General features: G+C 41.4%; 2 protein-coding genes and 1 pseudogene across 2 annotated transcripts; 1 reads left to right on the forward strand and 2 right to left on the reverse strand.

Moving 5' to 3' along the window:
• Positions 1–731: 731 nt before the first annotated feature.
• LOC145876313 (uncharacterized) lies at positions 732–15,004 on the forward strand (annotated as a pseudogene).
• A 6,636-nt stretch (positions 15,005–21,640) lies between these two features.
• On the reverse strand, positions 21,641–28,419 carry LOC145876314 (uncharacterized). Its single transcript, XM_082972105.1, has 2 exons — positions 28,392–28,419; positions 21,641–23,705 (listed from the first exon to the last, which is right to left on the reverse strand). Exons 1-2 carry the CDS (start codon positions 28,417–28,419, stop codon positions 22,873–22,875), a joined length of 861 nt encoding a protein of 286 aa, XP_082828231.1. The 3' UTR covers positions 21,641–22,872.
• An 11,794-nt stretch (positions 28,420–40,213) lies between these two features.
• On the reverse strand, positions 40,214–43,065 carry LOC145876336 (NLR family CARD domain-containing protein 3-like). Its single transcript, XM_082972125.1, has 3 exons — positions 42,839–43,065; positions 40,651–42,448; positions 40,214–40,418 (listed from the first exon to the last, which is right to left on the reverse strand). Exons 1-3 carry the CDS (start codon positions 43,050–43,052, stop codon positions 40,229–40,231), a joined length of 2,202 nt encoding a protein of 733 aa, XP_082828251.1. The 5' UTR covers positions 43,053–43,065; the 3' UTR covers positions 40,214–40,228.
• Between the last annotated feature and the right edge of the window lie 25,372 nt (positions 43,066–68,437).

Here is a 68,437-nt window from a genome sequence, read left to right on the forward strand (position 1 = left end):
TCAAATAAAATATTTTTCCCAAAAATTGTTTTAAGTCCCAATGCAAAGTTACACCTCACTGTTCTATTTTTGGAGTTATTACATAAAACCAATAAGAATTCAGAAGAATGATAAAGTCAGGTGTGATGTAGTGTGGAGGACCAGCCTATTCCCTATGATGTAAACTACAACAGAAATAACTTGAAATGTATAACTTCAAATTAAACCATTAGTTTGCACTCATGACTTGAGTGATTAAAGTAAACCAACGTTTTGGAAATATATAATTCGCTGTCTAATCAAAGAATGTTAGTTATATGCAGTTATCTTAGCCAGCCAGCTAACATTAGCTATTTGGCCAACCAGCTATTAGCCTAACCAGCGCAGCCAATCAGCACGGCTATGGTCAGCGAGCTGGAGCTATTAGCCTAACCAGCGCAGCCAATCAGCACGGCTATGGTCAGCGAGCTGGAGCTATTAGCCTAACCAGCGCAGCCAATCAGCACGGCTATGGTCAGCGAGCTGGAGCTATTAGCCTAACCAGCGCAGCCAATCAGCACGGCTATGGTCAGCGAGCTGGAGCTATTAGCCTAACCAGCGCAGCCAATCAGCACGGCTATGGTCAGCGAGCTGGAGCTATTAGCCTAACCAGCGCAGCCAATCAGCACGGCTATGGTCAGCGAGGTGGAGCTATTAGCCTAACCTGCGCAGCCAATCAGCACGGCTATGGTCAGCGAGCTGGAGCCCAACTAATGGAGACCAGTTAGAACCCAACTAACAAAACCCAACTAAAACATGACTGCAGATCAGAAGAGACATACAGAATGATGGCAGGGAAAATCACAGCATTTAGAACAGACACATTTTATACGTAGCAGCATAGCCTTTATGTCATTATTATAGATGGTATCCTACACCGTAGCAGCATAGCCTTTATGTCATTATTATAGATGGTATCCCACACCGTAGCAGCATAGCCTTTATGTCATTATTATAGATGGTATCCCACACCGTAGCAGCATAGCCTTTATGTCATTATTATAGATGACATCCCACACCGTAGCAGCATAGCCTTTATGTCATTATTATAGATGGTATCCCACACCGTAGCAGCATAGCCTTTATGTCATTATTATAGATGGTATCCCACACCGTAGCAGCACAGCCTTTATGTCATTATTATAGATGACATCCCACACCGTAGCAGCATAGCCTTTATGTCATTATTATAGATGGTATCCCACACCGTAGCAGCATAGCCTTTATGTCATTATTATAGATGGTATCCCACACCGTAGCAGCATAGCCTTTATGTCATTATTATAGATGGTATCCCACACCGTAGCAGCATAGCCTTTATGTCATTATTATAGATGACACACCGTAGCAGCATAGCCTTTATGTCATTATTATAGATGGTATCCCACACCGTAGCAGCATAGCCTTTATGTCATTATTATAGATGACATCCCACACCGTAGCAGCACAGCCTTTATGTCATTATTATAGATGACATCCCACACCGTAGCAGCATAGCCTTTATGTCATTATTATAGATGACATCCCACACCGTAGCAGCATAGCCTTTATGTCATTATTATAGATGGTATCCCACACCGTAGCAGCACAGCCTTTATGTCATTATTATAGATGGTATCCCACACCGTAGCAGCATAGCCTTTATGTCATTATTATAGATGGTATCCCACACCGTAGCAGCATAGCCTTTATGTCATTATTATAGATGACATCCCACACCGTAGCAGCATAGCCTTTATGTCATTATTATAGATGGTATCCCACACCGTAGCAGCATAGCCTTTATGTCATTATTATAGATGGTATCCCACACCGTAGCAGCATAGCCTTTATGTCATTATTATAGATGACATCCCACACCGTAGCAGCATAGCCTTTATGTCATTATTATAGATGGTGTCCCACACCGTAGCAGCATAGCCTTTATGTCATTATTATAGATGACATCCCACACCGTAGCAGCATAGCCTTTATGTCATTATTATAGATGACATCCCACACCGTAGCAGCATAGCCTTTATGTCATTATTATAGATGGTATCCCACACCGTAGCAGCATAGCCTTTATGTCATTATTATAGATGACATCCCACACCGTAGCAGCATAGCCTTTATGTCATTATTACACAGGAAGGAGCAATGGATGGATAGTTCATTTATTTCCAAAGCTGCAATGATGGGATACACACAGTATGGATGAATGATCAGTAGTGACGGGATATAAATAGCACTCCCATAGCAATTCTCCATAAATCTGCCCTATAATATACTAACAAAAAACAATCAAGATGTCTGTCAAAGTTATTGTGATCATATAGTGGATTTAACAATTCCTACTAATTTCTAATTTACTATAATAAAATAAATACATAGTTTCCATGTGTAATCTCATATTCACAACATCAGAATAAACTGTCATCCATTTTAGTATCAAAATATATCAAATTAACCTGAAATATTACTCAATGTCCCCCTCTGGTGGTGAAGAAGTATAATCCACCTAAACTAACAGAACCGGGCTGATAAACTGGCTGGTGTTCATGAGTTTATAAAACACATACTTTATACATGTCATAAATTACCTGCATTGATGAGACACACAGTGTGGATGAATGATCAGTAGTCGACAGGATATAAATAGCACTCCTAAAGAAGATGCAGTGAGGATGAATGATCAGGATATAAATAGCACTCCTAAAGAAGATGCAGTGTGGATGATTGATCAGGATATAAATAGCACTCCTAAAGAAGATGCAGTGTGGATGAATGATCAGGATATAAATAGCACTCCTAAAGAAGATGCAGTGTGGATGAATGATCAGGATATAAATAGCACTCCTAAAGAAGATGCAGTGTGGATGAATGATCAGAATATAAATAGCACTCCTAAAGAAGATGCAGTGTGGATGAATGATCAGGATATAAATAGCACTCCTAAAGAAGATGCAGTGTGGATGAATGATCAGTAGTTGACAGGATATAAATAGCACTCCTAAAGAAGATGCAGTGTAGATGAATGATCAGGATATAAATAGCACTCCTAAAGAAGATGCAGTGTGGATGAATGATCAGTAGCGACAGGTTATAAATAGCACTCCTAAAGAAGATGCAGTGTGGATGAATGATCAGGATATAAATAGCACTCCTAAAGAAGATGCAGTGTGGATGAATGATCAGGATATAAATAGCTCTCCTAAAGAAGATGCAGTGTGGATGAATGATCAGGATATAAATAGCTCTCCTAAAGAAGATGCAGTGTGGATGAATGATCAGGATATAAATAGCACTCCTAAAGAAGATGCAGTGTGGATGAATGATCAGGATATAAATAGCACTCCTAAAGAAGATGCAGTGTGGATGAATGATCAGGATATAAATAGCACTCCTATAGAAGATACAGTGTGGATGAATGATCAGGATATAAATAGCATTCCTAAAGAAGATGCAGTGTGGATGAATGATCAGTAGTCGACAGGATATAAATAGCACTCCTAAAGAAGATGCAGTGTGGATGAATGATCAGGATATAAATAGCATTCCTAAAGAAGATGCAGTGTGGATGAATGATCAGTAGTGACAGGATATAAATAGCACTCCTAAAGAAGATGCAGTGTGGATGAATGATCAGGATATAAATAGCACTCCTAAAGAAGATGCAGTCTGGATGAATGATCAGGATATAAATAGCACTCCTAAAGAAGATGCAGTGTGGATGAATGATCAGGATATAAATAGCACTCCTAAAGAAGATGCAGTGTGGATGAATGATCAGGATATAAATAGCACTCCTAAAGAAGATGCAGTGTGGATGAATGATCAGGATATAAATAGCACTCCTATAGAAGATGCAGTGTGGATGAATGATCAGGATATAAATAGCACTCCTAAAGATGATGCAGTGTGGATGAATGATCAGGATATAAATAGCACTCCTAAAGAAGATGCAGTGTGGATGAATGATCAGGATATAAATAGCACTCCTAAAGAAGATGCAGTCTGGATGAATGATCAGGATATAAATAGCACTCCTAAAGAAGATGCAGTGTGGATGAATGATCAGGATATAAATAGCACTCCTAAAGAAGATGCAGTCTGGATGAATGATCAGGATATAAATAGCACTCCTAAAGAAGATGCAGTGAGGATGAATGATCAGGATATAAATAGCACTCCTAAAGAAGATGCAGTGTGGATGAATGATCAGGATATAAATAGCACTCCTAAAGAAGATGCATTTTCCAGTTTGCTACCAACTTGATAGAGGGAACTTCAGCATAAAACCCACATGGAAAACTGAGATTCGGCAAATAACATATAAAGAGAGGCCAAACCAACAACAGAAGTTACTAAAACATAAATTGCTAATGTATGATTTAAAAGGTGGATTTTATGATCTAATGTCAACTTTATACATTTCTATCCCAGGACCACTCAATTTTCAAATTCTCCATAAATCTGCTGTGGATTACCCAGAATCCCATACCTTTATCACTGAATGTAATGTAAACACACGAGCAGCAGTCTAAGGTCCTGCATCTCAGTGGTAGAGGCATCACTACAGACCCGGGATCAAAACTACAGACACGGGTCCGTTATTGTAAATAAGAATTTGTCCTTAGCTGGTTTGCCTTGTTAAATAAAGGTTAAATAAATGTTTTAAATGTAACTTCATTACACCGTTACACTGGCATACAAACCCGGTAGCATAGAGTTGATAATACATATGACGTTGGAAAATAGTGCATTGTGGGTAGTTTAGAAGATTTCCCTAAATAAGTTAATACTGTAACGACCCTGGGTTTATAAGCACGGATATTGACTCTGCCGTTCGAGCTTTTGCGGCACAGTTGATAGCGCGCTGGACTTCGGGCTTGAAGGTCGAGGGTTCGAGACCTGCTCCCTGCTGTTTCATTACAATACATTTGTAATAACGCAAAAAACATAACTGTTTGTCCTTATAGGGAACCAGATCGTGACTACAACTAGCTTACTAAGTCTTTAACCACACTGTGTTGTTACACTGGTGAGTAAAAAAATCTTCCTACAATCAAACTTGTCTGAAAATAAAATAGACATTTTACTCTACTGCGTTACCCACTCCAGTCAGCAGATGGCGGTCTGGGAATTTAAGGTAATGCTGTTGGTGTGACGTATAATCTAGTGGACGGAACGCTTCTTTCAACAGCAACAACAGTTATTCAGCCACCTCGGTAGCTTGCTAGACAAAATAGCCAAACCAATAAAGCTCTTTAGATGCTTTAGTGTATATTAGCCACTGTGTTTTAAACCCACTTCTGTCGTCTAGTTAGTTATCCGTTTTAATTTCATATTTACGGTGTTTTTGTTATTGATCAGCTAGCGGGCTGGTTAAGTTAGCATTAGCTTAGCTAACATCCCCGACCATGAGCTCACCAAGCTACTCTCCTCCTGCTAAAGAAGAGGTCTGCTGGACGGAGAAAGAGGGACTGTGGCTGAACGTTTTCGTGAAAGAGGAGAAGGAAGAGGAGGCTGTTTCAATACAAAAACAAGTAGAGGGTGAGGCTGTAACTGTGAAAGAAGAAGAGAAAGTAAATATTTAGGCTAATGAATATTTTAGGACCAGCGATGTCCCTTATTCCTACCCTTTAACTTTTTGTCTGACAAAATAAACATTTTACTCAACTGCGTTACCCACTCCAGTCAGCAGATGGCGGTCTGGGAATTTAACGCAATGCTGTTGGTGTGACGTATAATCTAGTGGACGGAACTCTTCTTTCAACAGCAGCAACAGTTAGTCGGACACCACGGTAGCTTGCTAGACAAAATAGCCGAACCAATAAAGCTCTTTAGACGCGTTAGTGTATATTAGCCTCTGTGTTTTAAACCCACTTTTGTCGTCTAGTTAGTTATCCGATTTAATTTCATATTTACGGTGTTGTTGTTATTATTCAGCTAGCGGGCTGGTTAAGTTAGCATTAGCCTAGCTAGCTAACATCTCCGACCATGCGGTCACTGAGCTACTCTCCTGCTAAAGAAGAGGACATCACAGTAAAACAAGAAGTAGAGGGTGAGGCCGTTACTGTGAAAGAAGAAAAAGACGCGTTCAGAGTGAAAGAGGAGGAGGATGTTACAGTAAAAGAAGAGGAGGATGCAGTTTATGGAGTGAAAGAGGAAGAGATGACTGTTACATCGATAGAGGAGGAAACTGGACATCTGGGCCCGGTTTCCCAAACGCATCTTAAGGCGTCCAATGGTTCTAACGGTGAACTTAGCCATAAGATGGTTTTGAGAAACCGTTCCCTGATTAACACTAGTAAGTACTGTCTTAAATACAGAGGCACAAACTCTGCAGTTGTTGAACTGATGTGTGGTGTTAAAGCGGAAATCTGCAATTGCTACACCTATATTGTGACTTTTAAATGATTTATTTATAGCCATTGATTCTTGAAGAATATAACACATGCCTCATGAACTTAGTTCAACTGTTGTACCCCATCAGAACCCCAAATAAGCTTTTTTTACTCCAATGTTTAGAAACAATGTAAACCAACATTGTATAGCCTCAACATGGTTAAAACTATAATGTTGACATCATGGATGGTCAGTCCTTGCATCCATAGTTCTGTCTATGAATTTGAAAGTAGTTACATTTCTCCAACCCCATCATCTTATTACCAAAACAGTGTTTGAACTGCAGATTGATGGGTTGTGTGGGTTTTTTAAACAGCAACAAAATGGCTGCCCAGAGACTTGGTTTGGTAAACAGCTGAGGAATGGGGGCTGGAGAAATGTAACCACTCTCAAATTCATAGAGAAAGCTATTGTAGCAACCATAACCCAACACCCAGCGACCTCTTCAAGAAGTTCAGACATTTTGGTGTAACAGTTATAAGGTGTTGGCTTGACAGTTGCTGGACCCAGGTTTGAGTTCAGCTCAGGACTACCCCCTGAATTCACTACACTATAAATACAAAGGCTGGACATCCATGAGGTCAAAATTATCGTTTTAACCAGATTGAGGCTATATAGTATATTCTAGAATTGCCAGTGAAGATTTGTTGTGGGGGTCAAATTGTTACAGCTGTTGATAAGTCATTGTATAATATTCAGCCAACTTTTTTTTCATGTCATTACATACCTAGATACATTCATGAATTGGTTTGAAACCTTTGTTTTAAAACCTTCTCAAAGTTGGTGCCTTGATGGATTTGTAGAAAACGGTTTGTCATAAAACACTATTTTTTTATTAATTAAATGTAACCTGCTCCAATATCCAATGATAGGCGTGGCGCGAATTACAAATTCCTCAAAAATACAAAAACTTCCATTTTTCAAACATATGACTATTTCACAGCATTTTAAAGACAAGACTCTCCTTTATCTAACCACACTGTCCGATTTCAAAAAGGCTTACAGCGAAAGCAAAACATTAGATTATGTCAGCAGAGTACCAAGCCAGAAATAATCAGACACCCATTTTTCAAGCTAGCATATAATGTCACAAAAACCCAGAAGACAGCTAAATGCAGCACTAACCTTTGATGATCTTCATCAGATGACACACCTAGGACATTATGTTATACAATACATGCATGTTTTGTTCAATCAAGTTCATATTTATATAAAAAAACAGCTTTTTACATTAGCATGTGACGTTCAGAACTAGCATACCCCCCGCAAACTTCCGGGGAATTTGCTAACAATTTACTAAATTACTCACGATAAACGTTCACAACGATATGTCCGATTTTAAAATAGCTTTTTGGTGAAAGCACATTTTGAAATATTCTAAGTACATAGCCCAGCCATCACGGGCTAGCTATTTAGACACCCGGCAAGTTTAGCACTCACCAATATCAGGTTTACTATTATAAAAGTTTGATTACCTTTTGTTGTCTTCGTCAGAATGCACTCCCAGGACTGCTACTTCAATAACAAATGTTGGTTTGGTCCAAAATAATCCATCGTTATATCCGAATAGCGGCGTTTTGTTCGTGCGTCCCAGACACTATCTGAAATGGTAAATCAGGGTCGCGCACATGGCGCAATTCGTGACAAAAAAAGTCTAAATATAAAATTACCGTACTTCGAAGCATGTCAACCGCTGTTTAAAATCCATTTTTATGCCATTTTTCTCGTAAAAAAGCGATAATATTCCGACCGGGAATCTCCGTTTAGCTAAACAGAGGAAAGTAAACAAAGCTTTCGGTCGACGCGGGCACGAGCCTGAGTCTCACAGTACTGTAACCAGCCACTACCCAAACGCGCTACTTTTTTTCAGCCAGAGCCTGCAAAGCCACGATTCAGCTTTTTACCGCCTTCTGAGACCCTATGGCAGCCGTAGGAAGTGCCACGGGACAGCTAAGATCCTGACTCTTCAATAAACAGAGACAAGAAGAACGACACCTTGTCAGACAGGCCACTTCCTGAATGAAACCTTCTCAGATTTTTGCCTGCCAAATGAGTTCTGTTATACTCACAGACACCATTCAAGCAGTTTTAGAAACTTTAGGGTGTTTTCTATCCATATGTAATAAGTATATGCATATTCTAGTTACTGGGTAGGAGTGGTAACCAGATTAAATCGGGTACGTTTTTTATCCAGCCGTGAAAATACTGCCCCCTAGCCATAACAGGTTAAAATCAATTTTTATGCCATTTTTCTCGTAAAAAAGCGATAATATTCCGACCGGGAAAGCGTGTTTAGGTTCAGAGACGAAAGAAAATAAAAACATGGGGTCGTCTCGTGCACGCGCCTAAGCCCATTGTCCTCTAATAGAGCACTTGCCAAAAGCGCTAAAGTTTTTCAGCCAGCGCCTGGAATTACATCATTCAGCTTTTTCCCGGGTTCTGAGAGCCTATGGGAGCCGTAGGAAGTGTCACGTTACAGCAAAGATCCTACATTTTCTTTAAACAGAGCCAAGAAGCTCAAGGAATGGTCAGACAGGCCACTTCCTGTACAGAATCTTCTCAGGTTTTGGCCTGCCAAATGAGTTCTGTTATACTCACAGACACCATTCAAACAGTTTTAGAAACTTTGGAGTGTTTTCTATCCAAAGCTAATAATTATATGCATATTCTAGTTTCTGGGCAGTAGTAATAACCAGATTAAATCGGGTACGTTTTTTATCTGGCCGTGTAAATACTGCCCCCTACCCCCAACAGGTTAACAAACCTCCAAACGAGCTTCAATGCCATAGAACACTCGTTCCGTGGCCTCCAACTGCTCTTAAACGCTAGTAAAACTAATCGCTAATAACCGATCGCTGCCCGCACCCGGATGGTTCTGACTTAGAATATGTGGACAACTATAAATACCTAGGTGTCTGGCTAGACTGTAAACTCTCCTTCCAGACTAATATTAAGCATCTCCAATCCAAAATGAAATCTAGAATTGGCTTCCTATTTTGCAACAAAGCCTCCTTCACTCACGCTGCCAAACATACCCTCGTAAAACTGACTATCCTACCGATCCTTGACTTTGGCGATGTCATTTTCAAAATAGCCTCCAACACTCTACTCAGCAAACTGGATGCAGTCTATCACAGTGCCATCCGTTTTGTCACCAAAGCCCCATATACCACCCACCACTGGGACCTGTACGCTCTCGTCGGCTGGCCCTCGCTACATATTCGTCGCCAAACCCACTGGCTCCAGGTCATCTATAAGTCTTTGCTATGTAAAGCTCCGCCTTAACTCAGCTCACAGGTCACCATAGCAACACCCACCCATAGCACGCGCTCCAGCAGGTATATCTCACTGGTCATCCCCAAAGCCAACACCTACTTTGGCCGCATTTCCTTCCAGTTCTCTGCTGCCAGTGACTGGAACGAATTGCAAAAATCGCTGGAGTTGGAGACTTATATCTCCCTCACTAACTTTAAGCATCAGCTATCTGAGCAGTTTACCGATCGCTGCAGCTGTACACAGCCCATCTGTAAATCGCCCATCCAACTGCCTACCTCATCCCCATGTTTTTATTGACTTTTTTTGCTCTTTTGCACACCAGTATTTCTACTTGAACATCTATCACTCCAGTGTTAAATTGTAATTACTTCACTACTATGGTCTATTTATTGCCTTGCCTCCGTACTCCATTTGCACACACTGTATATAGATTTTTGTATTGTGTTATTGACTGTTCGTTTGTTTATCCCACGTGTAACTCTGTTGTTTGTGTCGCTCTGCTTTGCTTTATCTTGGCCAGGTTGCCACCCAAATGGATACTGTCATTAACGTGGTTCTTCTATAATTACACATAACTCATAATACTGTAGCAAATATTATATTAAACAGGACATTCAAACGAGCCTTACAATTATAATCCAAAGTATTGTGAAATGCACTCATAAGCAACCTGGAAATGGAGGTTACTCCCCTGAGTTTTCCCCCATTCACATTCAGAATACATCGTGAAAAACTAAAATCTTTGCTCGCCATTTTTGCTCCAGGCAGATATAGTACATCCATAACAAGTGGTTTCCTCATTAGCTGGAGGAGTTTCTATAACCAAATTGCATGTGCATCGCACTCGTGCCGCAATTTTAGCAAACACAGAAAGGGGCCTATATTGGAGACCAAAAGTCGTCTGGCACACTGTTTAGAGTTTCAAAAACATGAATAACGTATTTCTAGCCTACAATCATCTATGTTACTACTCATGTGAAAACAAGACAATATATGACTATTCTTGCTCATTTTAAGACAATTGTCAAATAATGTTTACATTCATTACAGACGTCAATTGTTGTCCAACATCATGGCTCCGCTGTTGGCATCACCTTTTACAGTGGATTACCGCTGTTGTGGGCCTTTAACCATCTATCTGACTTTGTTGTTCACACAGGAGAGATACGGGACTATCGTGGATCCTCTGGGGAGCCTCAACAACCTCGTGATGCTGACGAGGCAGAGAAGAGTCTCTCCAGATCAGAACACCTCAATAAACACCTGCAGAGATCCACAGGGAAGAGAACTCACTGCTGCTCTGACTGTGGGAAGAGATTCACCTCATCAGGCATTACAATTCATCAGAGAATCCACACAGGAGAGAAACCTTATAGCTGTAGTCAATGTGGGAAGAGGTTTACTCAGTCAACCAGCCTGATATCACACCAGAGAATACACACAGGAGAGAAATCTTATAGCTGTGATCAATGTGGGAAGAGTTTTAGTCAGTCTCGCTATCTGACAGTGCACCAGAGAACACACACAGGAGAGAAATCTTATATCTGTGGTCAATGTGGGAAGAGTTTTACTACATCTGGCTCTCTGACTTCACACCAGAGAATACACACAGGAGAGAAACCATATAGCTGTCATCAATGTGGAAAAGGTTTTTGTCAATCTAGAGATCTGACAGTGCACCAGAGAACACACACAGGAGAGAAACCTTATAGCTGTGATCAATGTGGGAAGAGTTTTACTACATCTGGCTCTCTGACTTCACACCAGAGAATACACACAGGAGAGAAACCATATAGCTGTCATCAATGTGGAAAAGGTTTTTGTCAATCTAGAGATCTGACAGTGCACCAGAGAACACACACAGGAGAGAAACCTTATAGCTGTGATCAATGTGGGAAGAGTTTTACTACATCTGGCTCTCTGACTTCACACCAGAGAATACACACAGGAGAGAAACCATATAGCTGTCATCAATGTGGAAAAGGTTTTTGTCAATCTAGAGATCTGACAGTGCACCAGAGAACACACACAGGAGAGAAACCTTATAGCTGTGATCAATGTGGGAAGAGGTTTACTCAGTCAACCAGCCTGATATCACACCAGAAAATACACACAGGAGAGAAATCTTATAGCTGTGATCAATGTGGGAAGAGTTTTAGTCAGTCTCGCTATCTGACAGTGCACCAGAGAACACACACAGGAGAGAAACCTTACATCTGTGGTCAATGTGGGAAGAGGTTTACTACATCTGGCTCTCTGACTTCACACCAGAGAATACACACAGGAGAGAAACCTTATAGCTGTCATCAATGTGGAAAAGGTTTTTGTCAATCTAGAGATCTGACAGTGCACCAGAGAACACACACAGGAGAGAAACCTTATAGCTGTGATCAATGTGGGAAGAGTTTTACTACATCTGGCTCTCTGACTTTACACCAGAGAGAAACCTTATAGCTGTGGTCACTGTGGGAAGACTTTTAGTCAATCTAGCGCTCTGACTTTACACCAGAGAACACACACAGGAGAGAAATCTTATAGCTGTGATCAATGTGGGAAGAGTTTTACTACATCTGTCTCTCTGACTTTACACCAGAGAATACACACAGGAGAGAAACCTTACAGCTGTGGTCAATGTGGAAAAGGTTTTTGTCAATCTGGAGATCTGACAGTGCACCAGAGAACACACACAGGAGAGAAACCTTATAGCTGTAATCAATGTGGGAAAAGTTTTACTCAGCTATGCAACCTGATATCACACCAAAGAACACACACAGGAGAGAAACCTTATAGCTGTAATCAATGTGGGAAAAGTTTTACTCGGTCAAGCAGCCTGATATACCACCAGAGAACACAAACAGGAGAGAAACCTTATATCTGTGCTCAATATGGGAAGAGGTTTGGTCGATCTGGGCAGAGGACTGTACACCAGAGAACACACACAGAAGAGAATCCTCATAGCTGTGCCCAGAGATAATCTGATAAAAGATCTCTGATCAAATATCAGAGAATACATACATGAAGGAGTTGTTTCATGATATAAATGAAATTAAATCTCACAATGTAGAATGTTTTAACATTGTAGTCGGAGATTTTTAATGATGTCACAATGTAGAACCCTAAACGTTTGTCCCCTGTTCTATTGATTTCAACATGATATGGATATTAGCCTCAGGGGGGAAATCCAGGCTCTGAAATGGAAGAGTTACTATTTATGTGATTTAATAAAAAGTGACTAACACAAATAGAGTTGTGTTACACTTACCATGTTGGTGACCCACTTCAATCACAATGCAACACTTCAAAATGTAGCTAGCTGTTTTCTACAAATTGTCCTCTAACCAGGGATGTACACATTATTCCCAGATTCCGTGTGGTTTTTGAGCTGTTAGTTTTTACAGGAAGTGCAACCTCATCTCCCTCCTGTCGTACAATTGATTTCAACATGATATTAATGAGTTGTGACAAATTAGTGTTGATCATTTCTTTGTTTAGCGACCCCTACATTTAAATGTATCAGTCCAAAATGTAGCTGACTGTCTTCTGCAGGTTGTCCTCTAACCAGTGAGGTAAAATATATCTCCCATTTCCATGTGTTTGTTTAGTTGTGTTAGTTTCAACATCACGTACAACCTGATTTCCCCCCTAATCGATATCAGTGATTTATTGCTACTTGTCAAAACAACAGTGTTTTTGGTGCTTGTGCAGTTTATAAGGAGCTTGGTTTAAAATAATACAAGTAATATGATTATTGTGGCAGATGTTTGTGTTCATAGCACATTTTATGTTTAGTTTTTCAATATATCCCAAACTGTTTCTGCATATTGGTTATTGATGTAGACAAGTTAAAACTGGGTTTTGACATTGGGGATATCCCACCAAATATTTCATATTTACATTTCATGTAACATTTAGTAATGATAATTATTTATGCAACCAACTGACCATTTTTTTGTGCAATTATATTGACATTGTTGCCCTGCTTTTAGAATATCAGGGTTCATTCTCACAAGGGTGGGCAGCCATAAAGATTTGTGTTTTGTGTTTAGCCAGTGCGTTACCATGGATCTTATTTTGACTGCACGTTTTTCCGTATTGGAGATGAGTTTGGTTTGGGCTCATTCCAAGGGGACCAGAGTTCTAGAAGCTAGTGAGTTTTAGGAAGAGGAGAATTATAGAAGTTAGTGAGTTTGAGGAAGACGAGAGTTCTAGAAGCTAGTGAGTTTTAGGAAGAGGAGAGTTCTAGTAGCTAGTGGGGGAAAAATGTTTTTTTCTTGTTTTTAATTGTTGACAGCCAGTAGACACCATGTTTATATTGTAGAAGGTGAAGCATTGTAGTTGATTATAATGTGAAATAGAAGTTGTTTTCTGTTGATGGTGAGCAAACTTTTAAGGTGTTAGTCTTTGGTTTTTCCATTTTGTGTTTTGAGGTTGGACTTTAGCACGTCTAGCTCGTTAGCACGTCTAGCTCGTTAGCACGTCTAGCTCGTTAGCACGTCTAGCTCGTTAGCACGTCTAGCTCGTTAGCACGTAGGACGCACTGATTGGTGTCACCTCGTTAGTCAGTATGTGTTACACCTGTGCTGGCTTGTCCATCTCGTTAGTGGGAAGGTGTTTCACCTGAGCTGGTCCAGGTTCTATTTAAGAGTGTCTGGCCCAGTGCTCCAGTTGTCTTGATACATGTGGAGAGTCAACACCTTTAGTTGCTCCAGCTTTTTGGTTTGCTTCCTGTCTTTGAGTTTGGTGTGGGTTTTTCTTTTGTGGACACTGAGAGCAAAACTGCAACATTATGTTATAATACTTTTATTGCATCAAATGGTTGTTTTATGCAACAGAATAGAGGGTTCTTAGAACTATTGTGTCTGTGTGTTCTACTGAGGATGGGTCTCTGGGAGAAAACACTGACAGGAGATTTACAATGTCTTTTGGGTGATAAAACCTAGAGACTGCATTCCAGAGCATGAGTTAATGTTTCTGTTCTATATGGTACCAGGGAGAGATGACCTCAGGGCCAGACCCTGGTCTCTACATGAAGAGTACTGTTTTTACAGCAGATACTGTCTGCTGAGAATTATAAGCATCTTTCATACAAATCTTAACCTTGTGACCCGTTCTATACATCTGTTGTTGGTCATGTAGGTTGAAAGGGGTGTATCTTGGCTGTAAAAGACCTTTGTACTTTTGTATCGTGGCTCTCAACGAATCATCTGGGGGTGATTTGTCGACCAGCCATCATTTTCGTAGAACACTCAATTGATTCACTTTATATGTGTGTGTTGTATTGACCTGCTCCCGTATTAATAAGTGAATAAAGATTTAGTTTTAGAATAACGCTGACTTGTGTGATAAGTTTGTTTCCTCAATTGATATTAAAGAAATTAACCTCCACATTTGGCGATGGGGATGTGAATCTTGACCTGACTCCTGACGACCTGGGTAAATGACCTGGCTCCTGACGACCTGGGTAAATGACCTGGCTCCTGATGACCTGGGTAAATGACCTGGCGACCTGGGTAAATGACCTGGCTCCTGATGACCTGGGTAAATGACCTGACTCCTGACGACCTGGGTAAATGGTGCACCAGGGATCCCTCAAACTTGGGATCTCAGGGAGACTTCGGGAACGGAGCAAATGAACCCACCTTTGATCTGAGTGGATACCACAACTCAAACCTAGTTTAAAAAATAATGAGGTGAGCGAAACACGCAAAGTGGAGATTTTAGAAAATCCTCGTAGGCTCTGAGTGTGTATTCCTGTGTGAGGGGGGGCACCTTGGAGGTGTAAACAGGGCCCAGTCAGGAGGCTCTGAGTGTGTACTCCTGTGTGGAGGTGTAAACAGGGCCCAGTCAGCTATCTCTGTAAACTGGATGAAAACTAGAATCTGTGTTTACTAGTTAAGACTATTTATGATATAGTATAAGATAGTAAGGTGCACCTGTAATTGTTTTAAACCTGTAATTATTTTAAACCTGGACACCATTTTAGAAGTATTGAAAGATGTAAATGTATGAGTTACATTATCCTAGGAACTAACCATTAGATAGAAATGTGAAAATATTCCTGCAGGTTAATATATTGTTGAAAAACAACTAATTGATTAGGTATGTTTGGGAATAGCATTGTGTGACTGTGATATGAGAGTTGTGTGACTGTGGTATGAGAGTTGTGTGACTGTGATATGAGAGTTGTGGAAATGAGTCTTAATCTGATGTTTGGATAGTAACATAGAAATATGCTGAATCAGATGATTGAAATGTGGATAATAAGCGGGATGATATTTTAGAAAGCAGCGGAAGGTCTATAGTTCCTGGGAGGCTTGATTTTGCCGTGGTCTCTGGGAGGTTAGAGAACAGTTGAGGATCCCATGGTCATTGTCTGGGAAACTAAAGTTTATTTTTGGTTCTGCTGGGAGGATGTTTGGAGAGATGCTTCGTAGCTATGGAGAGTCCCTGAAAAAGCAAATGGAATGGTTGTCGTGACTACCTGAGAATTTCTTACGTTTTATATGGATTCTGTGAATATATGAACATATGATGAATTGTATGTGTGTATAATGATTACTAGAGATTTGATGAAGTAATACTGGGAATATAATTAGATACAATTTAAACAACCCATATGTAGACGAACGTAGGCTTTGAGTTGGTATCTTTAATGGATCATTTGATAAAGATGAGGTTTAAGCATTATTAAACTGTCTACAAAGTCTGAGCAGTTGTCTCAGAAACTGATGGGAGTGTGTCCACTTTAGGGTAAGTTACCCTAACAATGTAACTATAAAACGCTTATTGGATTTTCTCCGTCCGGGTACTATATTTCAAATACATGTAAATCTACATTTGAAATGGGGGGGGGGGGGGTTCTTCCTGGTATGAGAGGAGTTGGGGGGGAGTTTAGTTAGTTAGTTAGTTAGTTAACGAAGCTAACATTAGCTAGTTCATTATCACAAAAGTGAGAACTGCTCTAGATTGGAAACTTACGTTAATGAGTGTAAAGCCATATTGTCTTCATGGAAACGATATACAATATATGGGAAAGAATATAGTTGAGGAAATAATCCAAACCTAGTTGTGCCTAGTTAGGACATAACGTTAGCTAGCTAGCTAACGGTACTGTACTGTAGCTCATACAACGCCGACGGTCAAACCCGGCTTTCTAATATTTACGTTCATTAACTATAGTAACGTTATGGAAGATATTCACAGAAAACTATTATTAGTATGTTATATTATTATAATACATTATTTCGAGACATATTCAGAGCCAAACATCAACCCAACTTAACCTTTTTAACTGTTGTCGCATCCAAACTTGTCACCATCGTTTTCAGTTGTAATTGCGAAGTTCCCGGAAGAAGTCCAGCAACAACGGAGGTTCCTCGATGAACCCACCTTCTAACAAGTTCTTTGAAGAACCTTTTGGGGCTGTTTTTCATTGACCAAGAACCCTACGGTTCTTAGGGGATCTGAGAACAACTCCAGTTGAACCCTTCATTTTTAGAGTGTAGTCGGCTCTATTTACTCTCAGATTCAAACATGATGATTAGTATCAACGATCAAGTCAGCTGCTGCTGCTCCAATACAGTATGAGGTGAGACGGTGAACTGGGCAGTCAGCTGCTGCAGCTCCAATACAGTATGAGGTGAGACGGTGAACTGATGTTGAACCGGGCAGTCAGCTGCTGCTGCTCCAATACAGTATGAGGTGAGACGGTGAACTGATGTTGAACTGGGCAGTCAGCTGCTGCTGCTCCAATACAGTATGAGGTGAGACGGTGAACTGATGTTGAACCGGGCAGTCAGCTGCTGCTACTCCAATACAGTATGAGGTGAGACGGTGAACCGGGCAGTCAGCTGCTGCTGCTCCAATACAGTATGAGGTGAGACGGTGAACCGGGCAGTCAGCTGCTGCTGCTCCAATACAGTATGAGGTGAGACGGTGAACTGATGTTGAACCGGGCAGTCAGCTGCTGCTGCTCCAATACAGTATGAGGTGAGACGGTGAACTGATGTTGAACCGGGCAGTCAGCTGCTGCTGCTCCAATACAGTATGAGGTGAGACGGTGAACTGATGTTGAACCGGGCAGTCAGCTGCTGCTGCTCCAATACAGTATGAGGTGAGACTGTGAACTGATGTTGAACCGGGCAGTCAGCTGCTGCTGCTCCAATACAGTATGAGGTGAGACGGTGAACTGATGTTGAACCGGGCAGTCAGCTGCTCCAATACAGTATGAGGTGAGACGGTGAACTGATGTTGAACCGGGCAGTCAGCTGCTGCTGCTCCAATACAGTATGAGGTGAGACGGTGAATATGTACATGTAGGTAGAGTTATTAAAGTGACTATGCAGAGATGATAACAGAGAGTGGGGGGGGGGGGCCTTCCTCTGACACCGCCTGGTAAAGAGGTCTTGGATGGCAGGGAGCTTGGCGCCAGTGATGTACTGGGCTGTACGCACTACCCTCTGTAGTGCCTTGCGATCGGAGGCAGAGCAGTTGCCATACCAGGCAGAGATGCAACCAGTCAGGATGCTCTCGATGGTGCAACTGTAGAAGCTTTTGAGGATCTGAGGACCCATGCTAAATCTTTTCAGTCTCCTGTGGAGGAATAGGTTTTGTCGTGCCCTCTTCACGATTATCTTGGTGTGCTTGGACCATGATAGTTTGTTAGTGATGTGGACACCAAGGAACTTGAAGCTCTCAACCTGCTCCACTACAGCCCCGTCGATGAGAATGGGGGCGTGCTGTCTTCCTTTTCCTGTAGTCCACAATCATCTCCTTTGTCTTGATCATGTTGAGAGAGCGGTTGTTTTTCTTGCACCACACGGCCAGGTCTCTGACCTCCTCCCTATAGGCTGTCTCATCGTTGTTGGTGATCAGGCCTACCACTATTGTGGCATCGGCAAACTTAATAATGGTGTTGGAGTCGTGCCTGGCTGTGCAGTCATGAGTGAACAGGGAGTACAGGAGGGGGCTGAGCACGCAACCCAGAGGGGCCCCTGTGTTGAGGATCAGTGTGGCGGATGTGTTGTTACCTACCCTTAAAAAACATGAGCTGGCGCACACCCAGAAGAATAGTTTGTGAGGAGGTGCTGACTAACGGCGAATAAACTATAAACTATCAAAATAAAGTTGCACACTCCATATATAAACTCCCAGTCATTTATTGGGTATTTACCAACGTTTCAGCATCATTGTGCCTTCCTCAGGGTGATGTCATGAATACTTGAACCAGGTTATGTAGACAAACAGTGCAATTAGTGCAACCAATGACAATAGAGAGGGGTGTGTCATAATGATTAAGTTAATTACAATGAATTAGTGAAACTGTTAAATAGTATATGACATTAAATATTTTACTGTATTGTTATCATATAGAAACATCATGGAATATTGTACATCATATTAAATATATTACTGTATTGTTATCATATAGAAACATCATGGAATATATTAAATATATTACTCTATTGTTATCATATAGAAACATCATGGAATATTGTACATCATATTAGCATCAACATACATTGTTTCATTCAATTTCACATAATAAGGATATTTAATATTTTCAAGTTCAGAAGTCAGAACTCATCACCTGCTATGTAAAAGAGACAGAAGAATGCACAATGGTCAATGCTATCTGGGATCCTTGGGACATCCCTACCCTAAACCCTAACCTTAACCCCTACCTTAACCATTTTAAATGTCAACTTCAATGGGCTATGGACGTCCCAAGGATGTATCTCTACCTGAAAATACATGATCTAAGTGATTGATAGTTGGTATTCAGCAGTCATAAAGCCTTATTTACTTTAATGAACTACTAAAATAGTGATTTAGTCAGACAGCATAGACAGCAGCTCTACACATTATTGACTGACTGATCCATTCATCCTTCCATCCCTCCTCAGCCTTCCTCTCCTCTGAAGACCCAGTGAGGGTGGAGCTCAGTCAGAGAGCTGTTGAGGGACTGGTTAGGAAGAACACTTCTACAGCCAGAGAGGTGAGAGGTCACACATGGTTTAGATGGTAAATATTTATGTCCCCTTAGCGGTTCATCACGTCAGCAAAAGGGAATATGTTCCATCATCTATGTTTATTTACATTAGTGCAAATTGTCCACTGATATCGGTGTAATTTCTCACCCCTTTAAGCTGTATGAAAGTGAATTTCCCCTTAGGCATACATACATGTTTTTTGTTATTACCCGAGCCACCTGAGCCACTGCCTGTTCACCCGCTATCATTCAGAAGGCGATATCAGTACAGGTGCATCAAAGCTGGGACCGAAAGACTGAAAAACAGCTTCTATCTCAAGGCCATCAGACTGTTAAACAGCACAGAGAGGCTGCAGCCTACATATAGACTTGACATCATTGGCCACTTTAATAAATGGAACACTAGTCACTTTAATAATGTTTACATATCATTTCTCATCTCTATGTATAAACTGTATCTCAGTCTATGCTGCTCTGACATTGCTTATCCATATATTTATATATTCCTAATTCCATTCCTTTACTTAGATTTGTGTGTATTAGGTATTTGTTGTGAAATTGTTAGATATTAATTGTTAGATATTACTGCACTGTGGGAACTAGAAGGACAAGCATTTCGCTACACCCGCAATAACATCTGCTGAACACCTGTATGTGACCAACAACATTTGATTTATGAAGGTCATTTGTGTAAAATGTACTTTTCCCAGCATATCTTTACATTGCTTATGCATATTCAATGGCCGGACTGCATCCAGACTATGTCAAATGCCCATCCTGGTAGATCTGAACCTAATGCAGCTTGGAGTGATCAGAAGTCACATTTAGGTGCCAGGTGTAACTGAGGCCATAGATGCTCCATATACATTACTTTGAGTGTTTTATATAATATGACTAAATGTGTTTCTGTGTTGCAGGGGCAGTCAAGAAATGGAACAGCAAGGCCACAGAACATGACATAAGCAGAACTGTGGGAGACCACCTCAAGCCCCTGGTAGAGCCGGGGGTGGTGTTTACCACTCCACCACGCCTTCAGCAGGCTGGAAAAGAGTGATTGATACGGTTTTTCATACTAAGGTGGGCCAAGAGTTTGTTGATTGGTCAGTCATTGGGTAAATTTGTTTTACAATGTGTTCAAATCAAGCTTTATTTATACAGACTTGTCAGACATGGATGCAACACAATGGCTTCACAGGAAAAAACTATGAAAATAATCAGAAATATTTAGTACACAAATATGAGGACAAAAAACAATAATAACAACTGAAAGACTAATGAGCATTGTAAGGAAATGCCATTGATTAAAATATCAACAATATGATGCAACATCCAACCCAAAATATAACTTGTTTTTTAGGAGGGGCTCTGAAAGACACTATGGGGGTGTCCACTGGAAGTTGACTAGTAACAACAACTGGGACCTAAAAGACACCCACCATGAGACCCACTAAATCTGCCCAAGAAGAGGAAAACAAAAGAAAAACCCACACCAAACTTAAAGACAGGAAGTAAACCAAAAAGGTGGAGCAACTAAAGGTGTTGACTCTCCACATGTATCAAGACAACTGGAGCACTGGGCCAGACACTCTTAAATAGAACCTGGACCAGCTCAGGTGAAACACCTTCCCACTAACGAGATGGACAAGCCAGCACAGGTGTAACACCTACTGACTAACGAGGTGACACCAATCAGTGCGTCCTACGTGCTAACGAGCTAGACGGGCTAACGAGCTAGACGTGCTAACGGGCTAGACGGGCTAACGAGCTAGACGTGCTAACGAGCTAGACGTGCTAACGAGCTAGACGGGCTAACGAGCTAGACGTGCTAGACGGGCTAACGAGCTAGACGTGCTGACGAGCGAGACGTGCTAACGAGCTAGACGTGCTAAAGTCCAACCTCAAAACATAAATGTAAAAACCAAAGCCTGTAACACCTTATGACAACAAATATATCCTATATTTTTGTTGGAAAAGTTTGCTCACCACCAACAGAAAACAACTTCCATTTCACATTATAATCAACTAGAATGATTCACCTTCACCAATATAAACATGGTGTCTACTGGATGTCAACAATTAAAAACAAGAAAAAAACACTTATTTCTAAATAATAATATACAATAGGACTATTTGTTTCTCCTTTTTCTTTCTATAGAATCCTAAATCCCACTAGCTTCTAGAACACTCGTCTTCCTAAAACTCACTAGATTCTAGAACTCTCCTCTTTCTAAATCCCACTAGCTTCTAGAACTCTCCTCTTCCTAAAACCCACTAGCTTCTAGAACTCTCGTCTTCCTAAAACTCACTAGCTTCTAGAACTCTCCTCTTCCTAAAACTCACTAGCTTCTAGAACACTCGTCTTCCTAAAACTCACTAGATTCTAGAACTCTCCTCTTTCTAAATCCCACTAGCTTCTAGAACTCTCGTCCCCTTGGAACGAGCCCAAACAAAACTCATCTCCAATACGGAAAAACATGCAGTCAAAATAAATAAAGATCCATAGCAACGCACTAGCTAAATGCAAAACACAAATCTTATATCCATTTGGGGGGAAATCAGGTTGAACCTGCTCTTGGAACTAACACAACAAAACAAAAAACACATGGAAATGGAGATGTATTTTACCTCACTGGTTAGAGGACAACCTGCAGAAGACGGTCAGCTACATTTTGGAGTGATGCATTTAAATTTAGGGGTCCCTAAACAAAGGAACGCAACACTTATTTGTCATAACTCATCGATATCATGTTGAAATCAATTGTGCCGAGAGGAGGGAGATGAGGTTGCAAGTCCTGTTAAAATTAACAGCTCAAAAACCACACGGAATCTGGGAATAATGTGTACATCACTGGTTAGAGGACAATTTGTAGAAAACAGCTAGCTACATTTTGAAGTGTTGCATTGTGATTCCTGTGCGTCACCAACGTGGTAAGTGTAACATAACTCCTTTTGTGTTAGTCACTTTTTATTAAATCTCATAAATAGTAACTCTTCCAATTCAGAGCCTGGATTTTCCCCCTGAGGCTAATATCCATATCATGTTGAAATCAATAGAACAGGGGACAAACGTTTAGGGTTCTACATTGTGACATCATTAAAATACTCCTACTACAATGTTAAAACATTCTACATTGTGACATATCATTGATATCGTGAAACAACCCCTTCATGTATTTTCTGGTGTTTGATCAGATGTCTTATCGGAGAATGTTCACAGCTATAAGACTATAAGGTTTCTCTCCTGTGTGTATTCTCTGGTGTAGAGTCAGAGAGCCAGAAGTAGTAAAACTCTTCCCACATTGACCACAGATATAAGGTTTCTCTCCTGTGTGTATTCTCTGGTGTTGAGTCAGATGGCAAGATTGACCAAAACTCTTCCCACATTGACCACAGATATAAGGTTTCTCTCCTGTGTGTGTTCTCTGGTGTAGAGTCAGAGAGCCAGATCTAGTAAAACTCTTCCCACATTTATCACAGCTATAAGGTTTCTCTTCTGTGTGTGTTCTCTGGTGTAGAGTCAGAGAGCCAGATGTTGTAAAACTCTTCCCACATTGACCACAGCTATAAGGTTTCTCTCCTGTGTGTATTCTCTGGTGCACTGTAAGATCGCCAGATTGACCAAAACTCTTCCCACATTGACCACAGCTATAAGGTTTCTCTCCTGTGTGTATTCTCTGGTGTGAAATCAGGTGGCTTAGCTGAGTAAAACTCTTCCCACATTGATCACAGCTATAAGGTTTCTCTCCTGTGTGTGTTCTTTGGTGCATCTTCAGATGGCTAGATTTATCAAAACTCTTCCCACATTGAGTACAGCAATAAGGTTTCTCTACTGTGTGGCTTCTCTGATGAATTTTAATGCCTGCTGATGAGGTGAATCTCTTCCCACAGTCAGAGCGGTGAATTATCTTCCCTGTGGATGTCTGCTGGTGTTTCTTGAGGAGTTCTGATCTAGAGAGACTCTTCTCTGCCTCGTCAGCATCATGAGGTTGTTGAGGCTCCCCAGAGGATCCACGATAGTCACGTCTCTCTCCTGTGTGAACAACAAAGTCATACAGATGGTTAAAGGCCCACAACAGCGGTAATCCACTGTAAAAGGTGATGCCAACAGCGTAGCAGTGATGATGTTGTACAACAATTGACGTCTGTAATGAATGTAATGATTATTTGACATTTGTCTTAAAATGAGCAACAATAGCCTTATTTTGTCTTGTTTTCACATTAGTAGTAACATCGATGATTGTAGGCTAGAAATAAGTTATTAAAGTTGTTGAAATCCTAAGCAGTGTGCCAGACAACTTTCGGTCTCCAATATAGGCCCCTTTCTATGTTTGCTAAAATTGCGGCATGAGGGCGATGCAAATTGATTGCAGAAACTCCTCCCTGCTAATGAGGAAACCGATAGTTATGGATGTAGTATATCTGCCTGGAGCAAAAATGGTGAGAAAAGATTTTCGTTTTTCACAATGTATTCTGAATGTGAACGGGGGAAAAGTCAGGGGAGTAACCTCCATTTCCAGGTTGCTTGTGAGTGCATTTCACACTACTTTGGATTATAATTGTAAAGCTCATCTGAATCTCCTGCTTAATATGTTTGTGTTATTGTCGCAAATCAACCGCTTTACACTTAAAAAAAACACTACAACCAGAAAAAATGGTCTTTGGCTTTTCCATCAGCCTGACAATGAGGGTGTGTACACTGTTTGGTTGCAAAATTGGCCCATAACTTCACCTAACAACATAGACCTACTGTAGGACCCATAACTTCACCTAACAACAAATATAGGAAAATAGCTCTGCGTGTTGTACAATAGCCTATCCATCAAGAAACAGTTCTCTACACATTATGACCAAAGTAGGAATGTTGGATCCAACGTGGAGCACGGCATAACAGTCTTTACCAGAGTAATGAATAAAGAAGCACTTTGGTTGTTGTTGCATGTCGTGATGTTTGTCATGTGACTGTCATTCAGAAAATGATTTCCTGGATCAGCTGATGATAGTTGAACATGTGACTGGAACTAAACAACTACAGTATTAAGAATTATGTGTAAATATTGAAGAACCACATTAATGACAGTATCCATTTGGGTGTTGTCAATAAAGTTACTATATATATATATATTTTACCTTTATTTAACCAGGTAGGCCAGTTAAGAACAAGTTCTCATTTACAACTGTGACCTGGCCAAGATAAAGCAAAGCAGTGCGACACAAACAACAGTTACACGTTGAATAAACAAACGAACAGTCAATAACACGACAGAAAAGTCTATATACAGTGTGTGCAAATGGAGTAAGGCAATAAATAGGCCATAGTAGCGAAGTAATTATAATTTATTAATTTAGCAAATTAACACTGGAGAGATAGATGTGCAGATGATGATATGCAAGTAGAAATACTGGTGTGCAAAAGAGCAGAAAAAGTAAATAAAAACATGGGGATGAGGTAGGCAGTTGGATGTGCTATTTACAGATGGGCTATGTACAGCTGCAGCGATCGGTAAGCTGCTCAGATAGCTGATGCTTAAAGTTAGTGAGGGAGATGTATGTCTCCAACTTCAGCGATTGTTGCAATTTGTTCCAGTCATTGGCAGCAGACAACTGGAGGGAAAGGCGGCCAAAGGAGGTGTTGGCTTTGGGGATGACCAGTGAGCTATACCTCCTGGAGTGCGTGCTATGGGTGGGTGTTGCTATGGTGACCAGTGAGCTGAGTTAAGGTGGAATAGCAAAGACTTATAGATGACCTGGAGCCAGTGGGTTTGGCGACGAAAATGTATCGAGGGCCAGTCGACAAGAGCATACAGGTTGCAGTGGTGGGCGGTATATGGGGCTTTAGTGACAAAACGGATGGCACTATGATAGACTGCATCCAGTTTGCTGAGTAGAGTGTTGGAGGCTATTCTGTAAATGACTTCGCTAAAGTTAAGGATCGGTAGGAAAGTCAGTTTTACGAGGGTATGTTTGGCAGAGTGAATGAAAGAGGCTTTGTTGCGAAATAGGAAGCTGGTTCTAGATTTAATTTTGGATTGGAGATGCTTAATATTAGTCTGGAAGGAGAGTTTATAGTCTAACCAGACACCTAGGTATTGTAGCTGTCCACATATTCTAAGTCAGAACCATCCAGAGTAGTGATGCTGGACAGGCGGGTGTAGGCAGCGATCGGTTGTTGATTGATCGGTTGTTCTTATCAGCTGATGAGTCTGCCAATAAGAATACGGTGATTGACAGAGTCGAAAGCCTTGGCCAGGTCGATGAAGACGGCTGCACAGTACTGTCTCTTATCGATGGCGGTTATGATATCGTTTAGTACCTTGAGCGTGGCTGAGGTGCACCTGTGACCAGCTCGGAAACCGGATTGCACAGCGGAGAAGGTACGGTGGGATTCAAAATGATCAGTGATCTGTTTGTTAACTTGACTTTCGAAGACTTTAGAATGGCAGGGCAGGATGGATATAGGTCTGTAACAGTTTGGGTCTAGAGTGTCACCTCCTTTGAAGAGGGGGATGACCACGGAAGCGTTCCAATCTTTAGGAATCTCAGACGATATGAAAGAGGTTGAACAGACTAGTAATAGGGGTTGCCACAATGGCGGCGGATAATTATAGAAAGAGAGGGTCCAGATTGTCAAGACCAGCTGATTTGTACGGGTCCAGGTTTTGCAACTCTTTCAGAACATCAGCTATCTGGATTTGGTTGAAGGAGAAGATGGGGAGGCTTAGGGAAGTAGCTGTGGGGAGCTGTTGGCCGGGGTTGGGGTAGCCAGGAGGAAAGCATGGCCAGCCGTAGAGAAATGCTAATTGAAATTCTCGATTATCGTGGAGTTATCGGTGGTGACAGTGTTTCCTAGCCTCAGTGCAGTGGGCAGCTGGGATGAGGTGCTCTTAGTCTCCATGGACTTTACAGTGTCCCAAAACTTTTTGGAGTTAGAGCTACGGGATGCAAATTTCTGTTTGAAAAAGCTAGCCTTTGCTTTCCTAACTGACTGTGTGTATTGGTTCCTGACTTCTCTGAAAAGTTGCATATCGCGGGGACTATTCGATGCTAGTGCAGTACGCCATAGGATGTTTTTGTGCTGGTCAAGGGCAGTCAGGTCTGGAGTGAACCAAGGGCTATATCTGTCCTTAGTTCTACATTTTTTGAAAGGGGCATGCTTATTTAAGGTGGTGAGGAAATTACTTTTAAAGAACAACCAGGCATCCTCTACTGACTGGATGAGGTAAAAATCCTTCCAGGATACCCGGGCCAGGTCGATTAGAAAGGCCTGCTTGCAGAAGTGTTTTAGGGAGCGTTTGACAGTGATGAGGGGTGGTCGTTTGACCGCGGACCCATAGCGGATGCAGGCAACGATCGCTGAGATCCTGATTGAAAACAGCAGAGGTGTATTTAGAGGGCAAGTTGGTCAGGATAATATCTATGAGGGTGCCCATGTTTAGGGATTTAGGGTTGTACCTGGTGGTTTCCTTGATAATTTGTGTGAGATTGAGGGCATCTAGCTTGGATTGTAGGACGGCCGGGGTGTTAAGCATATCCCAGGTTAGGTCACCTAATATAACCAAATCTGAAGATAGATAGGGGGCAATCAATTCACACATGGTTTCCAGGGCACAGCTGGGAGCTGAGGGGGGGTCTATAACAGGCGGCAACAGTGAGAGACTTATTTCTGGAGAGATTCATTTTTAAAATTAGAAGCTCGAACTGTTTGGGCATGAACCTGGGAAGTATGACAGAACTTTGCAGGACATCTCTGCAGTAGATTGCAACTCCTCTCTTTTTGACAATTCTATCTTGACTGAAAATGTTGTGGTTGGGGATGGAAATTTCAGAATTTCTGGTTGCCTTCCTAAGCCAAGATTCAGACACGGCCAGGACATCACACAGGGCCTGGGTTAACCTCTACATCACCCAAGGAACAGAGGAGTAGGATGAGGGTACGGCTAAAGGCTATCTGAACTGGTCGTCTAATGCGTTGGGAACAGAGAATAAAAGGAGCAGATTTCTGGGCGTGGTAGAATAGATTCAAGGCATAATGTACAGACAGGGGTATGGTAGGGTGCGGGTACAGTGGAGGTAAACCTAGGTGTTGAGTGACGATAAGAGAGGTTGCATCTCTGGAGGCACCAGTTATGCTAGGTGAGGTCACCGCATGTGTGGGAGGTGGGACAAAAGAGTTCTCTGAGGCATGTTGAGTGGGACTAGGGGCTCTGCAGTAAAATAAAACAATGATAACTACCCTAAGAAACAGTATACAAGGCATATTGACAGTTGAGAGACATAAAGCGAGGCATAAAAGCAATCACAGGTGTTGATTGGGATAGCTAGCTAAGACAACAACGGGTAAGACAACAACAGTTAACAACAGTTAACAACAGTTAACAACAGTTAATCAGCTAAGACAATAACAGGTAAAAAAAGTCCGAGCAGGAGTAAGGCTTCTCTCCTGTGTGTATTCTCTGATGAACTGTCAGAGACCTTGATGTTGTGAATCTCTTCCCACAGTCATTACAGGGATACAGATTCTCTCCAGTGTGTGTTTTAAGGTGTATTTTTAGCTTTGATAGAATTGGGAAAATCTCCTCACAATGTGGGCAGTGGTGAGACCTCTTAGCTCTGTGATCTTCCTGCTGTTGCTCTCTGGATGTAGAGAATGGAGACCATGTTGAGACAATCTCCTCCTCCTCTTCTTCTTTAATGTTGACATTCAGCTCCAGTGTTTGACTGCAGTCTTCCAGCTTCACTGATTCCATCTCTGCATCCTGCAGTGCAAACTGGGCTCCACTGTCACAATCAGGACCCAGTGACTGTAGGTTTGGACTCAGTGTGGAAGGAGAGAGACAGGCTGGGATTGTCCTCACTGTTGACGTTACCGACCTCAGACTGTAGTAATAAAGAGAAAAGGACAGCACAGTTCTTGCGTTTTCCTTATTCTAAAGAATGGTGTGCGCCTAGCGGAACTTCCTGTTCCCCCCCACTACTACAGTGCAACAGCGACATCTATTGGACTTCATCCTGAAGTGATTTGTCTGTGTTTCTAGTCTAGAGGTTAACTGATCATTTCATGGTATGACTGTAAACACTGATAAAGTATCATAAACATCATGTTGGTGTGACTGTAAACACTGATAAAGTATCATAAACATCATGTTGGTGTGACTGTAAACACTGATAAAGTATCATATAGATCATGTTGGTATGACTGTAAACACTGATAAAGTATCATATACATCATGTTGATATGACTGTAAACACTGATAAAGTATCATAAACATCATGTTGGTGTGACTGTAAACACTGATAAAGTATCATATACATCATGTTGATATGACTGTAAACACTGATAAAGTATCATAAACATCATGTTGGTGTGACTGTAAACACTGATAAAGTATCATATACATCATGTTGGTATGACTGTAAACACTGATAAAGTATCATAAACATCATGTTGGTGTGACTGTAAACACTGATAAAGTATCATATACATCATGTTGGTGTGACTGTAAACACTGATAAAGTATCATATACATCATGTTGGTATGACTGTAAACACTGATAAAGTATCATATACATCATGTTGGTGTGACTGTAAACACTGATAAAGTATCATATACATCATGTTGGTGTGACTGTAAACACTGATAAAGTATCATATACATCATGTTGGTGTGACTGTAAACACTGATAAAGTATCATATACATCATGTTGGTATGACTGTAAACACTGATAAAGTATCATAAACATCATGTTGGTGTGACTGTAAACACTGATAAAGTATCATATACATCATTTCATGGTATGACTGTAAACACTGATAAAGTATCATAAACATCATGTTGGTATGACTGTAAACACTGATAAAGTATCATAAACATGTTGGTGTGACTGTAAACACTGATAAAGTATCATAAACATCATTTCATGGTATGACTGTAAACACTGATAAAGTATCATATACATCATGTTGGTAGGACTGTAAACACTGATAAAGTATCATATACATCATGTTGGTATGACTGTAAACACTGATAAAGTATCATAAACATCATGTTGGTATGACTGTAAACACTGATAAAGTATCATATACATCATGTTGGTATGACTGTAAACACTGATAAAGTATCATATACATCATGTTGATATGACTGTAAACACTGATAAAGTATCATATACATCATGTTGGTGTGACTGTAAACACTGATAAAGTATCATAAACATCATGTTGGTATGACTGTAAACACTGATAAAGTATCATAAACATCATGTTGGTGTGACTGTAAACACTGATAAAGTATCATAAACATCATTTCATGGTATGACTGTAAATACTGATAAAGTATCATATACATCATGTTGGTATGACTGTAAAAGGGATTGGTTGGACAACAACAAAATAATCTCAAAATTAAAATTCAAGCATTATACGGCATTTTAAATGACTTGCCTAGTTAAATAAAATAAAACATATGACCATGGTTTGTTTATGTGGTCTATTCAGCATGGCTCTGTTCTGCCCTGCCTTGCCCCCTTGTGGAGCTCAAAAGTTACTTTCTTACAGTTAGAACTCAAATCTGGGATTTTGTCAATGCAATAAACTATTTTTATGTTATTTGTAATATTGTTTTATTGCTATATCCTTATATTGTATTCTAATGAATAATTCCTCTTTATTCTGTACTTTCAGAAACCACAAACAGTATTTGCCAATATCATAACTGGAACTGGACATCTTTCCAGCTGAAGATTGAGGACAGCTTTTGTATGCTAACGTTCTCTCCTTAATAGTTTTACTGGATGGAAACACAGCAAGAAAACACATAGGCCAATATGTAATAGTCGTCTATTTTATTGAAGTATTGGTAGTTGGTTCAACAACAACTTGTTTTACTAGAGGACAAAAAAATGGAATATGCATAACCCATATTTAATATTCATGCAGTGACTGAACAACAACTGCATTTCCACCCCCACCTCTAAAGGCATAGTATCATGGCAGGTCACCTGTCAAGTCACTTGTCAGGTCAGTCAGTCACTTATTGCTGCAGATGTGCTCAATAATGCTTGAGCATGTGATACTCCTCAAAGCATGGTGAAATACATAGAGGTGTATCACAAGCTAAACACATGTATTTTGTCATCTTCCTCTGCTTACTTCTCCTGGCGCCAGACAGGCAGACTTTGCAGTGCCTCCGTGTGCGACTACCTTGAGCAGCAGTTTGAGGGAAGTCATATCCCGATATATTTAGTCTGAATATCGATATAAGATATATATCCTGATATTTCTTCCGCAAAGTGAGAGCAAATGTTCAGTCAAAGTCAAAGCCAGATATGACATGTCTCAAGTAGTTTTATTGAAAGCGGCTATTTCAGTGAACAGTTGAAAAATCAAATGAATAAATAATAAACAGGGCTCTTCACCTGGTTCAGATTAAATGCTCAGCTGTTCAAATAACAATAACATGTAAACATAAACACTGTAGAACAACAGGACGACCTTTTTTGAAATCAAAGCTTCATAAGGTGCACATTTAAAATTAAATAAAAATATCTTAAACAAAAATAGCCTATAAAATAGGCCTATCTTTTTCTGAAATAAATATTATATATATTTATGAGAAAAGTCAATTTTTTTTTAGTTTGACAACTTTAAATGGCTTATTAAAATCAAATTACAGATTTCTTCTCCTTTCTAACAAATCCACAGATGCAAATAACGAACATTACAAAATAATAAACTATGACAAACCCTAGTAAGGGCAGCAATTATATATAAATAAAGAACAAAATAAAGTGCTCAGTTTGAGAAAATGTTTTTTAAACATCAGCCTGAGATTACCATTTGCTTTTTGTTAACTCAATTTCTTATCTGAACAGCCTCAACCAGTTGCACAAGAAACAGACTATCAACTCAATAAACATTTTCCCCCTCTTTTTTTACTTTGATAAACAGTAATGCTGTCTTGAGGTAGACATTAGAAGACAAGCGTGTCCTCCTTCGTTTAAAGATTTTGTGCGAGAAACACCAGCCTGTCAACGGCATCCGGCTTCAGAGATGCTCTGTGGCAGGTCACGATATTGCCACTGCAGCTGAAAACCCTTTCGGAGGGTGAACTGGTAGCTGGTACCAAGAGATACTTTTTTTGCCAGGTGGCTCAGAGCTGGAAAGACAACTTCATGATCCTTCCACCACTTGAGGGGATCAGTGTCACTCTCCACACTTGCTGACTGCAAGTAACTTGACAGTTCATTTTCAATAGCCTCCCTCTTGGTTGGTGGCGCAGTGGTGGTGGCTGTGCGCTGCTTGAAGAAGCTTGCCACTGTCTTAGCTTTTGGTGCCACTGCTGCTTCTCCATCTGCAGGCTCAGGCACAGTTGGCACACGTAGGTAAGGCGGTTGACAGCTGCTCTGATCAGCCAGTAGCGTCTCCACCTCCAAGACAGCTCTGTGCTTCAATGCATCAACTTTTTCACTTGGGATATAGGTGGCCCTGAAGCGTGGATCCACAAATGAAGCCATCTCCAATAGGTCAGTAGTGGCTGGGTCAGAATACTTGCGGTTGAGGTACTCAACAATGTTGGTCTTGATCGATTTGCAAAGCTCGCTATCACCCTCTTCACATGCCAGGAGACTTTCGTTAAAAAGATGCAGCACAGGTTTTACATATGATAGAGTGACGTACTCCTCACCTGACAAAGCATCGGTAAAGTCCTGGAGAGGTTTCAGGACCTTTTGGACTGCTTCTAGGACCTCTAAGTCCTGCCAGGTAGGGACAAGGTGCCTGGTCTTTTTGTCATTAGACAGGACTTTGGCCAGTGCTCCTTCCTGCTCCAGGACTCTCTCTATCATCTGCTGCCTTGATCCCCAGCGGGTGGCAGACTCGGTTATGAGTTGGTGACTTGGCAGACCCAGCTGAATCTGGACTTCAGCAAGATGTCTCCTTTTCTTCCAGCTCTACCAAAAACAGCTTACAATTCTCTTGCACAGAGAAATGGCCCGGGTGACGCGCTTGTCATTCATGCCATGTCCTGTCAGAATCATAAAAAAAACTATTAAACAAATGTGCTTATGCGACAAATTTGACTCTGTTTTCACTTTAACACACTCATACAACTAAGTGCTTTCCAAAATCAAGCTTTAGAAATATTCTACATTAATATTTTCTTGTTTCATAGTTTATTTTTTTAATCAACGCCAGTCCTAATCATAAATATCAAATATTATATTCATTTATTTTGTGAATTTGAATCCTGTAAGTGATTTGTATGTATTATTATTTGTGTATAATTTATAAATGATGACTATACTGTATGTACATTTACTGATGTTTCGTTCTTGTTGTTGTTCTTAGTATTTATGCTTAGTATTTAATGCTACTTCATATTTCTACTCCACTAAAAACTCCACAATGTTTAGGCCTACCTACGTGTCAACATTAGTTTCTAGTTACTTTGCAGTTGGCTCTTCAATCCAGAGAAAAAACTATAGTCTATCATAATAACTAAATATGTTACCTTGATGATATCAACAGGCTAACCAGCATTTTAAAGTCATAATTACCTCACATTTACCAGCTGTAACATTAAAGTGGTAAACACATCAATGCATCACTAATTCTTATCCAATAACCTAATAAATATGGTTCTGAAATCTACCATCCTGTATTGTAAGTGATTTTACTTTTAGCACTTTATGTTTTGTGTTTTATTAATCAATCTTTGGCCAAGACAGCAGCATAAACCCACTAACCCACAGACGGAAATGCACGAGGTGGCTAAAAACAGACCTCCCTCCCATCTTCCACCAGCTTGCTACCTATGGCCCGGCTAGCTGTCTGAATCTCACTGGACCCTTTGATCACTCGGCTAAGCATGCCTCTCCTTAATGTCAATATGCCTTCTCCATTGCTGTTCTGGTTAGTGTTTATTGGCTTATTTCACTGTAGAGCCTCTAGCCCTGCTCATTATACCTTATCCAACCTCTCAGTTCCTGAGATGCTATGACATCACCTGGTTTCAATGATGTTTCTAGAGACAATATCTCTCTCATAATCACTAAATGCCTAGGTTTACCTCCTCTGTACTCACATCCCACCATACCTTTGTCTGTACATTATACCTTGAAGCTATTTTATCACCCCCAGAAACCTGCTCCTTTTTCTCTCTATTCTGGACGTCACAGACGACCAATTCTTATAGCTTTTAGCCGTACCCTCATACTTATTCTTCTCTGCTCCTCTGGGGATGTAGAGGTGAATCCAGGCCCTGCAGTGCCTGGCTCCACTCCTACTCCCCAGGCGCTCTCTTTTGATGACTTCTGTAACCGTAAAAGCCTTGGTTTCATGCATGTTAACATTAGAAGCCTCCTCCCTAAGTTTGTTTTATTCACTGCTTTAGCACACTCCGCCAACCCGGATGTCCTAGCTGTGTCTGAATCTTGGCTTAGGAAGTCCACCAAAAACTCTGAAATCTTCATCCCTAACTACAACGTTTTCAGACAAGATAGAACGACCAAAGGGGGCGGTGTTGCAATCTACTTCAGAGATAGCCTGCAGAGTTCTGTCCTGCTATCCAGGTCTGTACCCAAACAATTTGAACTTCTACTTTTAAAAATCCACCTCTCCAAAAACAAGTCTCTCACCGTTGCCGCCTGCTATAGACCCCCCTCGGCCCCTAGTTGTGCTCTGGACACCATATGTGAACTGATTGCCCCCCATCTATCTTCAGAGCTCGTGCTACTAGGTGACCTAAACTGGGACATGCTTAACACCCCAGCCATCCTACAATCCAAGCTTGATGCCCTCAATCTCACACAAATTATTAATGAACCCACCAGGTACAACCCCAAAGCCGCAAACACTGGCACCCTCATAGATATCATCCTAACCAACGTGCCCTCTAAATACACCTCTGCTGTTTTCAACCAAGATCTCAGCGATCACTGCCTCATTGCCTGCACCCGTAATGGTTCAGAGGTCAAACGACCTCCACTCATCACTGTCAAACGCTCCCTGAAACATTTCAACGAGCAAGCCTTTCTAATCGACCTGGCCCTGGTATCCTGGAAGGATATTGACCTCATCCTGTCAGTAGAGGATGCCTGGTTATTTTTTTTAAATGCCTTCCTCTCCATCTTAAATAAGCATGCCCCTTTCAAGAAATTTAGAACCAGGAACAGATATAGCCCTTGGTTCTCCCCAGACCTGACTGCCCTTAACCAACACAAAAATATCCTGTGGCGTTCTGCATTAGCATCGAACTGCCCCCGCGATATGCAACTTTTTAGGGAAGTTAGAAACCAATACACACAGGCAGTTAGAAACGCCAAGGCTAGCTTTTTCAAACAGAAATTCGCTTCGTGCAACTCCAACTCTAAAAAGTTCTGGGACATTGTAAAGTCCATGGAGAATAAGAACACCTCCTCCCAGCTGCCCACTGCACTGAGGATAGGAAACTCTGTCACCACCGATAAGCCCACTATAATTGAGAATTTCAACAAGCATTTTTCTACGGCTGGCCATGCTTTCCACCTAACTACCCCTACTGCATTCAACAGCACTGCACCCCCCACAGCTACTCGCCCAAGCCTCCCCCATTTCTCCTTCTCCCAAATCCATTCAGCTGATGTTCTGAAAGAGCTGCAAAATCTGGACCCCTACAAATCAGCTGGGCTTGACAATCTGGACCCTTTCTTTCTAAAATTATCTGCCGAAATTATTGCAACCCCTATTACTAGCCTGTTCAACCTCTCTTTCGTGTCGTCTGAGATTCCCATAGATTGGAAAGCAGCTGCTGTCATCCCCCTCTTCAAAGGAGGTGACACTCTTGACCCAAATTGCTACAGACCTATATCCATCCTACCCTGCCTTTCTAAGGTCTTCGAAAGCCAAGTTAACAAACAGATTACCGACCATTTCGAATCCCACCGCACCCTCTCCGCTATGCAATCTGGTTTCAGAGCTGGTCATGGGTGCACCTCAGCCACACTCAAGGTCCTAAACGACATCGTAACCGCCATCGATAAGAAACAATACTGTGCTGCCGTATTCATTGACCTGGCCAAAGCTTTTGACTCTGTTAATCACCACATCCTCATCGGCAGACTCAGTAGCCTTGGTTTCTCAAACGATTGCGTCGCCTGGTTCACCAACTACTTCTCTGACAGAGTTCAGTGTGTCAAATCGGAGGGCCTACTGTCTGGACCTCTGGCAGTCTCTATGGGGGTACCACAGGGTTCAATTCTTGGGCCAACTCTTTTCTCTGTATACATAAATGATGTCGCTCTTGCTGCTGGTGAATCTCTGATCCACCTCTACGCAGACGACACCATTCTGTACACTTCTGGCCCTTCTTTGGACACTGTGTTAACAACCCTCCAGACGAGCTTCAATGCCATTCAACTCTCCTTCCGTGGTCTCCAACTGCTCCTAAACACAAGTAAAACTAAATGCATGCTCTTCAACCGATCGCTGCCTGCACCTGCCCGCCTGTCCAGCATCACTTCTCTGGACGGTTCTAACTTAGAATTTGTGGACAACTACAAATACCTAGGTGTCTGGTTAGACTGTAAACTCTCCTTCCAGACTCACATCAATCATCTCCAATCCAAAGTGAAATCTCGAATTGGCTTCCTATTTCGCAACAAAGCATCCTTCACTCATGCTGCCAAACATACCCTCGTAAAACTGACCATCCTACCAATCCTCGACTTCGGTGATGTCATTTACTACCCACCACTGCGACCTGTACGCTCTCGTTGGCTGGCCTTCACTTCATAATCGTCGCCAAACACATTGGCTCCAGGTCATCTACAAGACCCTGCTAGGTAAAGTCCCCCCTTATCTCCGCTCACTGGTCACCATAGCAGCACCCACCTGTAGCACGCGCTCCAGCAGGTATATCTCTCTGGTCACCCCTAAAGCCAACTCCTCCTTTGGTCGTCTCTCCTTCCAGTTATCTGCTGCCAATGACTGGAATGAACTACAAAAATCTCTGAAACTGGAAACACTTATCTCCCTCACTAGCTTTAAGCACCAGCTGTCAGAGCAGCTCACAGATCACTGCAACTGTACATAGCCCATCTATAATTTAGCCTAAACTACTACCTCTTCCCCTACTGTATTTATTTATTTTATTTATTTTGCTCCTTTGCACCATATTATTTATTTTTTATCTCTGAACTTTCTTCAAACTACAAATCTACCATTCCAGTGTTTTTCTTGCTATACTTTATTTACTTTGCCACCATGGCATTTTTTTGCCTTTACCTCCCTTATCTCACATCATTTGCTCACATTGTATATAATCTTATATTTTTTTTTTCTACTGCATCATTGATTGTATGTTGTTTTACTCCATGTGTAACTCTGTGTTTTTGTATGTTGTCGAACTGCTTTGCTTTATCTTGGCCAGGTCGCAATTGTAAATGAGAACTTGTTCTCAACTTGCCTACCTGGTTAAATAAAGGTGAAATAAATAAATAAATAAATAAAATACTAACCTCTCACCATTACCAATAACAGAGGCTACAACAAAACATGCTAACCTCTCACCATTAGCAATAACAGAGGCTACAACAAAACATGCTAACCTCTCACCATTACTAATAACAGAGGCTACAACAAAACATGCTAACCTCTCACCATTACCAATAACAGAGACTACAACAAAACATGCTAACCTCTCACCATTACCAATAACAGGGGATACAACAAAACACGCTAACCTCTCACCATTACCAATAACAGAGGATACAACAAAACATGCTAACCTCTCACCATTACCAATAACAGAGGCTACAACAAACATGCTAACCTCTCACCATTACCAATAACAGAGGCTACAACAAAACACTTGTTGACCAACTACAGGAATACTGACCTCAGAGTCTCCAGTTTACAGTGGGGATCCCCCAGTCCAGTAGAGAGCAGCTTCACTCCTGAATCCTTCAGGTCATTGTTACTCAGGTCCAGCTCTCTCAGGTGTGAGGGGTTTGACCTCAGAGCTGAGACCAGAGAATCACAGCCTTCCTCTGTGACTCCACAGCCTGACAGCCTGCAAAGAGTCAAATCATATTAAAATCACACTGCTATTCTCTGGTGGTGAAAATAGTTGCAGTATATTTCTTCAACATATTCAGACATATCAGTCATGAAACCTTCCATATCTATTCATAAATTGATGTATCATATTACAAATGACAAATTATCAAAGTTTTGCCTGCAGATAGAAACATGTATAATACAAATATTTGAGTAAACTGACCAGACCAGTTTAAAAGCAGTATCAGTCAAAAGACAGACAGTGAGGTATCAGATTTAGATTGAATTGAGCATACAGTCCACACCATATCTATTTTGACAGTGAAGTTAACATTTTAAATGTGGCTCTAAACTCCAACATTTTGGATTTCAGATCAAATGTTTCATATGAGGTGACAGTATATAATGTCACCTTTTATTTGAGGATATTTTCATACATATCTGTTTCACCATTTAGAAAAATAAAAGCACTTTATGTATCTAGTCCCCCTATTTGAATAAGTCATAAGTATTCTGACCAATTAACTCATAGTGTATTAAAATAGTCCAAATTTTAGTATTTGGTCCCATATTCTTTGACTGCAATGATTACATCAAGCCTGTGACTGCCATGATCGAGAAAGATCATGAATAATAATGAGTGAGAGAGTTACAGAGGCTACAACAAAACATGCTAACCTCTCACCATTACCAATAACAGAGGCTACAACAAAACATGCTAACCTCTCACCATTACCAATGACAGAGGATACAACAAAACATGCTAACCTCTCACCATTACCAATAACAGAGGCTACAACAAAACATGCTAACCTCTCACCATTACCAATAACAGAGGCTACAACAAAACATGCTAACCTCTCACCATTACCAATAACAGAGGCTACAACAAAACATGCTAACCTCTCACCATTACCAATAACAGAGGCTACAACAAAACATGCTAACCTCTCACCATTACCAATTACAGAGGATACAACAAAACATGCTAACCTCTCACCATTACCAATAACAGAGGCTACAACAAAACATGCTAACATCTCACCATTACCAATAACAGAGGTTACAACAAAACATGCTAACCTCTCACCATTACCAATAACAGAGGCTACAACAAAACATGCTAACCTCTCACCATTACCAATAACAGAGGATACAACAAAACATGCTAACCTCTCACCATTACCAATAACAGAGGCTACAACAAAACATGCTAACCTCTCACCATTACCAATAACAGATGCTACAACAAAACATGCTAACCTCTCACCATTACCAATAACAGAGGCTACAACAAAACATGCTAACCTCTCACCATTACCAATAACAGAGGCTAAAACAAAACATGCTAACCTCTCACCATTACCAATAACAGAGGCTACAACAAAACATGCTAACCTCTCACCATTACCAATAACAGTGGCTACAACAAAACATGCTAACCTCTCACCATTACCAATAACAGAGGCTACAACAAAACATGCTAACCTCTCACCATTACCAATAACAGAGGCTACAACAAAACATGCTAACCTCTCACCATTACCAATAACAGAGGAGGCTACAACAAAACATGCTAACCTCTCACCATTACCAATAACAGAGGCTACAACAAAACATGCTAACCTCTCACCATTATCAATAACAGAGGATACAACAAAACATGCTAACCTCTCACCATTACCAATAACAGAGGCTACAAGAAAACATGCTAACCTCTCACCATTACAAATAACAGAGGATACAACAAAACATGCTAACCTCTCACCATTACCAATAACAGAGAGGGGGTCTGATCTTTGTACCTCTGTAAATTTCTCATTCCTCATTATTCACGACTAATTCCTGATTATTCATAATCATGGTAGCATCCACATGAATGTAGAAGTGTTCAGAAACATCTTCTATTCTTACTGACAATACAAGTGAAGTGACTCCAAAATGACAGGACATTATTCACCATTCAGTTTCTATTAGGAAAAACATCATCCAAAACACAACCAAGACAAACTGCAAATGAATTCAACAAGTTTGTAGAATCACAAGCTTGATGTAATCATTGCAGGCATGGAACATGGGACAAAACATTCAACTTTTGACTAAATACATTTGTCCAAATAATTAATAATTTTTCAAATGTAAATATTGACTGATTGCTTCAACTTCATGTGATTGTCAATAAAAGCCTTTGACACTTATGAAATGCTTGTAATTATACTTCAGTATTCCATAGTAACATCTGACAAAAATATCTAAAGACACTGAAGCAGCAAACTTTGTGGAAATTAATATTTGTGTCATTCTCAAAACTTTTGGCCACGACTGTATATGTATAAATACCTTTAAATAAAAAGTGACATTCTGTACTGTCACCTAATATGAAACATCTCAAATCCAAAATGCTGGAGCATAGCACCACATTCAAAACTGTAAGCTTCACTGTCCAAACACATATGGTGTGGACTATGTGTGTCTGGTAAACACATGTGGATCTGGTGAACAGTTATCACTTGTTGACCAACTACAGGAATTCTGACCTCAGAGTCTCCAGTTTACAGTGGGGATTCCACAGTCCAGCAGAGAGCAGCTTCACTCCTGAATCCTTCAGGTCATTGTTACTCAGGTCCAGCTCTCTCAGGTGTGAGGGGTTTGACCTCAGAGCTGAGACCAGAGAAGCACAGCCTTCCTCTGTGACTCCACAGCCTGACAGCCTGCAACGAGATCATCATGACTTCACAAACACACTGTTAATTTAACACCAGTAGTGTAGAAGGACAACGGTAGATGCATTTGGTTTATATTCCCAAACAACACATAGATTCATCTTCCATCAATGCATTTATTCAATATGTTTTTCAATATACATATTATAATACATATTTCTCTCTAAACATAATATTTCTTCCTGATGAATACTTCTTATATGTCATTTTATTTACTCACAGAGCAGCTCTGGAGGCTTTGACCACTGGCAGCAGCCTCAGAAGACCTTCCTCTGATCTGGAGTATTTCTTCAGGTCAAACACATCCAGCTCCTTTTCTGAAGTCAGCAACACAAAGACCAGAGCTGACCACTGTGCAGGTGACAGGTTGGGTTTTGAGAGACTTCCTGAGCTCAGGAAGCTTTGGATCTCCTCCACTAGAGAATGGTCATTCAGTTCATTCAGACAGTGGAACAGATTGATGCTCCTCTCTGGAGAGGGATTCTCCCTGATCTTCTCCTTGATGTAGTTCACTGTTTTTTCATGGGTCTTTGAGCTGCTTCTTGTCTTTGTCAGTAGACCTCGTAAGTGCTTCTGATTGGACTCCAGTGAGAGTCTCAGAAGGAAGCGGAGGAACAGGTCCAGGTTTCCCATCTCACTTTGTAAGGCTTTATCCACAGCACTCTTGTAGACAGTAACTTCAGACTTGTCTCTGTACAGCAGAGAAAAGATACTGGACTTTGTTTGCTGTTTGTCCATGAGATTCTCATTGTTGTTGATGAATGAGAGGAACACATACACAGCAGCCAGAAACTCCTGAATGCTCAGATGCACGAAGCAGTACACCTTGTTCTGGTACAGAACACATTCCTCTTTAAAGAGCTGTGTGCACAATCCTGAGTACACAGAGGCTTCATTGACATTAATGCCAGCCTCTTTCAGGTCTTTTTCATAGAAAATCAGATTGCCCTTCACTAGCTGTTGAAAAGCCAGTTTTCCCAGTGACAGAATGCTCTCTTTATTCCAGTGTGGACCTGTCTCTTCTTTCCCAAGATACTTTTCATTCTTCTGTTTGGTATGAAACACCACAAGGTGTGTGTACATCTCAGTCAGAGTCTTGGGCATCTCTTCTCTCTTATGTTTCAGCATGTGTTCGAGGACTGTTGCAGAAATCCAACAGAAGACTGGAATGTGGCACATGATGTGGAGGCTCCTTGAAGTCTTTATGTGTGAGATGATTCTGCTGGCCAGGTCCTCATCACTGAATCTCTTCCTGAAGTACTCCTCCTTCTGTGGGTCATTGAACCCTCGTACCTCTGTCACCTGGTCAACACACCCTGAAGGTATCTTACTGGCTGCTGCAGGTCGGGTAGTTATCCAGAGGAGAGCAGAGGGAAGCAGATTTCCCTCGATGAGATTTGTCAGCAGAACATCCACTGAGGTTGACTCTGTGACGTCCCAACAGATCTTGTTCTTCTGGAAGTCTAGGGGCAGTCGGCACTCATCCAGACCATCAAAGATGAACAGAACTTTGTACTTGTCATAGTTGGAGATTCTTGATTGTTTTGTTTCCATTGAGAAGTGATTGAGAAGTTCAATCAAAGTGTGTTTGTCCTCTTTCATCAAATTCAGCTCCCGAAAAGGGAATGAAAACACAAATTGAACATCCTGATTGGCTTTTCCTTCAGCCCAGTCCAGAATGAACTTCTGCACAGAGACTGTTTTTCCAATGCCAGCGACTCCCTTTGTCAGCACAGTTCTGATAAGTTTGTCTTGTCCAGTTAAGGGTTTGAAGATGTCGTTACATTTGATTGCAGACTCTGGTCTTGCTTGTTTCCTGGTTGTTGTCTCAATCTGTCTCAGCTCATGTTCATTATTGACCTCTCCTGTTCCTCCCTCTGTGATGTAGAGCTCTGTGTAGATCTTATTGAGAAGTGTTGGGTTTCCTTGTTTAGCGATCCCCTCAAATACACATTGAAACTTGTTCTTTAGATTAGATTTGAGTTCACGTTGGCAAATCTCAGCAAGCTCATCTGAATCTAGAAATAACACAGAGGATATTAATATTACGTCTGTTTTAATGCCTACAGTATTGTAGGACTGTTATAACATTTGAAATTATAATCATTTATTCTCTTAACTGAATGTATAACTGTGTAAATGTTTTCATAATGCATTACAGACTGGTGTGACTGATTATATTATTATTGGTATTATTGATGGTATTATTAATGTTGTCTCTCTCTCTCTCTCGCTCTCTAAATTAATCAACACAACACATCCCTTCTGCTACTTGATGAGGCCACTAGGTGTTGTGTTAATTAAGGCTGCTACAATATCATTGAGTTACACAGCTACTTTAGCTGTACTTTAGCTACAGCTTTTAAATGTTATAAAACAGCATTCAACATGATGCAGACAGATCTTACATTTCTCCAGTGTGTCAGCAAGCTCCTTCTGGTTCATTTTCCTCAGAACGTGCAGTGTGATCTTCAGAGCCCCCTCTCTGGCACTGCTCTCCTGCTTCTCATCTTCAGCATCCACCACTTCCTTATCCTGCTTCTGACTCTCAAAGCCTTCTGGGAGTTCTGGACTAAGAATCCTCTTGAACATCTTCAGCTCGTTCTTCACAAATGTCATCATTTTCTCTTCAAGCAACTAAAATAAATCAAGTAAATAAGTTAAGCAAGAGAACAAATGCTTTCTCATTAACACATTCATGAATAATTGACAGATCAACTTTACTTGAGGAAAACAAAAACAAATGTTCATAACAGGACCACATACACTGAATATAGAGTCCAGGTCTGTTTGATGACTCTGGGAAGACTGACCACTGAGAATCTCTGACTCTGATCTCTCCTGTTGGTTTCTGTGGACAAAACATGAGATTACATCTCCTCATCCAGGGAGTCACACACACACACACACACACACACACACACACACACACACACACACACACACACACACACACACACACACACACACACACACACACACACACACACACACACACACACACACACACACAGGGAGGGAATATTGTGTTTGTTTAATATTGTTTTAGGACTATGAAAATGGACAAAAGTATTAGCCTATGGATTATGAAAACAACCAAAAGAAATGGGAAAATGGGAGAGGAGAAATGACTAGAGACAGTGTTGTTTAACTCACTGACCATGACACACGAGTTCTTCTTACCTTTGTTCAGTAGAAAAGTCTCCCTCTCTAAAGGATATAGGTAGATTCATAGACTTGTCACTCTTCATGGACACACAGCTGGGTACAGGGGAGGCTGGTCTCTCCTGCTTGATTGGACTTCAACACAACAGAGACAAACATTACATCTCTCATCTACTCTGAGCTCAGATGGGAAACATAAGAAGACTTTCATTCCAAAATGCAACATATCACTTTACAGAAATGTTCATAAATTAGTCTTTATTGTTTAAAGAAATTAGTAAAGAGATTGTTGTGTTTTTTCACTATCTAATCATGGCATGGGTTGTTCAATGACAGACATGTATTTGTTTAAAATCTATCACTTGATGGTTTCATTTCAGAGACAAATAATGTTTTTTGCTAAATGCAATATATCTGCCTCACTCTCAGAGAAATCAGTAGTACTGCTAGGTTTTACACAGTAATAATATATATCTGCCTCACTCTCAGAGAAATCAGTAGTACTGCTAGGTTTAATAAAGTAATACTATATATCTGCCTCTCAGAGAAATCAGTAGTACTGCTAGGTTTAACACAGTAATAATATATATCTGCCTCACTCTCAGAAAATCAGTAGTACTGCTAGGTTTTATACAGTAATAATATATATCTGCCTCACTCTCAGAGAAATCAGTAGTACTGCTAGGTTTTATACAGTAATAATATATATCTGTCTCACTCTCAGAGAAATCAGTCTTACTGCTAGGTTTTATACAGTAATAATATATATCTGCCTCACTGTCAGAGAAATCAGTAGTACTGCTAGGTTTAATACAGTAATAATATATATCTGCCTGTCAGAGAAATCAGTAGTACTGCTAGGTTTTACACAGCAATAATATATATCTGCCTCACTCTCAGAGAAATCAGTAGTACTGCTAGGTTTTACACAGTAATAATATATATCTCTCTCTCAGAGAAATCAGTAGTACTGCTATGTTTTATACAGTAAAAAATAACATGGTACTACATTTTTAATAAAGAAATGTACAAATGATACATTTGTGACATCAATATATATATATATTTTAAAAAATATTCAAGAAATTTGTATGTGATCTGTTTGTAAAACATTTACATTTGACACTTTTGTCATTTAGCAGATGTCCTTATCCAGGGCCTGGTTTCCCAAAAGCATCTGAATGAATCGTTAGAACCTTCATAGGAACATCGTTAAATCTCAGAGCTTGAAAGAGAGCGACCCGTCTCTACATATTTTACTGGTTTGTGACTCACTGACTCCACCCCCAGCCAGAGGGGAATAAAGTAGCCCAGGAGTTAACCTGTTATGGCTAGGGGGCAGTATTTTCACAGCCGGATAAAAAACGTACCCGATTTAATCTGATTATTACTCCTGCCCAGAAACTAGAATATGCATATAATTATTAGCTTTGGATAGAAAACACTCCAAAGTTTCTAAAACTGTTTGAATGGTGTCTGTGAGTATAACAGAACTCATTTGGCAGGCCAAAACCTGAGAAGATTCCATGCAGGAAGTGCCCTGTCTGACAATTTCTTGCCCTTCTTGATTATCTCTATCATTACAGAGGATCTCTGCTGTTACGTGACACTTCCTATGGCTCCCATGGGCTCTCAGAAGGCGGCAAAAAGCTGAATCGTGGCTTTGCAGGCTCTGGCTGAAAAAAAGTAGAGCGTTTGGGTAGTGGCTGGTTACAGTACTGTGAGACTCAGGCGCGTGCACGAGTCGACCGAATGCTTTATTTTCTTTTGTCTGTTTACCTAAACGCAGATTCCCGGTCGGAATATTATCGCTTTTTTACGAGAAAAACGGCATAAAAATTGATTTTAAACAGCGGTTGACATGCTTTGGAGTACGGTAATTGAATATTTAGAAATCTTTTGTCACGAATTGCGCCATGCTCGTCACCCTTATTAACACTTCGGATAGTGTCTTGAACGGACGAACAAAACGCCGCTTTTTGGATATAACTATGGATTATTTTGAACCAAACCAACATTTGTTATTGAAGTAGCAGTCCTGGGAGTGCATTCTGACGAAGACAGCAAAGGTAATAACATTTTTCTTATAGTAAATCTGACTTTGATGAGTGCTACATTTGCTGGGTGTCTAAATAGCTAGCCGTGATGGCTGGGCTATCTACTCAGAATATTGCAAAATGTGCTTTCACTGAAAAGCTATTTTAAAATCGGACACCTCAATTGCACAAAGGAGTTCTGTATCTATAATTCTTAAAATAATTATTATGTTTTTTGTGAACGTTTATCGTGAGTAATTTAGTAAATTCACCGGAGGTTTGCGGGGGGTATGCTAGTTCTGAACGTCACATGCTAATGACAAAAGCTGGTTTTTGATATAAATATGAACTTGATTGAACAAAACATGCATGTATTGTATAACATAATGTCCTAGGTGTGTCATCTGATGAAGATCATCAAAGGTTAGTGCTGCATTTAGCTGTGGTTTTGTTTTTTGTGACATTATATGCTATCTTGAAAATGGGTGTCTGATTATTTCTGGCTGGGTACTCTGCTGACATAATCTAATGTTTTGCTTTCGCTGTAAAGCCTTTTTGAAATTGGACATTGTGGTTAGATAAAGGAGAGTCTTGTCTTTAAAATGCTGTGAAATAGTCATATGTTTGAAAAAATGGAAGTTTTTGTATTTTACAGGAATTTGTAATTCGCGCCACGCCTATCATTGGATATTGGAGCAGGTGTTCCGCTAGCGGAACGTCTAGATGTAAGAGGTTTTTTAACACACTCAGGTCAGGGAGAGTTGGAGAGGCAGGTTTATGGTTCCCCCCCTAGACTCTCAGGAGTTAACACACTCAGGTCAGGGAGAGTTGGAGAGGCAGGTTTATGGTTCCCCCCTAGACTCTCAGGAGTTAAAACACTCAGGTCAGGGAGAGTTGGAGAGGCAGGTTTATGGTTCCCCCCCTAGACTCTCAGGAGTTAACACACTCAGGTCAGGGAGAGTTGGAGAGGCAGGTTTATGGTTCCCCCCCTAGACTCTCAGGAGTTAAAACACTCAGGTCAGGGAGAGTTGGAGAGGCAGGTTTATGGTTCCCCCTAGACTCTCAGGAGTTAACACACTCAGGTCAGGGAGAGTTGGAGAGGCAGGTTTATGGTTCCCCCCCTAGACTCTCAGGAGTTAACACACTCAGGTCAGGGAGAGTTGGAGAGGCAGGTTTATGGTTCCCCCCCTAGACTCTCAGGAGTTAACACACTCAGGTCAGGGAGAGTTGGAGAGACAGGTTTATGGTTCCCCTAGACTCTCAGGAGTTAACACACTCAGGTCAGGGAGAGTTGGAGAGGCAGGTTTATGGTTCCCCCTAGACTCTCAGGAGTTAACACACTCAGGTCAGGGAGAGATGGAGAGGCAGGTTTATGGTTCCCCCTAGACTCTCAGGAGTTAACACACTCAGGTCAGGGAGAGATGGAGAGACAGGTTTATGGTTCCCCCCTAGACTCTCAGGAGTTAAAACACTCAGGTCAGGGAGAGATGGAGAGGCAGGTTTATGGTTCCCCCCCTAGACTCTCAGGAGTTAATTAACACACTCAGGTCAGGGAGAGTTGGAGAGGCAGGTTTATGGTTCCCCCTAGACTCTCAGGAGTTAACACACTCAGGTCAGGGAGAGATGGAGAGACAGGTTTATGGTTCCCCCCTAGACTCTCAGGAGTTAAAACACTCAGGTCAGGGAGAGATGGAGAGGCAGGTTTATGGTTCCCCCCCTAGACTCTCAGGAGTTAATTAACACACTCAGGTCAGGGAGAGTTGGAGAGGCAGGTTTATGGTTCCCCTAGACTCTCAGGAGTTAACACACTCAGGTCAGGGAGAGTTGGAGAGGCAGGTTTATGGTTCCCCCCTAGACTCTCAGGAGTTAAAACACTCAGGTCAGGGAGAGATGGAGAGGCAGGTTTATGGTTCCCCCCCCCCCCTAGACTCTCAGGAGTTAAAACACTCAGGTCAGGGAGAGTTGGAGAGGCAGGTTTATGGTTCCCCCCTAGACTCTCAGGAGTTAACACACTCAGGTCATGGAGAGATGGAGAGACAGGTTTATTATTCCCCCCTAGACTCTCAGGAGTTAATTAACACACTCAGGTCAGGGAGAGTTGGAGAGGCAGGTTTATGGTTCCCCCCCCCCCCCCCTAGACTCTCAGGAGTTAACACACTCAGGTCAGGGAGAGTTGGAGAGGCAGGTTTATGGTTCCCCCCCTAGACTCTCAGGAGTTAACACACTCAGGTCAGGGAGAGGTGGAGAGGCAGGTTTATGGTTCCCCCTAGACTCTCAGGAGTTAACACACTCAGGTCAGGGAGAGGTGGAGAGGCAGGTTTATGGTTCCCCCCTAGACTCTCAGGAGTTAACACACTCAGGTCAGGGAGAGTTGGAGAGGCAGGTTTATGGTTCCCCCCCTAGACTCTAAGGAGTTAACACACTCAGGTCAGGGAGAGATGGAGAGGCAGGTTTATGGTTCCCCCCCCCCTAGACTCTCAGGAGTTAACACACTCAGGTCAGGGAGAGATGGAGAGGCAGGTTTATGGTTCCCCCTAGACTCTCAGGAGTTAACACACTCAGGTCAGGGAGAGTTGGAGAGGCAGGTTTATGGTTCCCCCCCCCCTAGACTCTCAGGAGTTAACACACTCAGGTCAGGGAGAGTTGGAGAGGCAGGTTTATGGTTCCCCCCCCCCCCTAGACTCTCAGGAGTTAACACACTCAGGTCAGGGAGAGTTGGAGAGGCAGGTTTATGGTTCCCCCCTAGACTCTCAGGAGTTAACACACTCAGGTCAGGGAGAGTTGGAGAGGCAGGTTTATGGTTCCCCCCTAGACTCTCAGGAGTTAAAACACTCAGGTCAGGGAGAGTTGGAGAGGCAGGTTTATGGTTCCCCCCCTAGACTCTCAGGAGTTAACACACTCAGGTCAGGGAGAGTTGGAGAGGCAGGTTTATGGTTCCCCCTAGACTCTCAGGAGTTAAAACACTCAGGTCAGGGAGAGATGGAGAGGCAGGTTTATGGTTCCCCCCTAGACTCTCAGGAGTTAACACACTCAGGTCAGGGAGAGATGGAGAGGCAGGTTTATGGTTCCCCCCCTAGACTCTCAGGAGTTAACACACTCAGGTCAGGGAGAGTTGGAGACGCAGGTTTATGGTTCCCCCCTAGACTCTCAGGAGTTAACACACTCAGGTCAGGGAGAGTTGGAGAGGCAGGTTTATGGTTCCCCCCTAGACTCTCAGGAGTTAACACACTCAGGTCAGGGAGAGATGGAGAGGCAGGTTTATGGTTCCCCCCCTAGACTCTCAGGAGTTAACACACTCAGGTCAGGGAGAGTTGGAGAGGCAGGTTTATGGTTCCCCCCCTAGACTCTCAGGAGTTAAAACACTCAGGTCAGGGAGAGTTGGAGAGGCAGGTTTATGGTTCCCCCCTAGACTCTCAGGAGTTAAAACACTCAGGTCAGGGAGAGATCGAGAGGCAGGTTTATGGTTCCCCCCTAGACTCTCAGGAGTTAACACACTCAGGTCAGGGAGAGATGGAGAGGCAGGTTTATGGTTCCCCCCTAGACTCTCAGGAGTTAACACACTCAGGTCAGGGAGAGGTGGAGAGGCAGGTTTATGGTTCCCCTAGACTCTCAGGAGTTAACACACTCAGGTCAGGGAGAGTTGGAGAGGCAGGTTTATGGTTCCCCCCCTAGACTCTCAGGAGTTAACACACTCAGGTCAGGGAGAGATGGAGAGGCAGGTTTATGGTTCCCCCCTTGTCTCTCAGGAGTTAACACACTCAGGTCAGGGAGAGTTGGAGAGGCAGGTTTATAGTTCCCCCCTAGACTCTCAGGAGTTAACACACTCAGGTCAGGGAGAGTTGGAGAGGCAGGTTTATGGTTCCCCCCTAGACTCTCAGGAGTTAACACACTCAGGTCAGGGAGAGTTGGAGAGGCAGGTTTATGGTTCCCTCCCCCCCCTAGACTCTCAGGAGTTAACACACTCAGGTCAGGGAGAGTTGGAGAGGCAGGTTTATGGTTCCCCCCTAGACTCTCAGGAGTTAACACACTCAGGTCAGGGAGAGATGGAGAGGCAGGTTTATGGTTCCCCCCTAGACTCTCAGGAGTTAAAACACTCAGGTCAGGGAGAGTTGGAGAGGCAGGTTTATGGTTCCCCCTTGACGATCAGGCTCTGGTTGTGGGGGATGTTCAGCTTGGGGTTGTGAGGAGCTGATAACAGTAACCCGCATGGATTTCGTAAAAGAGCTGTTTCCCGAAACCATCAATAACATTACACTTGGAAAATGCTTGTGATCTACCTCCTGTCTCAGACCACTAGAACAGCTGAGTAATCTACCTCCTCCCTCAGACCACTAGAACAGCTGAGTAATCTACCTCCTGTCTCAGACCACTAGAACAGCTGAGTAATCTACCTCCTGTCTCAGACCACTAGAAGAGCTGAGTAATCTACCTCCTGCCTCAGACCACTAGAACAGCTGAGTAATCTACCTCCTGGGTTAAGACCTCTGGGGACTGAAGTATCCATAACATACTATAGTCCTTCTGTAGGTTTAGACCTCTGGGGACTGAAGTATCCATAACATACTATAGTCCTTCTGTAGGTTTAGACCTCTGGGACTAAACATACTATAGTCCTTCTGTAGGTTTAGACCTCTGGGACTAAACATACTATAGTCCTTCTGTAGGTTAAGACCTCTAGGACTAAACATACTATAGTCCTTCTATAGGTTAAGACCTCTGGGACTAAACATACTATAGTCCTCTAGGTTTAGACCTCTGGGGACTGAAGTATCCATAACATACTATAGTCCTTCTGTAGGTTTAGACCTCTGGGACTAAACATACTATAGTCCTTCTGTAGGTTAAGACCTCTGGGACTAAACATACTATAGTCCTTCTATAGGTTAAGACCTCTGGGGACTGAAGTATCCATAACATACTATAGACCTTCTGTAGGTTAAGACCTCTTGGGACTGAAGTATCCATAACATACTATAGTCCTTCTATAGGTTAAGACCTCTGGGGACTGAACATACTATAGTCCTCTAGGTTAAGACCTCTGGGACTAAACATACTATAGTCCTTCTATAGGTTAAGACCTCTGGGGACTGAAGTATCTATAACATACTATAGTCCTTCTGTAGGTTTAGACCTCTGGGACTAAACATACTATAGTCCTTCTATAGGTTAAGACCTCTGGGGACTGAAGTATCTATAACATACTATAGTCCTTCTATAGGTTAAGACCTCTGGGACTAAACATACGATAGTCCTTCTATAGCTTAAGACCTCTCTGGACTGAAGTATCTATAACATACTATAGTCCTTCTGTAGGTTTAGACCTCTGGGACTAAACATACTATAGTCCTTCTGTAGGTTAAGACCTCTGGGACTAAACATACAATAGTCCTTCTATAGGTTAAGACCTCTGGGGACTGAAGTATCTATAACATACTATAGTCCTTCTGTAGGTTTAGACCTCTGGGACTAAACATACTGTAGTCCTTCTATATGTTAAGACCTCTGGGACTAAACATACTATAGTCCTCTAGGTTAAGACCTCTGGGACTAGACATACTATAGTCCTCTAGGTTAAGACCTCTGGGACTAAACATACTATAGTCTTTCTATAGGTTAAGACCTCTGGGGACTGAAATATCTATAACATACTATAGTCCTTCTATAGGTTAAGACCTCTGGGGACTGAAGTATCCATAACATACTATAGTCCTCTAGGTTAAGACCTCTGGGACTAAACATACTATAGTTGTTCAATAGGTTAAGACCTCTGGGACTAAACATACTATAGTCCTTCTATAGGTTAAGACCTCTGGGACTAAACATACTATAGTCCTTCTATAGGTTAAGACCTCTGGGGACTGAAGTATCTATAACATACTATAGTCCTTCTGTAGGTTTAGACCTCTGGGACTAAACATACTGTAGTCCTTCTATATGTTAAGACCTCTGGGACTAAACATACTATAGTCCTCTAGGTTAAGACCTCTGGGACTAGACATACTATAGTCCTCTAGGTTAAGACCTCTGGGACTAAACATACTATAGTCTTTCTATAGGTTAAGACCTCTGGGGACTGAAATATCTATAACATACTATAGTCCTTCTATAGGTTAAGACCTCTGGGGACTGAAGTATCCATAACATACTATAGTCCTCTAGGTTAAGACCTCTGGGACTAAACATACTATAGTTGTTCAATAGGTTAAGACCTCTGGGACTAAACATACTATAGTCCTTCTATAGGTTAAGACCTCTGGGACTAAACATACTATAGTCCTTCTATAGGTTAAGACCTCTGGGACTAAACATACTATAGTCTTTCTATAGGTTAAGACCTCTGGGGACTGAAATATCTATAACATACTATAGTCCTTCTATAGGTTAAGACCTCTGGGGACTGAAGTATCTGTAACATACTATATTCCTTCTGTAGGTTAAGACCTCTGGGGACTGAAGTATCTATAACATACTATAGTCCTTCTATAGGTTAAGACCTCTGGGACTAAACATACTATAGTCCTTCTATAGATTAAGACCTCTGGGGACTGAATATACTATAGTCCTCTAGGTTAAGCCTTCTATAGGTTAAGACCTCTGGGACTAAACATACTATAGTCCTTCTGTAGGTTAAGACCTCTGGGACTAAACATACAATAGTCGTTCTATAGGTTAATACCTCTGGGGACTGAAGTATCTACAACATACTATAGTCCTTCTATAGGTTAAGACCTCTGGGACTAAACATACTAAAGTCCTCTAGGTTAAGACCTCTGGGGACTGAAGTATCTATAACATACTATAGTCCTTCTATAGGTTAAGACCTCTGGGGACTGAAGTATCTATAACATACTATAGTCCTTCCTTCTATAGGTTAAGACCTCTGGGACTAAACATACTATAGTCCTTCTATAGGTTTAGACCTCTGGGACTAAACATACTATAGTCCTTCTGTAGGTTAAGACCTCTGGGACTAAACATACTATAGTCCTCTAGGTTAAGACCTCTGGGACTAAACATACTATAGTCCTTCTATAGGTTAAGACCTCTGGACACACACACACACACACACACACACACACACACACACACACACACACACACACACACACACACACACACACACACACACACACACACACACACACACACACAGGGAGGGCACGTTGTGTTTGTTTAATATTGTTTTAGGACTATGAAAATGGACTAAAGGATTAGCCTGTGGATTATGAAAACAACCAAAAGAAATGTGAAAATGGGAGAGGAGAAATGACTAGAGACAGTGTTGTTTAACTCACTGACCATGACCCATGAGTTCTTCTTACCTTTGTTCAGTAGAAAAGTCTCCCTCTCTAAAGTATATAGGTTCACCCATAGACTTGTCACTCTTCATGGACACACAGCTGGGTACAGGGGAGGCTGTTCTCTCCGGCTTGATTGGTCTTCAACACAACAGAGACAAACATTACATCTCTCATCTACTCTGATCTCAGATGGGGAACATAAGAAGAGCTCCAACATGCAACATATCACTTTACAGAAATGTTCGGAAATTTGCCTTTATGGTTTAAAGAAATTATGGAAGAGATTGGTGTGTTATTTCACTATCTAATCATGGCATGGCGTTGTTCAGTGACAGACATGTATTTGTTTAAAATCTATCACTTGATGGTTTCATTTCAGAGAGAGAAATAATGTTTTTTTGCTAAATGCTATATATCTGCCTCACTCTCAGAGAAATCAGTAGTACTGCTAGGTTTAACACAGTAATAATATATATCTGCCTCACTCTCAGAGAAATCAGTAGTACTGCTAGGTTTAACACAGTAATAATATATATCTGTCTCACTCTCAGAGAAATCAGTAGTACTGCTAGGTTTAACACAGTAATAATATATATCTGCCTCTCAGAGAAATCAGTAGTACTGCTAGGTTTAACAAAGTAATAATATATAACTGCCTCTCAGTGAAATCAGTAGTACTGCTAGGTTTAACACAGTAATAATATATATCTGCCTCTCAGAGAAATCAGTAGTACTGCTAGGTTTAACACAGTAATAATATATATCTGCCTCTCAGTGAAATCAGTAGTACTGCTAGGTTTAATACAGTAATAATATATATCTGCCTCTCAGAGAAATCAGTAGTACTGATAGGTTTAACACAGTAATAAAATATATCTGCCTCTCAGAGAAATCAGTAGTACTGCTAGGTTTAATACAGTAATAATATATATCTGCCTCTCAGAGAAATCAGTAGTACTGCTAGGTTTAATACAGTAATAATATATATTTGCCTCTCAGAGAAATCAGTAGTACTGCTAGGTTTAATACAGTAATAATATATATCTGCATCACTCTCAGAGAAATCAGTAGTACTGCTAGGTTTAACACAGTAATAATATATATCTGTCTCACTCTCAGAGATCAGGCTATATGGAGTACCAGTACTGAGTCAATGTGCAGGGGTACCAGGTAGTTGAGGTAATAATGAGACTATAAGGAGTACCAGTACTGAGTCAATGTGCAGGGGTACCAGGTAGTTTAGGTAATAATGAGACTATAAGGAGTACCAGTACTGAGTCAATGTGCAGGGGTACCAGGTAGTTTAGGTAATAATGAGACTATAAGGAGTACCAGTACTGAGTCAATATGCAGGGGTACCAGGTAGTTGAGGTAATAATGAGACTATGGAGTACCAGTACTGAGTCAATGTGCAGGGGTACCAGGTAGTTGAGGTAATAATGAGACTATAAGGAGTACCAGTACTGAGTCAATGTGCAGGGGTACCAGGTAGTTGAGGTAATAATGAGACTATAAGGAGTACCAGTACTGAGTCAATGTGCAGGGGTACCAGGTAGTTGAGGTAATAATGAGACTATAAGGAGTACCAGTACTGAGTCAATGTGCAGGTGTACCAGGTAGTTGAGGTAATAATGATACTATAAGGAGTACCAGTACTGAGTCAATGTGCAGGGGTACCAGGTAGTTTAGGTAATAATGAGACTATAAGGAGTACCAGTACTGAGTCAATATGCAGGGGTACCAGGTAGTTGAGGTAATAATGAGACTATGGAGTACCAGTACTGAGTCAATGTGCAGGGGTACCAGGTAGTTGAGGTAATAATGAGACTATAAGGAGTACCAGTACTGAGTCAATGTGCAGGGGTACCAGGTAGTTGAGGTAATAATGAGACTATAAGGAGTACCAGTACTGAGTCAATGTGCAGGGGTACCAGGTAGTTGAGGTAATAATGAGACTATAAGGAGTACCAGTACTGAGTCAATGTGCAGGTGTACCAGGTAGTTGAGGTAATAATGATACTATAAGGAGTACCAGTACTGAGTCAATGTGCAGGGGTACCAGGTAGTTGAGGTAATAATGAGACTATAAGGAGTACCAGTACTGAGTCAATGTGCAGGGGTACCAGGTAGTTGAGGTAATAATGAGACTATAAGGAGTACCAGTACTGAGTCAATGTGCAGGGGTACCAGGTAGTTGAGGTAATAATGAGACTATAAGGAGTACCAGTACTGAGTCAATGTGCAGGGGTACCAGGTAGTTGAGGTAATAATGAGACTATAAGGAGTACCAGTACTGAGTCAATGTGCAGGGGTACCAGGTAGTTGAGGTAATAATGAGACTATAAGGAGTACCAGTACTGAGTCAATGTGCAGGGGTACCAGGTAGTTGAGGTAATAATGAGACTATAAGGAGTAACAGTACTGAGTCAATGTGCAGGGGTACCAGGTAGTTGAGGTAATAATGAGGCTATAAGGATTACCAGTACTGAGTCAATGTGCAGGGGTACCAGGTAGTTGAGATAATAATGAGACTATAAGGAGTACCAGTACTGAGTCAATGTGCAGGGGTACCAGGTAGTTGAGGTAATAATGAGACTATAAGGAGTACCAGTACTGAGTCAATGTGCAGGGGTACCAGGTAGTTTAGGTAATTGAGGTAATATGTACAGGTAGGTAAGGATAAAAGTGACTAGGCAATCAGGATAGAGATTATATCTCTTCATCCAGGGAGAGCACACACACACACACACACACACACACACACACACACACACACACACACACACACACACACACACACACACACACACACACACACACACACACAAACAGGGAGGGAATATTGTGTTTGTTTAATATTGTTTTAGGACTATGAAAATGGACAAAAGGATTAGCCTATGGATTATGAAAACAACCAAAAGAAATGTGAAAATGGGAGAGGAGAAATGACTAGAGACAATGTTGTTTAACTCACTGACCATGACCCATGAGTTCTTCTTACCTTTGTTCAGTAGAAAAGTCTCCCTCTCTAAACTCTATAGGATGATCCATAGACTGGTCACTCTTCATGGACACACAGCTGGGTACAGGGGAGGCTGGTCTCTCCTGCTTGATTGGTCTTCAACACAACAGAGACAAACATTACATCTCTCATCTACTCTGATCTCAGATGGGAAACATAAGAAGAGTTCCAACATGCAACATATCACTTTACAGAAATGAGCTTTTATTGTTTAAAGAAATTATGTATTAATTATTACATCTCTCACAGACAAGGATTTGTTTAAAATCTATCACTTGATGGTTTCATTTCAGAGAGACAAAAATCATGTTTTTTTATGCAAAATGCTATATATCTCCCTCACTCTCAAATGTGACTGACCGGCTCAATTTGGTAATTAACTAAATAACTACATATATAGTGATTTAGGTTTATGTCAGTTTAATTGTTTGTTATGGTATAAGTTGTTATTTTATGATTGTAAGTGATACAATTAACTAGTAATTCTCAGTAATTACTACTTTAGTAAGGAATAACACATTTTTTCAGCACTACTGCAGTTGCTAAATAATTCCAATAGATGGGAACATAAGACCACAATGACATTTCAGAATATTAGTTTAGTTTTCTCCCTGGATACACCACCACTCCCCACACTTCCTGCAGAACCCCTGCAGTACCTCCGCAGACCCCGGATTGAGAACCCCTGATTTAGCAGAAGCTCTTATCCAGAGAGATTTACAGTAAGTGCATTCACCTTAAGATAGCTATTTATTTAGGAAATAAACGTAATAAATTATTCATAAAATTGTTATCTCACCTCTTAGCTTTGGTGTCATGTCCCCCAGAGAGATTCATTTTAGAGGGAGGGCCCCCCTCCTCTCTCTCCCCAGAGAGACTCATTTTAGAGGCAGGGCCCCCCTCCTCTCTCTCCCCAGAGAGACTCATTTTAGAGGCAGGACCCCCCTCCTCTCTCTCCCCAGAGAGACTCATTTTAGAGGCAGGACCCCCCTCCTCTCTCTCCCCAGAGAGACTCATTTTAGAGGCAGGGCCCCCCTCCTCTCTCTCCCCAGAGAGACTCATTTTAGAGCACTGACCCCTGTAAACAGAGATCCAACATGTTGGTTGTGGTTAACACAGTGACAACTAAACAGAGATTCAGCATGTTGGTTAACACAGTAACAACTAAACAGAGATCCAGCATGTTGGTTGTGGTTAACACGTGGAGGTCTCCGGCAGCCTCTGGAACTGCCGGTCTGCAGCCAACAAGGCAACAACACTGCTACTCCTACTGCTCTCTCTTCGTCTGCCCACGTGTTCTCACATACCCCTAGAGCATCGAGCCAGCGGGGTGGTGGCACTGGAATCCTCATCTCTCCCAAGTGGACATTCTCTCTTTCTCCCCTGACCCATCTGTCTATCTCCTCATTTGAATTCCATGCTGTCACAGTTACCAGCCCTTTCAAGCTTAACATCCTTATCATTTATCGCCCTCCAGGTTCCCTTGGAGAGTTCATCAATGAGCTTGACGCCTTGATAAGTTCCTTTCCTGAAGATGGCTCACCTCTCACAGTTCTGGTTGACTTTAACCTCCCCACGTCTACCTTTGACTCATTCCTCTCTGCCTCCTTCTTTCCACTCCTCTCCTCTTTTGACCTCACCCTCTCACCTTCCCCCCTACTCACAAGGCAGGCAATACGCTTGACCTCATCTTTACTAGATGCTGTTCTTCCACTAATCTCATTGCAACTCCCCTCCAAATCTCCGACCACTACCTTGTATCCTTTTCCCTCTTGCTCTCATCCAACACTTCTCACTCTGCCCCTACTCGGATGGTATTGCGCCGTCCCAACCTTCGCTCTCTCTCTCCCGCTACTCTCTCCTCTTCCATCCTATCATCTCTTCCCTCTGCTCAAACCTTCTCCAACCTATCTCCTGATTCTGCCTCCTCAACCCTCCTCTCCTCCCTTTCTGCATCCTTTGATTTTCTCTGTCCCCTATCCTCCAGGCCGGCTCGGTCCTCCCCTCCTGCTCCGTGGCTCGACGACTCACTACGAGCTCACAGAACAGGGCTCCGGGCAGCCGAGCGGAAATGGAGGAAAACTCGCCTCCCTGCGGACCTGGCATCCTTTCACTCCCTCCTCTCTACATTCTCCTCTTCTGTCTCTGCTGCTAAAGCCACTTTCTACCACTCTAAATTCCAAGCATCTGCCTCTAACCCTAGGAAGCTCTTTGCTACCTTCTCCTCCCTCCTGAATCCTCCTCCCCCTCCCCCCCCCTCCTCCCTCTCTGCGGATGACTTCGTCAACCATTTTGAAAAGAAGGTTGACGATATCCGATCCTCGTTTGCTAAGTCAAATGACACCGCTGGTCCTGCTCACACTGCCCTACCTTGTGCTTTGACCTCTTTCTCCCCTCTCTCTCCAGATGAAATCTCGCGTCTTGTGACGGCCGGCCGCCCAACAACCTGCCCACTTGACCCTATCCCCTCCTCTCTTCTCCAGACCATTTCCGTAGACCTTCTCCCCTACCTCACCTCGCTCATCAACTCATCCTTGACCGCTGGCTACGTCCCTTCCGTCTTCAAGAGAGCGAGAGTTGCACCCCTTCTGAAAAAACCTACACTCGATCCCTCCGATGTCAACAACTACAGACCAGTATCCCTTCTTTCTTTTCTCTCCAAAACTCTTGAACGTGCCGTCCTTGGCCAGCTCTCCTGCTATCTCTCTCAGAATGACCTTCTTGATCCTAATCAGTCAGGTTTCAAGACTGGGCATTCAACTGAGACTGCTCTTCTCTGTGTCACGGAGGCTCTCCGCACTGCTAAAGCTAACTCTCTCTCCTCTGCTCTCATCCTTCTAGACCTATCTGCTGCCTTTGATACTGTGAACCATCAGATCCTCCTCTCCACCCTCTCCGGGTTGGGCATCTCCGGCGCGGCCCACGCTTGGATTGCGTCCTACCTGACAGGTCGCTCCTACCAGGTGGCGTGGCGAGAATCTGTCTCCGCACCATGCGCTCTCACCACTGGTGTCCCCCAGGGCTCTGTTCTAGGCCCTCTCCTATTCTCGCTATACACCAAGTCACTTGGCTCTGTCATATCCTCACATGGTCTCTCCTATCATTGCTATGTAGACGACACACAATTAATCTTCTCCTTTCCCCCTTCTGATAACCAGGCGGCGAATCGCATCTCTGCATGTCTGTCAGACACATCAGTGTGGATGACGGATCACCACCTCAAGCTGAACCTCGGCAAGACGGAGCTGCTCTTCCTCCCGGGGAAGGACTGCCCGTTCCATGATCTCGCCATCACGGTTGACAACTCCCTTGTGTCCTCCTCCCAGAGTGCTAAGAACCTTGGTGTGATCCTGGACAACACCCTGTCGTTCTCCACTAACATCAAGGCGGTGACCCGATCCTGTAGGTTCATGCTCTACAACATTCGCAGAGTACGACCCTGCCTCACACAGGAAGCGGCGCAGGTCCTAATCCAGGCACTTGTCATCTCCCGTCTGGATTACTGCAACTCGCTGTTGGCTGGGCTCCCTGCCTGTGCCATTAAACCCCTACAACTCATCCAGAACGCCGCAGCCCGTCTGGTGTTCAACCTTCCCAAGTTCTCTCACGTCACCCCGCTCCTCCGCTCTCTCCACTGGCTTCCAGTTGAAGCTCGCATCCGCTACAAGACCATGGTGATTGCCTACGGAGCTGTGAAGGGAACGGCACCTCCATACCTTCAGGCTCTGATCAGGCCCTACACCCAAACAAGGGCACTGCGTTCATCCACCTCTGGCCTGCTGGCCCCCCTACCTCTGAGGAAGCACAGTTCCCGCTCAGCCCAGTCAAAACTGTTCGCTGCTCTGGCACCCCAATGGTGGAACAAGCTCCCTCACGACGCCAGGACAGCGGAGTCAATCACCACCTTCCGGAGACACCTGAAACCCCACCTCTTTAAGGAATACCTAGGATAGGATAAAGTAATCCTTCTAACCCCCCCCCCCCCCCTTAGAAGATCTAGATGCACTATTGTAAAGTGGTTGTTCCACTGGATATCATAAGGTGAATGCACCAATTTGTAAGTCGCTCTGGATAAGAGCGTCTGCTAAATGACTTAAATGTAAATATAAATGTAACTGTCAACAACAATAATAATAATAATAAGTCACTGTTTGTTAAGGTAGTTCTAGACAATACAGCAACAACAATAATAATAATAATAATAATAGTAATAATAATAAGTCACTGTTGGTTTAGGTAGTTATAGACAGTGCAGCAACAATAATAATAATAATAATAATAGTAATAACAATAATAATAATAATAATAATAATAATAGTAATAATAATAATAATAAGTCACTGTTTGTTAAGGTAGTTATAGACAGTACAGCAACACAAGGCCATGTCTCACACTTATTTGTATTCACTAACAGTAGACTATTTATTGTCTTTCAATCTGTTGTTTTCTAAATGTATCTGAGAATGTAGACAGAAGGGCTAAAACGGACATGATTGATCTGAGGGGGAAATCATTGATACATTCAACGTTTATTTGCAACAAGTAAGAGGTTTTATATTATGTAAAGTAGACTAGGTTATAATGTATAATAGCAGTTTGTTAGTGAAATGCAGATCAAGGTCTATACCTCAGATATAGCCTACATATCATAGATGACCAGTCTAAACCTGTTCAGATCAACATAATGTTATAGTCCTACCAGTAGCAGGACAGAGAATGTACTGTATATAGCCTACATACCATAGATGACCAGTCTAAACCTGTTCAGATCAACATAATGTTATAGTCCTACCAGTAGCAGGACAGAGAATGTACTGTATATAACCTACATATCATAGATGACCAGTCTAAACCTGTTCAGATCAACATAATGTTATAGTCCTACCAGTAGCAGGACAGAGAATGTACTGTATATAACCTACATATCATAGATGACCAGTCTAAACCTGTTCAGATCAGTTCACAGAGACCATCAGGTTTGTCGGCATGATAAGTGATCATAGCCTTATAATAGTTTGTAGGCAGTCTAGACCAACAGTACGAGAGTCTGCCCGTCTTTCCTACATACCAACACATTTATTCAATGTTACCGAGAAATATGTGCCACAGTTTCAACAGCCATTTTTGTAACTGCATAGACAACACACTTACTTTCACGTTCATATGAGGAAATCACAAAACTTCTGACAGTCACTGGTGCAGCCGCCTGTTTTCTTGCAGATGAAGTAGCTTTCACAGGCAACTCATTCAACCAGCCTAAACAACAGGAAATACAAGATGTCAAATGGTCAAAAGTGAATCTCAATATAGCCATATACATTAGAGAGAGGTATATTGCTGCAGATGTTGGATCTTAATTTGAGCCGGTTTGCTACACTAGGAAAATAATCCTGCAGAAACAGGACATTTCAATTATTGTGTGGATTATAATTAATGAACAGTTTTAAAATGGAAAAGTGGAATTTATCATCTTCAGAAACCTTTTCTAAAGTTTAATTACACTCAAATACACTACAAGTTTAGTTTTTCTGCATCAGGGTGATCAAATTAAGATCCTACATCTGTACAGAGTTTATGTCTTTATCTGAAAAGGGCAGTTTGAATTATTAGCAATAACATTGCAACTGTCAGCTGATGTAAACCTCTGTGATTGGATGTTATAGACCCCCATACATATCCCCATGTACAATTATGTGTACAGATGTAGGATCTTAATTTGATCACCCCCACTGCAGAAGAACTTTCCAGCAATGCAGGAAATGTAAAACTTGAAATGTATTTGAGGTTTAAAAAGGCTTCTGAAGTTTGTAATTTCCACTTAGAAATTTCAGACTTGTGTTTTCCTTACGAAAAATGTAGTAACCCCTACAAAAATGTCCATTAATTATAATTCACATAATAATTCACATTTTCTGTTGCTGCAGGAATATTTTTCTGCTGTAGTAAACTGCCTCAAATTAAGATCCTACATATGTACGTGTAAATGTACTTGGTGAATAAAGGTGATTGTGATTCTACAAAGGTTGAGTCTCTAGATTCCCTTGCTGCTCTGGAGAAATAATGAAATGGTTGTCATGGTGATTTAAACAGGGACCTGGTTACCTCCCAACTCTGATGTCATTTGTTACATTTCACCCTGTTGATAAAGGCAGCTACAAGGATGAACCCAGAAGACAACTCTAAATCAACACTCACTGATATTATCCTGAAATCCTTTCACTCATATTGTGGTGTCTCTTCGTTTAACAGATAGTCTATGATATTAATATTGTAGCAAACAGTGGTGCAGGGCAGTGAACCCAGGTCGCTGGTGAACAAGGAAAACACCCTATGCATCGCACAAATAGGGTTAACCCAGTATTTATTTATTTATTCATTTTACTAGGCAAGTCAGTTAAGAACAAATTCTTATTTTCAATGATGGCTTAGGAACAGTGGGTTAACTGCCTTGTTCAGGGGTAAACAACCGATTTTTACCTTGTCAGCTCAGGGATTTGATCTTGCAGCCTTTCGGTTACTAATCCAACGCTCTAGAGCGTTGGAGCGCAGCTACCTGCCGCCCCAAGTAAGATTAACCCAGTATCAGTATTAATATTGTTAACCCAGTATCAGTATCAATAGTGTTAACCCAGTATCAGTATTAACAGTGTTAACCCAGTATCAGTATCAATAGGGTTAACCCAGTATCAGTATCAATAGGGTTAACCCAGTATCAGTATTAATAGGGTTAACCCAGTATCAGTATTAATAGGGTTAACCCAGTATCAGTGTTAATAGTGTTAACCCAGTATCAGTATCAATAGTGTTAACCCAGTATCAGTATTAATAGTGTTAACCCAGTATCAGTATCAATAGTGTTAACCCAGTATCAGTATCAATAGGGTTAACCCAGCATCAGTATTAATAGTGTTAACCCAGTATCAGTATCAATAGGGTTAACCCAGTATCAGTATCAATAGGGTTAACCCAGTATCAGTATTAATAGGGTTAACCCAGTATCAGTATTAATAGGGTTAACCCAGTATCAGTATTAATAGTGTTAACCCAGTATCAGTATCAATAGGGTTAACCCAGTATCAGTGTTAATTAGTCCCGTGCTTCAGCTACTCAGACCCCTCACACATCCGGTCCATTCTGATGACCTCACAGACACCATACCACTTCTGACACCAATGTAGCAAACAGCTGGGCAGGGAAGTGAACCCAGGTCGCACCTGAACTATAGTATCTGAATATTGATATATTGAATTTGACTTGACCACATCCAGTCAGCTCCATTTTGTCTGATTAAACTGACAACAACCTGTCTCAGTAGTAGTAGACTGTTAGGAGTGTTTTACTGTCATTCACTATACTAACATTACACCAACCTGTCTCAGTAGTAGTAGACTGTTAGGAGTGTTTTACTGTCATTCACTATACTAACATTACACCAACCTGTCTCAGTAGTAGTAGACCGTTAGGAGTGTTTTACTGTCATTCACTATACTAACATTACATTTAATTTATCTACACACTTTACAATAATCCCTGGCAGGATTCTCACCTTGAAACTTCATTGTGATTTTTTTCTGTTCTGTTCTGTATATTCTGATGGGTGAGGCCTGAGCTGGAATGTGAAGCTAACTGAAGCTGGCTAGCTTTAGAAAACCAGTATATCAAGCCTGTATCATAGTATACCCCTCAGGCTACGTTCAGGTTTCAGCAAGAGGCAGGTATCAGCATGCCGAGTCGTAGGCGACAACCTGGGTTGTATTCATTAGTTTACTCCACAGCCAACAGTTTTAAGATGTTAAATAAAACATGAACCGTTTACTCTAAACGCTGTACAATGTGACCTAAACGGTTTCTGTTGCCAAACGTTTTGCTACGGTGGGCACTAATGAATACCACAAACTGTTTTGAGGAAGTGTAAGTTGTTGTTAGTCTCTCGAACATTATTTATTTGTCTCTCTTTCACACAACATACCTTCCTGAGTGAAAAGAGTTAACTGTAGATTATAAAGAGAACATGTTTGTTTGCTGCTTGTTGTGTTTTAAGCCTGTTTTGAGAAGACAAGTCTATAGACCTATGATACAGTACACTCTTAGAATAAAGGGTTCCAAACGGGTCCTCCGGCCGTCCCCATAGGAGAACGCTTTTGGGTTCCAGGTAGAACCCTTCTGGCTTCCATGTAGAACCCTCTGTGGAAAGGGTTCTTCACGGAACCCAAAAGTGTTCTACCTAGTACCAAAAAAAGGGTTCTACAAAGGGTTCTCCTATGGGGACAGCCAAAGAACCCTTTTAGATTGTAGATAGTGTAGGAGCGATCACCCTGGGGCACACAGATGGGCACAGAACGAATTCACCCCACGCATCTAATTTATATCCAAAACATTTTAAAGAGAGTAGGACTATTAAAACACTGTCCACCAAAAATATAATTAACTATATGAATACTCATAACAATACCATCAACTATATGAATACACACAACAATATCATCAACTATATTAATACACACAACAATACCATCAACTATATGAATACACACAACAATATCATCAACTATATGAATACACATAACAATATCACCAACTATATTAATACACATAACAATACCATCAACTATATGAATACACACAACAATACCATCAACTATATTAATACACACAACAATATCATCAACTATATTAATACACATTACAATATCATCAACTATATTAATACACATGACAATCGTCATCTTACCTTTTATCTCTCAATAGAAACAGAGTCTGAATGATCATTCGGTCGTTGAAAGTTACTTTCGTTTGCTCTGCTCATTTACATATCAGGTTCTACCTGTTCTCTCTCCGAGTCCCTCTCTCTTTACAGCTCTTACAGAGAGCCTTGGCAAACATTCTACAACTGTCTGGAAGTCTATTGGAGGGATGTGACACCATTCTTCCACAAGAAATTACAGCATTTGGTGTTTTATTGATGGTAAATTTTCAATTGTGTTGAGACTCTGACCTGTCCAATGAGCCACATTGATTAAAGAATCCTACAGTACCAAAACACCCTCTCACACACACACACACACACACACACACACACACACACACACACACACACACACACACACACACACACACACACACACACACACACACACACACACACACACACACACACACTCACACACTCACACACACACACACACACACACACACACTCACACACACTCACACACACACACACACACACACACACACACTCACACACACACACACACACACACACACACACACACGCGCGCGCAGTGCAGTAATTAGAATCCCAGTCTACTGTACACTCCCATCCTCTGCCTCTCTCCATCACTTTCTCTGTGTCGTCTGTTGCTGTCTCTGTTGGTGAGGGTTAGGCCTACTACAATACAACATTCACAACATGACAACACAACTACATAACACCATTAAATACAGTTGGTTACTACAATACAACATTCACAACATGACAACACAACTACATAACACCATTAAATACAGTTGGTTACTACAATACAACATTCACAACATGACAACACAACTACATAACACCATTAAATACAGTTGGTTACTACAATACAACATTCACAACATGACAACACAACTACATAACACCATTAAATACAGTTGGTTACTACAATACAACATTCACAACATGACAACACAACTACATAACACCATTAAATACAGTTGAGGGTTACTACAATACAACATTCACAACATGACAACACAACTACACAACACCATTAAATACAGTTGGTTACTACAATACAACATTCACAACATGACAACACAACTACATAACACCATTAAATACAGTTGGTTACTACAATACAACATTCACAACATGACAACACAACTACATAACACCATTACATACAGTTGGTTACTACAATACAACATTCACAACATGACAACACAACTACATAACACCATTAAATACAGTTGGTTACTACAATACAACATTCACAACATGACAACACAACCACATAACACCATTAAATACAGTTGAGGATTACTACAATACAACATTCACAACATGACAACACAACTACATAACACCATTAAATACAGTTGGTTACTACAATACAACATTCACAACATGACAACACAACTACATAACACCATTAAATACAGTTGGTTACTACAATACAACATTCACAACATGACAACACAACTACACAACACCATTAAATACAGTTGAGGATTACTACAATACAACATTCACAACATGACAACACAACTACACAACACCATTAAATACAGTTGGTTACTACAATACAACATTCACAACATGACAACACAACTACATAACACCATTAAATACAGTTGGTTACTACAATACAACATTCACAACATGACAACACAACTACATAACACCATTAAATACAGTTGGTTACTACAATACAACATTCACAACATGACAACACAACTACATAACACCATTAAATACAGTTGGTTACTACAATACAACGTTCACAACATGACAACACAACTACATAACACGCTGTTTGTATTTGTAGGACAGTAGTTCAGGTGGCTGTTTGTGTAGATGCTGTTTGTCTTTGTAGGGCAGTAGTTCAGGTGGCTGTTTGTGTAGATGCTGTTTGTCTTTGTAGGGCAGTAGTTCAGGTGGCTGTTTGTGTAGATGCTGTTTGTCTTTGTAGGACAGTAGTTCAGGTGGCTGTTTGTGTAGATGCTGTTTGTCTTTGTAGGACAGTAGTTGGCTTCCCTTGTACCTTAGTCTGCCTCCTGTCCCTCCTATCTCCATGGTTGCACCTTCCTGAAAACAATGACTCCATACTTTGCTGAAACCTGTTCTGCCAGATCATGTCCTTAAAGACTAGAATGTTCCAATGTGGTTACCCAAAGAGATGACAAGATAGTTCACACATTCATCATCCAGGGTTACTGTCAAACAGATATGTTACATTTCTGGTTCGTCCATAACTTGTTTCCTGCTTGTAGCAGGCCGTGTTAACAGGAATCCTTTTCTCTAACTAGAAATCATGTGATTTAATGAGAATATTTTTCTGCAGTGAGAGTGTAATGCAAGTCAAGGTGTCCTTGGATGTATGTCAACAAGATTTATAACCAGCATTGTTAAATTAACTGTTGTCATTATTTAAAAAAAAATCTATGCTGTCATTTTCTATGTTAGCTTGCTTTAAAAATGTTTTATTGTCACAGACAGCGGATAGATGCAGTGAAATGTGTTGTTTTACAGGGTCAGCCATAGTAGTATGATAGATGCAGTGAAATGTGTTGTTTTACAGGGTCAGCCATAGTAGTATGATAGGTGTTGTTTTACAGGGTCAGCCATAGTAGTATGATAGGTGTTGTTTTACAGGGTCAGCCATAGTAGTATGATAGGTGTTGTTTTACAGGGTCAGCCATAGTAGTATGATAGGTGCAGTGTAATGTGTTGTTGTACAGGGTCAGACAGTAGTATGATAGGTGTTGTTGTACAGGGTCAGACAGTAGTATGATAGGTGCAGTGTAATGTGTTGTTGTACAGGGTCAGACAGTAGTATGATAGGTGCAGTGTAATGTGTTGTTGTACAGGGTCAGCCATAGTAGTATGATAGATGCAGTGTAATGTGTTGTTTTACAGGGTCAGCCATAGTAGTATGATAGATGCAGTGTAATGTGTTGTTGTACAGGGTCAGACAGTAGTATGATAGATGCAGTGTAATGTGTTGTTGTACAGGGTCAGCCATAGTAGTATGATAGGTGTTGTTTTACAGGGTCAGCCATAGTAGTATGATAGGTGTTGTTTTACAGGGTCAGCCATAGTAGTATGATAGGTGTTGTTTTACAGGGTCAGCCATAGTAGTATGATAGGTGCAGTGTAATGTGTTGTTGTACAGGGTCAGACAGTAGTATGATAGGTGTTGTTGTACAGGGTCAGACAGTAGTATGATAGGTGCAGTGTAATGTGTTGTTGTACAGGGTCAGACAGTAGTATGATAGGTGCAGTGTAATGTGTTGTTGTACAGGGTCAGCCATAGTAGTATGATAGATGCAGTGTAATGTGTTGTTTTACAGGGTCAGCCATAGTAGTATGATAGATGCAGTGTAATGTGTTGTTGTACAGGGTCAGACAGTAGTATGATAGATGCAGTGTAATGTGTTGTTGTACAGGGTCAGCCATAGTAGTATGATAGGTGTTGTTTTACAGGGTCAGCCATAGTAGTATGATAGGTGCAGTGTAATGTGTTGTTTTACAGGGTCAGCCATAGTAGTATGATAGGTGTTGTTTTACAGGGTCAGCCATAGTAGTATGATAGATGCAGTGTAATGTGTTGTTTTACAGGGTCAGCCATAGTAGTATGATAGGTGCAGTGTAATGTGTTGTTGTACAGGGTCAGCCATAGTAGTATGATAGGTGCAGTGTAATGTGTTGTTGTACAGGGTCAGACAGTAGTATGATAGGTGTTGTTTTACAGGGTCAGCCATAGTAGTATGATAGAT

The sequence above is a fragment of the Salmo salar genome, unplaced genomic scaffold, assembly GCF_965601325.2.
Source record: "Salmo salar unplaced genomic scaffold, fSalSal1 ptg000578l, whole genome shotgun sequence".
In the NCBI taxonomy this organism is placed as follows: domain Eukaryota; kingdom Metazoa; phylum Chordata; class Actinopteri; order Salmoniformes; family Salmonidae; genus Salmo; species Salmo salar.

What these genes read in the sequence shown, in the direction of transcription:
- LOC145876314 (XM_082972105.1), bottom strand. Translation starts at nt 28,419, where the DNA reads ATGGAATCAGTGAAGCTGGAAGACTGCA. An exon ending in AGTGAAGCTGGAAGACTGCA is followed by an intron (nt 23,706 to 28,391) that starts GTCAAACACTGG and finishes TTGTTCACACAG; the next exon opens with GAGAGAGACGTGACTATCGT.
- LOC145876336 (XM_082972125.1), bottom strand. Translation starts at nt 43,052, where the DNA reads ATGATGACATTTGTGAAGAACGAGCTGAAGATGTTCAAGAGGATTCTT. An exon ending in TGCTGACACACTGGAGAAAT is followed by an intron (nt 42,449 to 42,838) that starts GTAAGATCTGTC and finishes TGTTATTTCTAG; the next exon opens with ATTCAGATGAGCTTGCTGAG. An exon ending in AAAGCCTCCAGAGCTGCTCT is followed by an intron (nt 40,419 to 40,650) that starts GTGAGTAAATAA and finishes ATCTCGTTGCAG; the next exon opens with GCTGTCAGGCTGTGGAGTCA.